Raw genomic sequence first — 72,089 nt, 5'->3', positions numbered from 1 at the left:
AATGAAAAAAAGAATCCAGCGTATACAACAATAACTTCCTAAACGAAGCAGGTTGTTATTTATTGCTATGAAAATGACTTTTCCTTTTCAAGCTGCAGCTGCTATCATTTTCTGTAAAATTCAATACAATCCGGTACCCTGGAGTCACTCCGTAAAACTGTTGGCGTACAGAAATGTCATTTCCTGCTCGTGTGATTGGCTCGCTGATTTTCCCAGAAGTCTGCGCTAAGGTACAAGTCAGATTTTAGGCATCCCCTGCTAAAAGATTTTCAGTTTTAGTGAGATACTCCCCATGGGTTAAATACTTCCAGAGGGATGCAGACACTGCTACTTTCCTCATTAGAACACTGAGAATGCACCAAGTGATGAACCCGACCCTCCCATTCACTAATCGATCTTGAGAGGACACAATGGAGCAGGCAGCTTTTTCTTCGGTGCATACAAAGTTTGAACTGAAATGTGCATTGACCATCCAGAGGGTTTTCTGCATCCAGACCTGCCACGCTTTCTGGCTCCTGCCCTGCCACTCCTGCCACTCTATAAGCCTGACAGTGGTAACGGGAACTCTCATGCAAGGGTAGACTCTGATAGGGACCCTGATGTAAGGGGGGACTCTGATAGGAACTCTGATGTAACGGGGGACTCTGATGGGGACCCTGATGTAAGGGGAGTCTCTGATGGGGACCCTGATGTAAGGGGGTGGGTCTCTGATGGGGACTCCAATATAAGGGGGGACACTGATGTAAGGGGATGCTGATGGGGACCCTGATGTAAGGGGGAACTCTGATGGGGACCCTGATATAAGGGGAGTTTCTGATGGGGACCCTGATGTAAGGGGGGGGTCTCTGATGGGGACCCCAATGTAAGTGGGGGACACTGATGTAAGGGGATGCTGATAGGAACCCTGATATAAGGAGGGTCTCTGGTGGGGACCCTGATGTAAGGGGGAACTCTGATGGGGACCCCAATGTAAGCAGGGACTCTGATGTAAGGGGGGTCTCTCATGGGGACCCTGATGTAAGGAGGAACTCTGATGGGGACACTGATGTAAGGGGGAGCTTTGATGGGGACCCTGAGGTAAGGAGGGATTCTCATGGGGACCCTGATGTAAGGGGGAACTCTGATGGGGATCCCAATGTAATCACAGACTCCGATGTATGGGGGGGTCTGTCATGGGGACCCTGATGTAAGTGGAGTCTCTGATGGGGACCCTGATGTAAGGGGGTGGGTCTCTAATGGGGACTCCAATGTAGGGGGGGACACTGATGTAAGGGGATGCTGATGGGGACCCTGATGTAAGGAGGAACTCTGATGGGGACACTGATGTAAGGAGGGTCTCTGATGGGGACCCTGATGTAAGGGGGAACTCTGATGGGGACCCCAATGTAATCAGGGACTCTGATATATGGGGGGTCTCTCATGGGGACCCTGATGTAAGGGGAGTCTCTGATGGGGACCCTGATGTAAGGGGGTGGGTCTCTGATGGGGACTCCAATGTAAGGGGGGACACTGATGTAAGGGGATGCTGATGGGGACCCTGATGTAAGGGGGGTCTCTGATGGGGACCCTGATGTAAGAAGGGACTCTGATGTAAGGGGGGTCTCTCATGGGGACCCTGATGTAAGGGGATGCTGATGGGGACCCTGATGTAATAGGGAACTCTGATGGGAACCCTGATGTAAGGGGGAACTCTGATGGGACCCCGATGTAAGGAGGGACTCTGACATCAGGGGATGCTGATGGGAACCCTGATGTAAGGGGGGACTCTGATGGGGACCCTGATGTAAGGGGGACCCCTGATGGGGACCCTGATGTAAGGGGGGACTCTGATGTAAGTGTAGACTCCAAAAGAGGACGCTTATGTAGGAAGGACTCTGAAGAAAGGAGAACCCTGATGACATCTTGCGTGTATAGGGGACTCTAATGAGGATTTTGATGTAAGGAAGACTTTTTTTTTGGCCCCCACATTTGTATACATTTTATGATGTGGCCCTTGTCCTGAAAAGTCTGTAGACCCTGAGTTTATTGCGACACAATCACACAGTCTATTCACCTGCAAATAACATTCATCCTTACATAGCTGGGAGGGTTGAATAAAGGCCCCCGGTCCATCTAGTTAAACCTGTGTGGATGATGATGTCAATATTATTTCCCATATCCCTGTGTATTGCATTCACTAAGATGCCCTTCTAAGAGGTGACACCACTGATTGTGGAAGGGAGTCTCACATCCTTCCCGCTCTAACAGTAAAGAACTCCCTACACAGTTTAAGGTGGAACCGCTTCTCCTCCAATTTCATTGAGTGGCCGCCAGGGGGCGGACTGACAACTCATGGGGCCCCGGGCAATAGGAAATCATCTAGCCCCTGTGTCCTCGCCCACACTCAAACCACACCCAAAAAAGCCTATGAAAGGTACCAGGGGTATCTGGTGGGGCCCCCTACTGACCCCGGGCCCTTGGGAAGTGCCCCAGTACCTAAATGGTCAGTCCGCCCCTGGTGGCCGCGTGTCTTCATCATGTTCCCTGAAATAGAATAGTTTCCTCCCTATGCTAGAATCACCATGGAGGTATTTGTGTATCACCATCATATCTCCTCTCAGGCGTCTCTTCTCCAGGGAGAATGAGTTTAGTGCTTGTAGTCGTTCCTCGTAACGGAGCTCCTCCAGTCCCCCTATTAGCTTTGCTGCCCTTCTCTGGACTCTCTCCAGTTCCAGCGCATCCTTCCTAAGGATTGGTGACCAGAACTGGACGGCACACTCCAGATGTGGCAGAACCAGAGTATTATAAAGTGGCAGGATTAGAGTTTTATCTCCGGAGTAAATTCCATTTTTAACCTCCCCAGCGGTCTGATTATGTCAGTATTTCTGTGCTCAAAGCGGTACTTTTTTTGCATGGAAATATGTCGTTTTTTTATTGTAGGCCTGTAATTTTTAGGAATAACTCACTGAAATCTGTCCAAACAAGAGTCTAGTAAACATCCCGGGGAGGATAAAACTTGAAACACGAAATCATAAATTATAATTTAATAAATAATCATAAAAAATAATAATATAATAATAAATTTCATTCAATAATATAATCAAACCAAAAACACTGAAATGTGAAATAGAGCGCCAAGTTCGCACATCGCTGAGCAAAGTCGCAGAATCGTTTTCAGTGTCTGATGAGGAATTTCCCCCACGAATCATTATCACTCAATTCTGCAAGTGGTTCTGATTTACTATCGCTGTTCTCTAGCCGGTCTAAAACCGCGTCTGACCTAAAGGGACGCTTTTTGGACGCCATGGACGTTTCTCAGTTTCCAGGCAGAAAGAACATTCAAAATGCAGGCAGGGCGCCGGACAAAGCACTCGGGACACAATGTATGTGAAATGGTTGGATGCAGGAATGTTATACTATGTGATTTTAGTGTATTTAGTGAATGTCACTTTTTCACATTTTTAAATTTCCCGCCAGTTCCGTCCCCCGTACGTCCCGACGTCGCAGGGAACGGAACCCGGAAGACAGATGCTGGCATCGGCCGGAAGACATTGCTGGGGACACTGCAGGGGGGACATCGCGGGAGCGCAGGAGAAGGTAAGTGCAGAAGAGATCCCGGAGCAACGCTGCAGTGTATTCCCGAGTGTAGCTCAGGGTTACCGCTTGTGGTGCTGAAACTTTACCCCGATCTACACTCATGAATACCGCCAGGGGGGTTAATGAATGCTGATACTCTGCTGGCCTTGCTTGCTGCGGCTCGGTATTGTATGCCATTGCTGAGTCTGTCATCTACTAGGACCCCCAGATCCTTTACCATCCTGGATTCCCCCAGAGGTTCTCCCCCTAGGGAGTAACTTGAATTCATATTTTTGGCCCCCCATTGCATTACATTTTTCAACATTAACCTCAAGCCTCATTTGCCATGTAGTTGTCCACTCTTTTATGTTATTTAGGTCTTCATGTAAAGTTTCTATATCGTGTTGTGAAGTTATTGCCCTACTTATTATTATTATTATTATTATACAGTATTTATAAAGCGCCAATAGTTCGCTCAGCGCTGTACATTACAATGGGGGACAGAACATGTGACAGAACAACAACAATACAATGCAAAACATGAGGGGATCGAGCGCTTTGTATCGTCAGCAAACATTGAGATCGAGCTATTTATACCGACCCCTATATCATTTATGAATGAATTGAACAGAGCTGGTCCCAGGACAGAACCTTGTGGTACCCCAGTAACCAGTCTGAGTACTCACTATTTATCACCACCCTTTGGACGCGTCCCTGTAACCAGTTTTCTATCCATGTACAGTACATATACTATGGTCTATACAAGGGGTCTCCAACTTTCTAAACAAAGGGCCAGTTTACTGTCCTTCAGACTTTAGAGGGGCCAGATTGTGGCCAATGGGGGTGCAAAATGCCCCAGCATCAGTGGAAGTAAACAATGCCCCATCATTGGTGTCAGTGGGAGGAATAGTGCCCCATCATTGGTGACAGTAGAAGGAATAGTGCCCCATCATTGGTATCGGTGGGAGGAATAGTGCCCCATCATTGGTGTCAGTGGGAGGAATAATGCCCCATCATTGGTATCAGTGGGGGGAATAGTGCCCCATCATTGGTATCAGTGGGAGGAATAGTCCCCCATCATTGGTGACAGTAGAAGGAATAGTGCCCCATCGTTGGTATCAGTGGGAGGAATAGTGCCCCATCGTTGGTATTAGTGGGAGGAATAGTGCCCCATCATTGATGTCAGTGGGAGGAATAGTGCCCCATCATTGGTGTCAGTGGGAGGAATAGTGCCCCATCATTGGTGTCAGTGGAAGGAATAGTGCCCAATCATTGGTATTAGTGGGAGGAATAGTGTCCCATCATCGGTATCAGTGGAAGTAATAGTGCTCCATCATTGGTATCAGTGGGAGGAATAGTTTCCCATCATTGGTGTCAGTGGGAGGAATAGTGCCCCATCATTGGTGTCAGTGGAAGGAATAGTGCCCCATCATTGGTATTAATGGGAGGAATAGTGCCCCATCATTGGTATCAGTGGGAGGAATAGTGCCCCATCATTGGTATTAATGGGAGGAATAGTGCCCCATCATTGGTATCAGTGAGAGGAATAGTGCCCCATCATTGGTGTCAGTGGGAGGAATAGTGTCCCATCATTTCTATCAGTGGGAGGAATAGTGCCCCATCATTGGTGTCAGTGGGAGGAATAGTGCCCCATCATTGGTATCAGTGGGAGAAATAGTGCCCCATCATTGGTATCAGTGGGAGGAATAGTGCCCCATCATTGGTGTCAGTGGGAGGAATAGTTTCCCATCATTGGTATCAGTGGGAGGAATAGTGCCCCATCATTGGTGTCAGTGGGAGGAATAGTGCCCCATCATTGGTATTAATGGGAGGAATAGTGCCCCATCATTGGTATCAGTGGAAGTAATAGTGCCCCATCATTGGTGTCAGTGGAAGGAATAGTGCCCCATCATTGGTATCAGTGGGAGGAATAGTGCTCCATCATCGGTGTCAGTGGGAGGAATAGTGCCCCATGATTGGTATCAGTGGGAGGAATAGTGCCACATCATCGGTATCAGTGGGAGAAATAGTGCCACATCATTGGTATCAGTGGGAGGAATAGTGCCCATCATTGGTGTCAGTGGGAGGAATAGTGCCCCATGATTGGTGTCAGTGGGAGGAATAGTGCTCAATCATTGGTATCAGTGGGAGGAATAGTGCTCCATCATCGGTGTCAGTGGGAGGAATAGTGCCCCATGATTGGTGTCAGTGGGAGGAATAGTGCCCCATCATCGGTATCAGTGGGAGAAATAGTGCCACATCATTGGTATCAGTGGAAGGAATAGTGCCCTATCACTTGTATCAGTGGGAGGAATAGTGCCCCATCATCGGTATCAGTGGGAGGAATAGTGTCCCATCATTGGTGTCAGTGGGAGGAATAGTGTCCCATCATTGGTATCAGTGGGAGGAATAGTGCCCCATCATTGGTATCAGTGGGAGGAATAGTGCCCCATCATCGGTATCAGTGGGAGGAATAGTGCCCCATCATTGGTGTCAGTGGGAGGAATAGTGCTCAATCATTGGTGTCAGTGGGAGGAATAGTGCCCCATCATTGGTATCAGTGGGAGGAATAGTGCCCCATCATTGGTGTCAGTGGGAGGAATAGTGCCCCCTCATTGGTGTCAGTGGGAGGAATAGTGCCCCATCATTTGTTTCAGTGGGAAGAATAGTGCCCCATCATTGGTGTCAGTGGGAGGATTAGTTCCCCATCATTGGTATCTGTGGGAGGAATAGTGCCCCATCATTGGTGTCAGTGGGAGGAATAGTGCTCCATCATTGGTATCAGTGGGAGGAATAGTGCCCCATCATTGGTGTCAGTGGGAGGAATAGTGCCCCATCATTGGTGTCAGTGGGAGGAATAGTGCCCCATCATTGGTGTCAGTGGTATACAAGGAGAACAATGCATTTAGCACAGTTGCCTTCTTCTTTTTATCATTTGTAACCAACGTCCCCTGATCACCTTTTACGGGGCTTATATGTTCTGACCTCGCTTTCTTGCTGCTAATATATTTTAAACATTTCTTGGGATTTGTTTTGCTCTCCTCCTCTATGTGCCTCTCATAGTCTATTTTAGCCGCCCTGATTACACTTCTTATTGCGATCCTGGTAGTGCTGAAATGCCGACAACGACCCCTTGACCTCTTTTTAAATTCCATTTTTTTCTCTTTTATAAACGTTTTTACGTTACATAGTTAATGTGGCTGAAAAAAGACAAAAGTCCATCCAGTTCAACCATATAAAAATATAAAAAAAAGTTAGAATCCTACACCCACAGTTGATCCAGAGGAAGGCAAAATAAAAATCCCAGAAAAGCACAATCCAATTTGCTCCTGCTGGGAAAAAATTCCTTCCTGATCCCCCGAGAGGCAATCGGATATTCCCTGGATCAACTTTACCTATAAATTTTATGTCCAGTTATATTCTGTGTATCCAAGAAAGAATCCAGGACTTTCCTACAGCAATCCACTGAGCTGGCCACAACCAACTCCTGAGGGAGTCTATTCCACATTCTCACAGCTCTTACTGTGAAGAAACCTTTCCGTGTTCGGAGATTACATTTCTTTTCCTCCAGACGTAAAGAGCGCCCCCTTGTCCTCTGTGATGACCTCAGGGGGATAACTACACCGAGTTCACTATATTAACCACTGATGTATTTATACATGGAGATCATATCCCCCCTTATGTATTATACATGGAGATCATATCCCCCCCTTATGTATTATACATGGAGATCATATCCCCCCCCCCTTATGTATTATACATGGAGATCATATCCCCCCTTATTTATTATACATGGAGATCATATCCCCCCTTATGTATTATACATGGAGATCATATCCCCCCTTATGTATTATACATGGAGATCATATCCCCCCCTTATGTATTATACATGGAGATCATATCCCCCCTTATGTATTATACATGGTGATCATATCCCCCCTTATGTATTATACATGGAGGTCATATCCCCCTTATGTATTATACATGGAGATCATATCCCCCCTTATGTATTATACATGGAGATCATATCCCCCCTTATGTATTATACATGGAGATCATATCCCCCTTTATGTATTATACATGGAGATCATATCCCCCCTTATGTATTATACATGGAGATCATATCCCCCTTATGTATTATACATGGAGATCATATCCCCCCTTATGTATTATACATGGAGATCATATCCCCCCTTATGTATTATACATGGTGATCATATCCCCCCCCCCTTATGTATTATACATGGAGATCATATCCCCCCTTATGCATTATACATGGAGATCATTTCCCCCCTTATGTATTATACATGATGATCATATCCCCCCTTATGTATTATACATGGAGATCATATCCCCCTTATGTATTATACATGGAGATCATATCCCCCTTATGTATTATACATGGAGATCATAGGGGTCCCCCTATGAGTAAGTCAGGATATGACGAAACACGTCAGGGCGTGACGGTGGAGCAGACCAGAAGTGACGTAGATCCGTAAGCGGAAGTGACGTGACGGCGTTCTGTATGACAGTTCTGGAGGTGGTGAGAGCACCACGCGTTATCTGCTGGTCACAAAGACACACTATTTGGGCTTATTGATGTTTTTAAGTGCATTACTTGGAGTAAATTTTTATCACTAACGTTTTGTTGATAACACTGAAGTGTATGCGCCGCTGGTATTCGCTAAATAGGGGTGATACTCACATTTTTTGATCTTTAACCACTTCCAGTCCGGACACTTTTACCCCCTTCCAGTCCGGACACTTCCCCCCCTTCCAGTCCGGACACTTTCATCCCCTTCCAGTCCGGACACTTTCACCCCCTTCCAGTCCGGACACTTTCCCTCCTTCCAGTCCGGACACTTTCCCCTCCTTCCAGTCCAGACACCTTCCCCCCCCTTCCAGTCCGGACACTTTCCCCCCTTCCAGTCCGGACACTTTCCCCCCCTTCCAGTCTGGACACTTTCACCCCCTTCCTGTCCGGACACTTTCACCCCCTTCCAGTCCGGACACCTTCCCCCCCTTCCAGTCCGGACACCTTCCCCCCTTTCCAGTCCGGACACTTTCCCCCCTTCCAGTCCGGACACTTTCCCCCCCTTCCAGTCCGGACACTTTCCCCCCCTTCCAGTCCGGACACTTTCCCCCCCTTCCAGTCCGGACACTTTCCCCCCCTTCCAGTCCGGACACCTTCCCCCCCTTCCAGTCCGGACACCTTCCCCCCCTTCCAGTCCGGACACTTTCCCCCCTTCCAGTCCGGACACTTTCCCCCCCTTCCAGTCCGGACACTTTCCCCCCCTTCCAGTCCGGACACTTTCCCCCCCTTCCAGTCCGGACACTTTCCCCCCCTTCCAGTCCGGACACTTTCCCCCCCTTCCAGTCCAGGCCAATTTTCATCTTTCAGCACTATCACACTTTGAATGACAATTGCGCGGTCACGCAACATTGCATTTGCATTTTTTTGAGACAGATAAAGGTTTATTTTGGTGGTATTTATTCACCACTGGGATTTAAATTTTTTTTTTTTGCTATAGAAATGAAAAGGTCCAAAAATTTTGCAAATAAATAATATTTCATCATAAATCTTGGCAAAAATATATTCAGTTATCTTTTTAGTAAAAACAAAAAATAACCCAAATTAGTTTATAACCAAAAATTATAATTTTTTAAAATTTTGTTGTACATTTTTATTTTATTTTTTATATTATTATTTATGGGTTTTTTTTTTTACATACTGTCACCCTAGCAGTACAGTGTCACCATGGTGATACTGTACTACTTGTGGGGGGTGATGAAGATTTTTTTTGTTTACACTGATTGCTTTTACACCCATAAAGGCTGTAAAAGCAATCATTTCTCCTTCTCTCTGGCTGCATTTTTGCAGCCATTGAGAAATACTGTGAGAGCTGTGATTGGTCACAGCTTGTCACATGGTACAAGGCTGTTATGAATAGCCCTGTACTATGTGATCTCTGCGATCATTCACAAATTTCACTAGTAGTAAGCAATGATGTCAGAAGTGACATCTTGCTTACAACTCTTTATGTGATCACTGATTGGCCAATCAGTGATCACATGATTGGGACCTCGCACAGAGGTCCTGTACGACGATCGGTGTTCCACTGTGTCCGGAGGACACAGCGGGTACCGGATCGCGGTGCTGCACGCTCCCAGGGAGCGTTCACAAGCAGGGGGTGGGGAGGCCGTTTATAAACAGCCACCCGGCCTGCAGTGCCACCGTCCCGCCGTTTATATACAACAGCTGGACGGGAGGTGGTTAAAGCAAGGTATAGTAGCAGCAATAAGGTTTTCATAATATTTTGGTTTTTTGGATGTTAATTTTTTGCATCAGGAGTGATATAGTGACATTTGGTTACGTTGTTCAAGGTGGTCACTTATAGAGTATATATATCAGGTTTAAATTTAGCTCTTTCTTGCCCTTTGGAGTGCACTGGATACCCGTATTTATGTATGTTCTCAAAGAACTCTCATTGTTCTCAGTATTCTATGTTTCTAGGATTTGATCCCATTTATTATCCTGTAGTGGGGCAGCACAGTGGCTTAGTGGTTAGCACATCTGCCTTGCAGTAAATAGGTCATGGGTTCAAATCCCAACCATGGCCCCTCCTGCATCGAGTTTGCATGTTCTCCCTGTGCCTGCGTGGGTTTCCTCCAGGTACTCCGGTTTCCTCCCACACTCCAAAGACACGCTGGTAGGTTAATTGGCTCCTGTCTAAATTGTCCTGGTTTCATCCCTGGCCATGCGGGATCTCCTGCATGGTGGGGGTTGGGGAAAGACCTGGCAACCTACCCTGTAAAATAATTGCTAAGAGAATTCATGGAAAAAGTTGCTTACGAGTGACAATGCATGCAATCGCCAAGGGTCAGATACGACTGAATGGATAGATAGATGATAGATAGATAGATAGATAGATAGATAATAGATAGATAATAGATAGATAGATAATAGATAGATAGATAGATGATAGATAGATAATAGATAGATAGATAGATAGATAGATAGATAGATAGATAGATAGATAGATAGATAGATAGATAGATAGATAGATAGATAATAGATAGATAGATAGATAGATAGATAGATAGATAATAGATAGATAGATAATAGATAGATAGATAGATAGATAGATAGATAGATAGATACGGATTGATAGAGATAGATAGATAGATAATAGATAGATAGATAGATAGATAGATAATAGATAAATAGATAGATAGATAGATAGATAGATAGGATGATAGATAGAAACTGACAGATAGATGATAGATAGATATATGACCAGCGTTACGCCGGATTTACACCGGAATGTTGCAGTCATGTACCCCACAATGCACAGTGATGCCCTGCCATGCGTTGTGGGGTACTGTGTTGGGTAACTTGGAGTGGGCTCAATGTTCGGTCCGTTGTGTTGTCTTGGCAGTCCATACAAATGAATGTGCTGCTTTAGTACAAGACATGTTCACAGCCAGGTATGAAGGGTTTTCTACACATCAGGGGTCTCCAAAATTCAATACAAGGGCCATATCATGTATTTTACAAACATTTACAAGCTAAAAAAGAAAAATCCGTTTTTATAAATGAATACCTCGGTGTACGAGCGCCGCGGTTAAAGTAATTTTTGGTTTACGAATGAAAATCCATTGAAAATAATGGCTCGGTTTACGAATTTTTTTCGCAATACGGACGGATTAATTGGTTTTGAGTGCATTTACAAATTTTTTTTAATCATGTCCCTGTACAGTATTTATGGCTTTTAGGTGCACTTTCTAAAGAGTTTTCAACAGATACAAGACTTTTTTTAAACTATTTTCTGACCTCCGGAATGGATTAATTGGTTTTCAATGCATTTACAATTTTTTTTTTAATCATGTCCCTATACAGTATTTATACCTTTAACCTCCCTGGCGTTATGATTATTTCCGATTTTTTGTACCATTTTTTTGCATGGAAATATGTCGTTTTTTTATTGTAGGCCTGTAATTTTTAGGAATAACTCACTGAAATCTGTCCGAACAAGAGTCTAGTAAACATCCCGGGTGTGATAAAACTTGAAACACGAAATCATAAATTATAATTTAATAAATAATCATAAAAAATAATAATATAATAAGAATACATTTAATTCAATAATATAATCAAACCAAAAACACTGAAATGTGAAATAGAGCGCCAAGTTCGCACATCGCTGAGCAAAGTCGCAGAATCGTTTTCAGTGTCTGATGAGGAATTTCCCCCACGAATCATTATCACTCAATTCTGCAAGTGGTTCTGATTTACTATCGCTGTTCTCTAGCCGGTCTAAAACCGCTTTTGACCTAAAGGGACACTTTTTGGACGCCATGGACGTTTCTCAGTTTCCAGGCAGAAAGAACAGTAAAAATGCAGGCAGGGCGCCGGACAAAGCACTCGGGACAAAATGTATGTGAAATGGGTTGAAACAGGAATGTTTTACTATGTAAAACTTGTTTTGAAAAAAATGAAATTTTTTTAAATTTTCAAATTTCCTGCTGCCGGCGGCGCCCGTACGTCTCGACATCACAGGGACCGGAACACAGAAGCCGGATGCCGGCATCGGCTGGAGGAGATGGCCGGGGACGCTGCAGGGGACACATCGCGGGAGTGAAGGACAAGGTAAGCGCTGCAGGGACTCCCTATGCAACGCCGCATGGTAAGCCCGAGTGTAGCTCGGGGTTACCGCTTTTGGTACTGAAACTCTACCGCGAGCTACACTCAGGAATACCGCCAGGGGGGGTTAAGTGCACTTTATAAAGAGTTTTGAACAGATAAAAGACTTTTAACTATTTTCTGACCTCCGGCACAGATTAATTGGTTTTCAATGCATTCCCACGGGAAACTGCGTTTCAGTTTACAAATTGTTTGCAATACGAAAAGTCCCGGAGAACGCATTCAATTTGTAAAGCGAGGTACACCTATATATAAAATTTAAATGAAAAGTTTTCCCCGGTACGTATCTGTAATCAGCAGGATATGAATCAGAACAACTGAGAAGGAACTTAACACAAAGCAAAGAAATTACAGATATACTTCGGCCATTAGTAAAAGTCAAACAAAAATAAATTGTCTGCACCGTTCTCATCGGTGTCCTCAGCAGAGTCCCCTCTTCACTGTCTTTATTAAAGTACCCCCCACACATCAGAGCTTCCTATACATCAATGCACCCCTTACATCAGAGTTCCCCCTTACATTAGTGTTCCCATTGTACATAAGAGTCCCCTCTTCGCTGTCCCTATTTAAGTACCCACCAAATATCAGAGCTTCCCATACATCCATGCCCCCCTTACATCAGAGTTCCCCCTTACATCAGTGTTCCCATCAGAGTCCCGTCTTACTTCACTGTTTCTATCAGAGTGCCCCCCCCCCCCCCACAACAGAGCCTCCCATACATCAATGCCCCCCTTACATCAAAATCCTGCCTTACATCAGTGTCTCCATCAGAGTCCCCTCTTACTTCACTGTCCCTATCAGAGTGCCCCCCATACATCAGAGCCTTCCATAAATCAATGCGCCCCTTACGTCAAAGTCCCCCCTTCCATCAGTATCTCCATCAGAGTCCCCTCTTACTTTGCTGCACCTATGGGATTGCCCCCCATACATCAATATACCCCTTACATCAGGGTCCCCATCAGAGGTACATCAGAGTCCCCTCTTATTCAGTGTCCCTATCAAAGTGCCCCTATACATCTGAGCCTCCCATAAATCAATGCACCCCTTACATCAGGTCGCCTCTTATATCACTGTCCCTGTCAGAGCCCCCCTTACATCAGTGTTTATGTCAGGGTCCCCCTTTTCACTGTCCCCATGAGATTGCCCTCCATACATCAGAGCCTCCCATACATCAATACACCTCTTACGTCAGAATTCCTCCTTACATCAGAGTCCCCTCTTACTTCACTGTCCCTATGAGATTGCTCTCCCATTCATCAATGCACCCCTTACATCAAAGTCTCCATCAGAGTCCCCTCTTACTTCACTGTCCCTATCAGAGTGCCCCCCCATACATCAGAGCCTGCTATAAATTAATGCACCCCTTACATCAAAGTCCCTGTCAGAGTCCCCCTTACATCAGTGCCCCCTCCTACTTCACTGTCCCTATGAGATTGTCTTCCATACATCATTGCACCCATTACATCAGGGTCCCCCCTTACATAAGTGTTCCCCTTCAGCGTTCCCCATTACATCAGGGTCCCCCCTTACAAAAGTGTTCCCAATCAGCATTCCCCATTACAGCAGAGTCCCCTCTTATTCAGTGTCTCTATCAAAGTGCCCCCCCCATACATCAGAGCCTCCCATTAATCAATGCTCCCCTTACATCAGGTTCCCTTTTACATCTATGTCCTTGTCAGAGCCCCCCCCCCCCTTACATCAGTGTCTCCATCAGAGTCCCCTCTTATTTCACTGTCCCTGTCAGAGTGCCCTCCATACATCAGAGTCCCCTCCCTTACATCAGTGTCCCCATCAGAGCCCCCCTTATCTTTGTAATTTGATTTACAGAGCAGTAGAGCAGCAGCGTGGGACCCCGGAAGCAGAGCAGGTCGGATCAGAGAAAAATCTGTTCTCCTGTGAATTCTGGGGCAATCATGGCATGTGTGTGCCCCCCCCCCCCCGGCTCATGGAAATACACTAATTTATCTTATATATCTGTCCATATTTTTTCTTACATGTGTATTTAAAAAACAAATGTTATTGCATTTTGGTTATAAGGGAGGGAGAGTTATAACCCATCCGTGTCCCATGGGGAGATTTCCCTTCACTTCCTGGCCCATAGCCACAACAGGAAGTGAGAGGACGTCTCTCCAGAGTGAGGGAACCCCTGCTTGTCTCCAGAACAAGTGTTCCCATTGGAAGGTTTCCCCTCTATTCCTGTTTTGGTGACAACCCAAAATGTGGGATTTTGTTGACAGTGAACAGAACAAATAGAGAGATTGACCTTCCCAGCTTCCAGGAGAGCGGAGGATCCAGTAAGTAAAGCTGCTTTTTGTGGCCCCCTAGAGCTAAAGGAGTAGTTAACCCTTTCAGCACAGCGGCAGCCCCTGCAAGGGAGGATTGTTCAGTTCCTGGCCCTGGAGATAGGCTTTAACTGTTACTGCAAAAAACAAATCACAGCCAGTTCAGTTGTTTTGTTGCAAGCAGGGGCGGACTGACTATTTGGAAACTCGGGCACTGCCCGAGGGCCCAGGGTCAGTAGGGGGCCCCCTGAGATGCCCCTGGTACCTTTTTCATAGGTTTTTTTGAGTTTGGGCAAGGACACAGGGGCCCCATGATCCCCTATTGCCCGGGGCCCCATGAGTTGTCAGTCCGCCCCTGGTTACAAGTGCAATCATATGGCTCCAATCCCCTCACGTGTCTCACCAAGTCATCCCATGAATGCAAGTCACTAAGTGAATGGAGTTTACCAACATGACTTCCAGATGTCCGTGTGAAAGACCCCACGGAGCTGAATGACCCCTGGCTGCTCCGTCTCCCTACAAGCTGTATATAATCTATACCCTGATCCTGTATCTGGTGCTCCCCCATCCCCTGCTCATAGCTTTGGTGCTCCCCCATCCCCTGCTCATAGATTCACTGCCCCCTGTGACGGACGCGGCGTCAGTCCCCCAGCCCCTCTCATGAACTTGACCGAAGGACTAGCCAATCTAAAACCGCGCTGTCACGTGTGTAACAATGCCACGCTCAGCTGCGCCCCACACAAAGATTTTCCAGCTCACTGGACCACAACCTATGTGCCGCAGCCTGAGAGCGATTGTTACTGGGTCAGGTTAATTACACAATTAACCCTTCATACTGCCACCACCACCTTTTTGTACAGAGTAGGAGGAAACTCTGCAATCTTAGCAGTAACACTATGATGTTTGAATAAGCGTCTGTATACCACTGTCACTGCAGGCAGATGTATGCAGAAGTTTATAGCACACAGTAGCGCTCTTCAGAGACAGGGATTCTTATTTTGCATTAAAGAGCTTTAGAAACAGTTCAACACTTTTCAGATAATAGGATTTATTACTAAAAAGGTCAAAAGGGTGCAATAAAAATATTTACAGAAAAAGATGTAGCCAATATATATATATATATATATATATATATATATATAAATACAGAGAGCAATAACACAGCAGAGAGATAACAGAAAAAGGTTTAGAGAGGTAGAATACTTGCAGAAGTCCTGCTTTAAGCAGATTCAAGGGTCCAGAGCAAAAGGGTGCCTTTTCTCCCAAAGTTGGTTCCTGATATTAAAAGGGAGATCTCTTCAACTTACTTCTCCAAGCATAACAGCCTTTTTCTAGGAACCCAGCAGGGTGTCTCCTTAAAGCAGAGAACCAATCGCCTCATTTTGGGAGGGGTGTTTTAGGCGGGGAACTCAGGCTATGACCAAATCCCTCCCAGTTTATACCATGGTCAATAACCTTCCCTAGGTACATGTAGCATCCTATCCACTGGCAGGATAATATGCAGAACGATATTCTGAACGTCCAGACATCACATATGACATATCTGCTGTGACGGTTAAGGAGCTATTGCTTTCTGCTCTCGGGTAGACGTAATCTAGGGGTGTAAGGTATCAGGTGACTTGTATTAAAATGACCTCTCTGAATATATGTCTTGTTTTATGGTATGTATTACCTACAAGAAATTATGAAATTGTATGAAAAAGTGTTTTCACATGGGATATATGTTTTACTGATATCCCGGAATGCTTTTGAAGTCCAGTGACTGACGGGTTTATAGTTTTACGATCAGCTTCAGAGCAAGAGTGGGACAGACACCCTGGCATCAGCTAATTGGGTTTACAACCATCAAGGGTATCCAGCTGTGTCCTGTGCACTCTTGAACCCAGCACACAAGGACCACGTGTCACTCAACAGAGAGGGGGGGAGCTAATTTGGAGTAAGAAATGATACAAGATGGAGGGTCTTTACCAAAATGGATGTTCGCGTCCATATTTGTACGTACAATTGCTACACCCCCCATCCCATGCTCATAGATTTGCTGCTCCCCCATCCCCTGCTCATATATTCCCTGCTCCCCATCCCCTGCACATAGATTCGCTGCCCCCCATCCCCTGCTCATAGATCCACTGCCCCCCCATCCCCGGCTCATAGATCCACTGCCCCCCATCCCCTGCTCATAGATCCACTGCCCCCCATCCCCTGCTCATAGATTTGCTGCCCCCATCCCCTGCTCATAGATTCGCTGCTCCCCCATCAACCACTGTCCTATATTTGGTGCCTATGTATCCCCTCTCTTATGTTTGGTGCCCCCCATCCCCTGTCCGATATTTGATAGTCCATCCTATCTTTTCTCATATATTTGGTGGTTCCCCTGCCCTCTCTCTTATACTTAGTGCCCCCTTAGAAGCCCCCTTTCCATCTCCTAGATTTGATACCCCCAATCCAATCTTCTATATTTGGTAACCCCCTATCATCTCTCCTATATTTGTTGACCCCCACCCCATCCTCTCCTTTATTTGGCATCCCCCTTCCTTCAGTTGGTGCCCCCAGTCCTTTGTTTCATATTTGGTGGCCTCCCCCTTTCTCTCTTCTATGTCTAGTGACCATCCCCCCTCTCCTATATTTGGTTGCCCTCAATTTTTGTGGCCCCCCCTTATCCTCTCTCCTAAATTTGGTCACCCCCATCCCCATATTTGTTGGCCTACCTTTCCTTTCTTCTATATTTGGTGACCCCCCCATATATTTGGTGCCCTGCCATCCCCTCTCCTATATCTAGTCGCCCCCATTCTTTCTCCTTTATATGGTGGCCCCCTATCACTTCTATATTTGCTGCCTCCCATATATTGGTTGCCCCCTCTCCTCTATGTGGTGCCCCCATCATCTGTCCTATATTCTGTGCCCCCCATTCCTTTTCCTATATTTGATGTCCCCCATCCTCTGTCCTATATTTGTTGGCCCCACACCCCTCCATTTGGTGCCCCACCTTGCCCCAATGCTATATGTATTACAACCAAAGAACAAGAAAGCACACGCCTTGCTGCCCTCTAAGGGTCGGGGGAAAAACAAAACTCGCTGCAAAAACATGGAAAGAGAGAGCGCAAATGTGTGTGCGTGTGCATCGCTGTATAACTAACTAGTTACCTCTCAGGTACTGCACTTGGCCGGGCGCCCTCTATTTCCTTGTTCTTGCCCAATCCTCTATGTGCCCCCCCTCCTAATGGGTGCAGGGCCTCCGTCACACCTGTGTCCCCCTTCACCCGCTCCCATGTTTGCTAGCACTATATTCGTTGCCCCCCCCCCAGGATTGCATATCCTCTCTCACACATGTGCCCCCCTTCTATCACACATGTGCCCCCCCATCCTCTCTCCCTCATGTGCCCCCCCATCCTCTCTCACACATGTGCCCACCATCCTCTCTCACACATGTCCCCCCCATCCTCTTTCACACATGCCCCCCCCATCCTCTCTCCCACATGTGCCCCCCATCCTCTATCACACATGCCCCCCATCCTCTATCACACATGTCCCCCCTTCCTATATCACACATGTCCCCCCATCCTATATCACACATGTCCCCCCATCCTCTATCACACATGTCCCCCCATCCTCTATCACACATGTCCCCCCATCCTACATCACACATGTCCCCCCATCCTACATCACACATGTCCCCCCTTCCTATATCACACATGTCCCCCCATCCTATATCACACATGTCCCCCCATCCTATATCACACATGTCCCCCCATCCTACATCACACATGTCCCCCCATCCTATATCACACATGTCCCCCCATCCTCTATCACACATGTCCCCCCATCTTCTATCACACATGTCCCCCCCCATCCTCTATCACACATGTACCCCCCCATCCTCTATCACACATGTCCCCCCATCCTCTATCACACATGTCCCCCCATCCTCTATCACACGTCCCCCCTATCCTCTATCACACATGTCCCCCCCATCCTCTATCACACATGTCCCCCCATCCTCTATCACACATGTCCCCCCCATCCTCTATCACACATGTCCCCCCATCTTCTATCACACATGTCCCCCCCATCCTCTATCACACATGTACCCCCCATCCTCTATCACACATGTCCCCCCATCTTCTATCACACATGTCCCCCCATCTTCTATCACACATGTCCCCCCCATCCTCTATCACACATGTACCCCCCATCCTCTATCACACATGTCCCCCCATCCTCTATCACACGTCCCTCCTATCCTCTATCACACATATCCCCCCCATCTTCTATCACACATGTCCCCCTATCCTCTATCACACATGTCCCCCCCATCCTCTATCACACATGTCCCCCCCATCCTCTATCACACATGTACCCCCCATCCTCTATCACACATGTCCCCCCATCTTCTATCACACATGTACCCCCCCATCCTCTATCACACATGTCCCTCCCATCCTCTATCACACATATCCCCCCATCTTCTATCACACATGTACCCCCCCCATCCTCTATCACACATGTCCCCCCATCTTCTATCACACATGTACCCCCCCCATCCTCTATCACACATGTACCCCCCATCCTCTATCACACATATCCCCCCATCTTCTATCACACATGTACCCCCCCCATCCTCTATCACACATGTCCCCTCATCCTCTATCATACATGTCCCCCTATCCTTTATCACACATGTACCCCCCCCCCATCCTCTATCACACATGTCCCCCCATCTTCTATCACACATGCCCCCCCATCTTCCATCACACGTCCCTCCCATCCTCTATCACACATGTCCCTCCCTATCCTCTATCACACATGCCCCCCCCCCATCCTCTATCACACATGTCCCTCCCAACCTCTATCACACATGTCCACCCATCATTTATCACACATGTCCCCCCATCCTCTATCACACATGTCCACCCATCATTTATCACACATGTCCCCCTATCCTCTATCACACACGTCCCCCCCATCCCCTATCACACACGTCCCCCCCATCCTCTCTCACACACGTCCCCCCCATCCTCTATCACACATGTCCCCCCCATCCTCTCTCACACACGTCCCCCCCATCCTCTATCACACACGTCCCCCCCATCCTCTATCACACACGTCCCCCTATCCTCTATCACACATGCCCCCCCATCTTCTTTCAGACATGTCCCCCCCATCCTCTAACACATGTCCCCCCATCCTCTCTCACACATGTCCCCCCCTCCATCCTCTATCAAACATGCCCCCCCCCCCGTCCTCTCTCACACATGTCCCTCCCATCCTCTATCACACATGCTCCCCCATCTTCTTTCACACATGCCCCCCCTATCCTCTAACACATGTCCCCCCATCCTCTAACACATGTCCCCCCCATCCTCTATCACACATGTCCCCCCCATCCTCTATCACACATGTCCCCCCCATCCTCTAACACATGTCCCCCCCATCCTCTATCACACATGTCCCCCCCATCCTCTATCACACATGTCCCCCCCATCCTCTAACACATGTGCCCCCATCCTCTATCACACATGTCCCCCCCATCCTCTAACACATGTCCCCCCTATCCTCTAACACATGTCCCCCCATCCTCTATCACACATGTCCCCCCCATCCTCTATCACACATGTCCCCCCCATCCTCTATCACACATGTCCCCCCCATCCTCTATCACACATGTCCCCCCATCCTCTATCACACATGTCCCCCCCATCCTCTATCACACATGTCCCCCCCATCCTCTAACACATATCCCCCCGCCATCCTCTCAGACGTCCTCCCCATCCTCTTACACATGTCCCCCCCATCCTCTCTCACACATGTCCCCCCCATCCTCTCTCTCACCCCCCATCCTCTATCACACACGTCCCCCCATCTTCTCTCACACACGTCCCCCCCATCTTCTCTCACACACGTCCCCGCCTCCATCCTCTCTCACGCATGTCCCCCCCATCCTCTATCACACACGCCCCCCCATCTTCTCTCACACATGTCCCCCCCTCCATCCCACATGTCCCCCCCATCCTCTCTGACACATGTCCCCCCCCCAATCCTCTCTCACACATGTCCCCCCCATCCTCTCTCACACGTCCTCCCCCCATTCTCTATCACACGTCCCCCCCATCCTCTCTCACACATGTCCCCCAAATCCTCTCACACATGTCCCCCCCTCCATCCTCTATCAAACATGCCCCCCCCCCGTCCTCTCTCACACATGTCCCTCCCATCCTCTATCACACATGCCCCCCCATCTTCTTTCACACATGCCCCCCCTATCCTCTAACACATGTCCCCCCATCCTCTCTCACACATGTCCCCCCCATCCTCTAACACATGTCCCCCCATCCTCTCTCACACATGTCCCCCCCATCCTCTAACACATGTCCCCCCATCCTCTATCACACATGTCCTCCCCATCCTCTATCACTCATGTCCCCCCCATCCTCTAACACATGTCCCCCCATCCTCTCTCACACATGTCCCCCCCATCCTCTAACACATGTCCCCCCATCCTCTCTCACACATGTCCCCCCCCATCCTCTAACACATGTCCCCCCATCCTCTATCACACATGTCCCCCCCATCCTCTATCACACATGTCCCCCCCATCCTCTAACACATGTCCCCCCCATCCTCTAACACATGTCCTCCCCATCCTCTATCACTCATGTCCCCCCCATCCTCTAACACATGTCCCCCCCATCCTCTAACACATGTCCTCCCCATCCTCTATCACTCATGTCCCCCCCATCCTCTAACACATGTCCCCCCATCCTCTCTCACACATGTCCCCCCCATCCTCTAACACATGTCCCCCCATCCTCTCTCACACATGTCCCCCCCCATCCTCTAACACATGTCCCCCCATCCTCTATCACACATGTCCCCCCATCCTCTATCACACATGTCCCCCCCATCCTCTAACACATGTCCCCCCCATCCTCTAACACATGTCCTCCCCATCCTCTATCACTCATGTCCCCCCCATCCTCTAACACATGTCCCCCCCATCCTCTAACACATGTCCTCCCCATCCTCTATCACACATGTCCCCCCCACCCTCTAACACATATCCCCCCCCATCCTCTCAGACGTCCTCCCCATCCTCTTACACATGTCCCCCCCATCCTCTCTCACACATGCCCCCCCCCATCCTCTCTCACACATGCCCCCCCCATCCTCTCTCCCAACATGTCCCCCCCATCCTCCCCCCCCCCCCCCCTTTGTTGCTCTCAGACGCGGAGATGTCCTCAGACTGGCTCAGCGACCATTAGATGGCAGCAGAAGGACAGACATCCCAGCTGCCTAAATAAACATAAAGGGGGTTAAAAAAAGGGGAGAGAAGAGAGAGGAAAAAACTTGTCCAAGATGGCGGCTGAGTGTCGGGCCGGGGAGCCCCTCTCTGCATCCCGGGGCTGGTGAGAGAGGGGTGCCGGGGCTGGGGCCCCTACATGGCGCTGGGCAGGCTGGCTCTGCTGTGGGGATTGCACTGGGCAGGCTGTGCCCTGCTGGTGGCTGCAGGTAAGTGATCGGGGGGGGGATCAGGGAAGGGGGGTGCATCTCTGACATTACCGCCCCCCCTCCTCATATACAATGCCGCACCATCACCCACGCCAGGTCCGATCTCTGCTACAGACCCCATGCGGCTGTGCCAGGGACAGACCCCCCCATCCCAACATACTGCCCCGGACCCCCCCCACATCCACAGGACACATCCCCCCCATCTGTCTGCGGCGGATCGATGACAGATCGGCAGTGACAGGTTGATGGATCGATCGTATTGACAGTTCATGCCGGGCTGCAGCGCTGATCGTCTCCCGATGTATCGATCATGTCACCCCGGAGCCGCCGGCACCGACCCGCCCGGGATTGGATGTCGCCGGACGGACGAGGCTTTGTTCCTTTACATTGATTTGTTCTGTACACTTGTGATGGATTTGTGTCGGTCCGATCCGTGTGTGTGGCCGACCGGCCGAGACAAAGACATGGAGGGGCTTCCTACTCAGACATTCCTGGATCCTCCGATCCCTCTGCCGTCCCTGTGGGATCATTGGATCCTCCGATCCCTCTGCCGTCCCTGTGGGATCATTGGGTCCTCCGATCCCTCTGCCGTCCCTGTGGGATCATTGGATCCTCCGATCCCTCTGCCGTCCCTGTGGGATCATTGGATCCTCCGATCCCTCTGCAGTCCCTGTGGGATCATTGGATCCTCCGATCCCTCTGGCGTCCCTGTGGGATCATTGGGTCCTCCGATCCCTCTGCCGTCCCTGTGGGATCATTGGATCCTCCGATCCCTCTGGCGTCCCTGTGGGATCATTGGGTCCTCCGATCCCTCTGCCGTCCCTGTGGGATCATTGGATCCTCCGATCCCTCTGGCGTCCCTGTGGGATCATTGGATCCTCCGATCCCTCTGCTGTCCCTGTGGGATCATTGGGTCCTCCGATCCCTCTGCCGTCCCTGTGGGATCCTCCGATCCCTCTGCCGTCCCTGTGGGATCATTGGATCATCCGATCCCTCTGCCGTCCCTGTGGGATCATTGGGTCCTCCGATCCCTCTGCCGTCCCTGTGGGATCCTCCGATCCCTCTACCGTCCCTGTGGGATCATTGGATCGTCCGATCCCTCTGGCGTCCCTGTGGGATCATTGGGTCCTCCGATCCCTCTGCCGTCCCTGTGGGATCATTGGATCATCCGATCCCTCTGCCATCCCTGTGGGATCATTGGATCCTCCGATCCCTCTGCAGTCCCTGTGGGATCATTAGATCCTCTGATCCCTCTGCCGTCCCTGTGGGATCATTGGATCCTCCGATCCCTCTGCTTTCCCTGTGGGATCATTAGATCCTCCGATCCCTCTGCCTTCCCTGTGGGATCATTGGATCCTCCGATCCCTCTGCCGTCCCTGTGGGATCATTGGATCCTCCGATCCCTCTGCCTTCCCTGTGGGATCATTGGATCCTCCGATCCCTCTGCCTTCCCTGTGGGATCATTGGATCCTCCGATCCCTCTGCGTCCCTGTGGAATCATTGGATCCACCGATCCCTCTGCCGTCCCTATGGGATCATTGGATCATTTGATTCTTCAATCACTTTGTATCAATTGGATTGTTTGATTCCTCTTTGATCTTTTTTTATAGGAATTGTGTTGCTTTCCTCTTTAGTCGCCAGGTAATAATTGTATTATTTTATTCTACCTCTTCTGTCACTTTGTATTCATTTGTATCCTTTTCTTCCACTCTGATCACCATATTGAGACTTCATACCAATGGTCTCAAAACTGCGGCCTGGGGGCCAAATGCGGCTCTCTGCTCACCTTTATCTGGCCCTTGGAACACTTTTCTTCCCATTGACACCAATGGTGGGGCAGTATTCCTCCCACTGACACCAATGATGGGGCACTATTCCTCCCACTGACACCAATGATGGGACACTATTCCTCCCACTGACACCAATGATGGGGCACTATTCCTCCCACTGATACCAATGGTGGGACACTATTCCTCCCACTGACACCAATTGATGGGGCACTATTCCTCCCACTGACACCAATGGTGGGACACTATTCCTCCCACTGACACCAATTGATGGGGCACTATTCCTCCCACTGACACCAATGATGGGGCACTATTCCTCCCACTGACACCAATTGATGGGGCACTATTCCTCCCACTGATACCAATGATGGGGCACTATTCCTCCCACTGACACCAATTGATGGGGCACTATTCCTCCCACTGACACCAATGATGGGGCACTATTCCTCCCACTGACACCAATTGATGGGGCACTATTCCTCCCACTGACACCAATGATGGGGCACTATTCCTCCCACTGACACCAATGATGGGGCACTATTCCTCCCACTGACGCCAATGATGGGGCACTATTCCTCCCACTGACACCAATGATGGGGCACTATTCCTCCCACTGACACCAATTGATGGGGCACTATTCCTCCCACTGACACCAATGATGGGGCACTATTCCTCCCACTGACACCAATGATGGGGCACTATTCCTCCCACTGACACCCATGATGGGGCACTATTCCTCCCACTGACACCCATGATGGGGCACTATTCCTCCCACTGACGCCAATGATGGGGCACTATTCCTCCCACTGACACCAATGATGGGGCACTATTCCTCTCACTGACACCAATGATGGGGCACTATTCCTCCCACTGACACCAATGATGGGGCACTATTCCTCCCACTGACACCAATGATGGGGCACTATTCCTCCCACTGATACCAATGATGGGACACTATTCCTCCCACTAATACCAATGATGGGGCACTATTCCTCCCACTGACACCAATGATGGGGCACTATTCCTCCCACTGACACCAATGATGGGGCACTATTCCTCCCACTGACACCAATGATGGGGCACTATTCCTTCCACTGATACCAATGATGGGACACTATTCCTCCCACTGACACCAATGATGGGGCACTATTCCTCCCACTGATACCAGTGATGGGGCACTATTCCTCCCACTGACACCAATGATGGGGTACTATTCCTTCCACTGATACCAATGATGGGACGCTATTCCTCCCACTGATACCAATGATGGGGCACTATTCCTCCCACTGACACCAATGATGGGGCACTATTCCTCCCACTGATACCAATGATGGGGCACTATTCCTCCCACTAATACCAATGATGGGGCACTATTCCTCCACTAATACCAAAGATGCATTGTTTATTTCCACTGACACCAGGGCAATTTCTATTTCCAATGGCCACAATCCGGCCCTCCCTAAAGTCTGAAGGACAGTAAACTGGCTCTTCGTTTATAAAGTTTTGAGACCCTTGCTTTATACAGTATATTGCCCCAAGTATTGGTCGGCCGGCCTTTCCACGCACATGACCTTTAATGGCCCCCCAGTCTTAGTCCGTAGGGTTCAATATTGAGTTGGCCCCGCCCTTTGCAGCAATAACAGCTTCAACTCTTCTGGGAAGGCCGTCCACAAGGTTTAGGAGGGTGTCTATGGGAAGGTTGGACCATTCTTCCAGAAGCACATTTGTCAGGTCAGCCACTGATGTCGGGGGAGGAGGCCTGGCTCACAGTCTCTGCTCTAATTCATCCCAAAGGTGTTCTATGGGGTTGGGGTCAGGACTCTGTGCAGGCCAGTCAAGTTCCTCCACCCCAAACTGGCTCCTCCATGTCTTTATGCACCTTGCTTTGTGCACTGGTGCGCAGTCATGTTGGAACAGGAAGGGGCCATCCCCAAACTCTTCCCACAAAGTTGGGAGCATGAAATTGTCCAAAATGTCTTGGTATGCTGATCCCATCACTGGAACTAGGGGGCCAAGCCCAACCCTTGAAACACAACCCCACCCCATAATCCTCCTCCACCAAACTTTACACTTGGCACAATGCAGTCAGGCAAGTACCGTTCTCCTGGCAACCTCCAAACCCAGACACGTCCATCGGATTGCCAGGCAGACAAGCGTGATTGGTCACTCCAGAGAACACCCCCCCCCCCACTGCTCTAGAGTCCAGTGGCGGCGTGCTTTACGCCACGGCATCTGACGCTTTGCATTGTACTTGGTGATGTATGGCTTGGATGCAGCTGCTCGGCCATGGAAACCCATTCCATGAAGCTCTCTACACACTGTTGTTGGGCTCATCTGAAGGCCACACCAAGTTTGGAGGTCTTTAGCTATTGACTCTGCAGTTGGTGACTTCTGTGCGCTTCAGCATGCGCTGACCCCGCCCTGTCATGTGACGTGGCCTACCACTTGGTGGCTGAGTGGCTGTTGTTCCCAGTGGCTTCCACTTTGTTATAATCCCACTAACAGTTGAGCGTGGAATATTTAGTAGCCAGGAAATGTCACGGATGGACTTATTGCCCAGGTGACCACCTATCACGGGACCACGCTTGGAGTCACTGAGCTCCTGAGAGCGACCCATTCTTTCACCAATGTTTGTAGAAGACGTCTGCATGCCTAGGGGCTTGATTGTATACACCTGTGTCCATGGAGGGGATTGGAACACCTGAATCACATGATATAGAGGGCGGGGCCAATACTTTTGGTAATATAGAGTATCTGCTGATCCCTCATACATGCTGATCATGGAGCATACTGTCTACAGCAGGCTTTCCCAACTTTCTTACCCCAAGGGAACCCCTAAAATCATTTTGGGGTCTCCAGGAACCCCAGATAATACAGTTACATCTACAGGTTATAGTACGTTAGGCCCCATTCAGGGACTGCATTCAGAAATCTGCGTTTCTGCACTCGTTCCCAAAACACATTAACCCCTTCCAGTCCACACACTTTCACCCCCCTTCCAGTCCGGACACTTTCACCCCCCTTCCAGTCCGGACACTTTCACCCCCTTCCAGTCCGAACACTTTCCCCCCCTTCCATTCCGGACACTTTCACCCCCTTCCAGTCCGGACACTTTCCCCCCCTTCCAGTCCGGACACTTTCACCCCTTCCAGTCCGGACACTTTCCCCCCCTTCCAGTCCGGACACTTCCCCCCCCTTCCAGTCCGGACACTTTCCCCCCCTTCCAGTCCGGACACTTTCCCCCCCTTCCAGTCCGGACACTTTCCCCCCCTTCCAGTCCGGACACTTTCACCCCCTTCCTGTCCAGGCCAATTTTCAGCTTTCAGCGCTATCACTCTTTGAATGACAATTGCGCGGTCATGCAGCACTGTACCCATATGAATTTTTTAGTATTTTTTTGAGACAGATAAAGCTTTATTTTGGTGGTATTTATTCACCGCTGGGATTTTTTTTTTTTGCTATATAAATGAACAATTCCAAAAATTTTGAAAAAAAGTGTTTTTCTTATAAACCTTTGCAAATAAATAGTATTTTATCATAAATCTTGGCCAAAATTTATTCATTTATCTTTTTAGTAAAAAAAAAATAACCCAAATTAGTTTATAACCAAAAATTATAATTTTTTAAAACATTTTTTTACATTTTTATTGTATTTTTTTATATTATTATTTATGTTTTTTTTTTTTTACATACTGTCACCCTAGCAGTACAGTCTCACCATGGTGACACTGTACTACTTGTGGGGGGTGATGAAGATTTTTTTTTTACACTTATTGCTTTTACACCCATAAAGGCTGTAAAAGCAATCATTTCTCCTTCTCTCTGGCTGCATTCTTGCAGCCATTGAGAAATGCTGTGTGAGCTGTGATTGTCACTGTTGTGAATAGCCCTGTACCATGTGATCTCTGTGATCATTCACAGATTTCACACGTAGTAAGCAATGATGTCAGAAGTGACATCTTGCTTACCACTCTTCATGTGATCACTGATTGGCCAATCAGTGATCACTTGATCGGGACCTCGCACAGAGGTCCCATACGACGATCGGTGTTCCACTGTGTCCGGAGGACACAGTGGGCACCGAATTGCGGTGCTGCGCGCTCACAGGGAGCGTGCACAAGCGGGGAGGACGTTTATAAACATGTGCCGGAAGGGAAGTCACTGTTGTGAATAGACCTGTACCATGTGACCTCTGTGATCATTCACAGATTTCACACGTAGTAAGCAATGATGTCAGAAGTGACATCATTGCTTAATACTCTGTATGTGATCACTGATTGTCCAATCAGTGATCACATGATCAGACCTCGCACAGAGGTCCCGTACGACGATTGGTGTTCCACTGTGTCTGGAGGACACAGCGGGCACCGGATCGCGGTGCTGTGCGCTCCCAGGGAGCGCGCAGAGCTTGAAAATGCGGGTGCCGTTTATGAACGGCAACCTGCCCCTGGGCTGCCACCGTCCTGCCGTTTATAAACAGCGGCCGGACGGCAAGTGGTTAAAAAATGCACCAAAACGCGCTCTGTGCTTGCAATGCAATTCATTCTCATTGTCACCCCAAACACGCCTAGCAAACACGCTAAAATGCGGCACGGCTCACCACCCAAAAAAGGTGCAGGAGTTACTTTGTCACGTCTGAATTGGCTGCCCTATGCTGCCACGCAACAAATGGACAAAGAGAGTATGAAAAATCGAGCACAAGTGCGAGGCGCAGGTGTGAATGGGGCCTAAAGCTAAAGCCTCGTACACACAATGAGAATATTGAACGAATTATTGCTTTTTTTTTTTTTTTGCATGCTAGTCTCCTATCACTAAGGTTACGAAAATTCTCGTACGACAGAATATAACTTGGGAAGTGATGTAATGTATTGTAAGGCATTCTCTCATTTCTGAGCATGCCCGGTCTTGGTGACTCGATTTTTTTCAGACGAGTATTGTAGTGATTAAACAAAAAATCGTTCGCTCTGTTATCCTATGAGAAAAACTTTCATGCTTGTCCCTTCTGATAATTTTGCATGAACTGTGATCGGCTCTCGAAAGCTGTGTATTAATGATCAGATTATCGGACGATCGCTCCAAAAGCTGTATTTTTTTTTTAATCTGATTTTATCAACATGTATGCTAGGCTTAAGGTGTTACTAAACCCACAGCAGTACAATCAGGCTGTAGATGCAGTAAAGCATGCTTGTTATACTCACTGTGGAACCTAAGGGGTTAATCCTCTGTGTTGTGTAAAAAGGCTGTTTGATCCTGTCTTCTCTGATCCTCCCCTTCTTCTACTGTCCCCAATCCATCTACTGATAGAACAGAGCCTTGGGGGGAAGCTGCACATGCTCAGTTTGATGTGTATTGCTAGAGAGGTTATTGTTTTCCTTGGGTGTGTGTATGTGATCAGCACAGGGCCAATCAGCACTGTCCATACAGAGAGTCAGGGGTTATACAGCCTCATAGGACAGTCAGGGGAGAATGAAAACTCCTCCTACAAGCTTTAAGCAGTGCTTTGCTGGACACTGATAGAAGTCACAAGACTACCATATACTGCTAATGGGCATAGGAATTTAGCTGATTATATTTACTACAATAATTGCATTTCCATGTTCTGTGTATTTTTAACATTTTAAATTCACACGTGTGCAGGTGTTTGTGAGTGTGGGACAGCAGGTAAATCGCACCTGTTGCCCCATCCGCAACCACCCGCAGCCAAGCTGCGCTGCTTCTTTACTAACAAGCTGCCATTCATTCTTAGGGCTCGTTCACACTAGAGTGCCATGCGGGAAAACGACGTTCATTGCCGGTTTGCCGCACCGCATTCAGTTCACACTGCCCTTGCGATCTGCAGTGGCTGTCAGTGCAAAGGTAAGAACACCCCAAACACAGGTTGCAAACACAAGGCATGACTCCTTTTGAGGACCTGTGCATTGATCGGGGTCCTATACCTCATACTCTTTCTAATATGTATGCTCTCCTGATAACACCTACTGCAGACTATCGCCCAGCCTTTCTTGACAAATGGGTAGTAGACTTAGGTCGGCCTTTTACTGAATCTCAGATAACTAACATAATATGTTTTGCCTGGAAATCTTCAGTCTGCATGAAGTTTCAGGAAACTTATTTTAGAATTATCACTAGATGGTATTACACCCCCGCCCTTTTACATAAACTTTTCCCCAAATACTTCTGATACATGCTGGTGATGCCAAAGGGAGCGAGGAACATTATTGCATATTTTTCTGGGCACGTCCCAAACTGAGTGGTTTCTGGCAAGAGGTCTGTAGATTGACTCAAAAAGTACCGATTCTGTGGTGCCGGACGATCCGGCCTTTTTCCTTCTCCACGCCTCCACCATACCCACTAAAGTGTATAGAAAGTCCATTCTCAGGCACCTGCCTAACGCTGCTAAATCTTGTATTCTTCTTACATGGAAGAGCCCACTACCTCCATCCATCAGACAATGGCTCATGAAAGTAGAGGATTTGAGGGCCAGTTCATACCACATGCAGTCCAGTGTGTTGTTTTTTTTCTGCATCAAAAACGCATTGATAGTAGATTACATGGTTTCCAATGGCATAGTTCACACCAGTGTGGTCAGTTCCATTGCGTTCCAGTTTCAGAAAAAAAAGTAGAACAGGCTGCATTTTTTCTGCACTGAACTGTACTGGAACACAGTAAAATGCACCAAAAACGCACCGGAGAGGGGAAAAAATTAACCTGAATGGATCAAAAAAGCATAAAAACCACACATACAGAAATGAATCCAGAATGCATCCAGGCTGCGTTTTGTATGGTGTGAACTGGCCCTGAATCAGATAGAGGACTCGGGGGCAATTCACACCACATGCGTTTTGGTGTGCTTATTTTCTGCATCCACAACACACAGAAAGTTGTAAGGGGGGCATTGATGTATGGCAGGCTCTGATATATGGGGGGCACTTTGATAGGGACAGTGAAGTAAGAGGGGACTCTGATGGAGACATTGATGTAAGGGAGGACTTTGATGTAAGGGGTGCATTGATGTATGGGAGGGTAATCTCATAGGGACAGTGAAGTAAGAGGGGACTCTGATGGGAACACTGATGTAAGGGGGGCATTGATGTATGGGAGGGTAATCTCATAGGGACAGTGAAGTAAGAGGGGACTCTGATGGGAACACTGATGTAAGGGGGGACTCTGATGTAAGGGGGGCATTGATGTATGGCAGGCTTTGATATATGGGGGACACTCTGATAGGAACAGTAAAGTAAGAGGGGACTCTGATGGAGACACTGATGTAAGGGGGGCATTGATGTATTAGAGGCTTTGATGTATAGGAATAGTGAAGTAAGAGGGGACTCTGATAGGAACACTGATGTAAGGGGGGACCCTGGTGTAAGGGGGGCATTGATGTATGGCAGGCTCTGATATATGGGGGGCACTCTGATAGGGACAGTGAAGTAAGAGGGGATTCTGATGGAGACACTGATGTAAGGGGGGCATTGATGTATGGGAGGGTAATCTCATAGGGACAGTGAAGTAGGAGGGGACTCTGATGGGAACACTGATGTAAGGGGGAACTCTGATGTAAGGGGGGCATTGATTTATGGCAGGCCCTGATATATGGGGGGCACTCTGATAGGAACAGTGAAGTAAGAGGGGACTCTGATGGAGACATTGATGTAAGGGGGACATTGATGTATGGGAGGCTCTGATATATGGTGGGTACTTTAATAGGGACAGTGAGGAGGGGACTCTGATGTGAGGGGGGACTCTGGTGTAATGGAGAACTCTGCTGAGGACACAGATGAGTAAGTTTGTAGATTGTACGCCCCTTGAGGGTTAGGGACTGATGTGAATGTACAATATATATATGTAAAGTGCTGTGTAAATTGACGGCGATATATAAGTACCTGAAATAAATAATATGGCTGTCAATGTCATTGATCACATCAGTGCTTGCAGTTCCTGTGTGTGGTTCTGGTTGCAGAAAAAAAAAAGTAGAACAGGCTGCATTTTTCCTGAAGAGAACTGTACTGGAATGCAGTAAAACGCACCAAAAATGCATCGGAACGCACATGTCCTTTTTTAAGTTGAAGATAAAGAGAGGAGTAAAAATGAACCAGAAAGCACCAAAAACGCACCCAAAATGCCCGGAACACTTTAAAGACGTGTAAAAAACACACATACAGCAATGCATCTGGAACTCAGACCAATCTTGTCTCTAAATTTCACACAAACCGTCCTCTGCGCTCCTCGCACAACCTCCTGCTCTCTAACTCCCTTGTCTCCTCCTCCCATGCTCGTCTCCAGGACTTCTCCAGAGCCTTCTCCATCCTCTGGAACTCTCTACCCCAATTTATCAGACTATCGCCTACTCTGCTCACTTTTAGGCGATCTCTGAAAACCTCTCTTCAGGGAAGCCTATCCTGCCTTTGGCTAATAATGGAATCTTCTATTCCTCCTACCAGTCCATCCCCCACAGTTACTACCTTTTGTACCACCAGCCCCTCCCTCTTAGATTGTAAGCTCCCAGGATCAGGGCCCTCCTAACCCTCTTGTATTGAACTGTATTGTTGCTGTATTGTCTCCCGTTATATTGTAAAGCGCTGAGCAAACTGTTGGCGCCATAAATCCTGTATAATAATAATATATAAATCCTGTATAATAATAATATATAAATCCTGTATAATAATAATTATATAAATCCTGTATAATAATAATAATAATATAAATCCTGAATAATAATAAAAAAAATCCTGTATAATAATAATAATAATAATAAAAATCCTGTATAATAATAATAATAATAAAAATCCTGTATAATAATAATATAAATCCTGTATAATAAAATTAATAATATAAATCCTGTATAATAATATATAATAATATATAAATCCTGTATAATAATAATAATAATATATAAATCCTGTGTAATAATAATATAAATCCTGTATAATAATATTAATATATAAATCCTGTACAATAATAATAATAATATAAATCCTGTATAATAATAATAATGATAATAATATATAAATCCTGTATAATAATAATAATATAAATCCTGTATAATAATATTAATATATAAATCCTGTACAATAATAATAATATATAAATCCTGTATAATAATAATAAAAATAATAATAATATATAAATCCTGTATAATAATAAAAATAATAATAATATATAAATCCTGTATAATAATAATAATAATATAAATCCTGTATAATAATAATAATAATAATATATAAATCCTGTATAATAATAATAATATAAATCCTGTATAATAATAATAATAATAATATATAAATCCTGTATAATAATAATAATAATAATATAAATCCTGTATAATAATAATAATAATAATATAAATCCTGTGTAATAATAATAATAATAATAATATAAATCCTGTATAATGATAATAATATATAAATCCTGTATAATAATAATATAAATCCTGTATAATAATATTAATATATAAATCCTGTACAATAATAATAATAATATAAATCCTGTATAATAATAATAATGATAATAATATATAAATCCTGTATAATAATAAGAATATAAATCCTGTATAATAATATTAATATATAAATCCTGTACAATAATAATAATAATATAAATCCTGTATAATAATAATAATGATAATAATAATATATAAATCCTGTATAATAATAATAATATAAATCCTGTATAATAATATTAATATATAAATCCTGTACAATAATAATAATATATAAATCCTGTATAATAATAATAAAAATAATAATAATATATAAATCCTGTATAATAATAAAAATAATAATAATATATAAATCCTGTATAATAATAATAATAATAATATAAATCCTGTATAATAATAATAATAATAATATATAAATCCTGTATAATAATAATAATATAAATCCTGTATAATAATAATAATAATAATATATAAATCCTGTATAATAATAATAATATAAATCCTGTATAATAATAATAATAATAATAATAATATAAATCCTGTATAATAATAATAAGAATATATAAATCCTGTATAATAATAATAATAATATATAAATCCTGTATAATAATAAGAATATATAAATCCTGTATAATAATAATAATCTGGACTGCATTTTTAGGGTGTGAACTGGTCCTGAATCAGACCTGGGACTTAGTCCTGACTTCTCAACACAAACAAGAACTATGTTTCAAAATGCGGAGTCTGTGGAATACGTTTATCTGTTCTGAGGAGGTCAAAGTTCTTTTTTGAGTTTGCTTCCTTTTCACTCTTTCTGTTATATCCCGTCCTCTGGTTTTATGTAATATGTAATAAATACTGTTTGGGGTAGCACCCTTCTCCTTGTTGGGGAGTCACAGTCAGCTACTCTGTGGATTCGGAGTCGCGGCAGCCCAGGGTACACATTTTGAACCTCCTTAGCGATGTTTTTTGTACACTGCGCTTTATTGTTTTCCGATATGGGAATTGTAGATGTGAATATTTGTCCTGATTGTTAATGTTCTAACGTCTTGGACCCGATCGTAGGACTGAATCCTGCCGCACTATGTGGAATTCTACATTAGGGATGGGCTGTATGATCCAGTTGAATGTTAGTTCGTCCACCGCGCCCCACAATGCACTGCGACCTGACCGTGCATTGTGATTGGCCAAAGCAATGCACCTGAAAACAGTGACGTCACACGTGACCCCACCCCCTTGTGACGTCATCACACTATCCAAGAACTGTCATCGCAGCGCGGCTGGGAGCCAGCTTCGAGAGTGGAAGTGGGTTTCTTCTTTTTTTGGGTCGGTGGGGGTGGCGGGCATCGTGATTGACGTTGGATCTACTTCGGGGACATTTTTTTAAGTTTTTGTTTTTAATAACGGACTTGTCAAAGACTGTCTCCTGTCCTGTCTCCTTTTTTTAGTGAATGGGTAGCGGTACCATGTACCCCATATTTATTCACATGGGAGGGGGCAGGATCTGGGGGCTTCCAGGTTACAAAAGACCCCCCCGCCCGCAGACCCCCATAACCAATGGCCATGGTTGTGGGGAAGAGGCCCTTGTCCCCATCAACATGGGGACAAGGTGCTTTGGGGGGGAGCCCCTGCCCCAAAGCACCCCCCCATGTTGGGGGCATGTGGCCTGGTTTACTTCAGGATGAGGGAGGGGCTTGCTCACGTCCTCCCTCCCATCCTTTCCTGACCTGCTGGGCTGCATGCTCAGATAAGGGTCTTGTACGGATTTGGGGGGGGGGAACTCCCACGCCCAGGGGCGGACTGACAGCTCATGGGGCCCCAGGCAATAGGGGATCATGGGGCCCCTGTGTCCTTGCCCAAACTAAAAAAACCTATGAAAAAGGTACCAGGGGCATCTCATGGGGCCCCCTACTGACACCGGGCCCTTGGGCAGTGCCCGAATTTCCAAGTGGTCAGTCCGCCCCTGCCCACGCCATTGTTTTTTTTGAAAGTTTGGCATAGGGATTCCTCTCAAAAGCCATACCATACCTGAAAGGCTTGGTATAGATGGGGGGGGGGCCGCGGACCTCACACTTTTTTTTTTTTTCATTTTTTGATTGCCAGACAATTCTTTTTACATTCGGCTATTCAGCTGTCCGCAGGGAACCCCACCATTCTACATATTGTCTGTAATGGATACTGCCTTCTGGTAATAAAAGGAAATTTGCAAAAAAAAAAGGAAAAAAAAAAAAGCTGCAGCGCGTTTGCCCTCACCAAATCGCATGGTACAAATGTACCATGTGATCCAGTTGCAATGCGTTTCCAAAAGTAGTGTATGAATGTTGAGGGTAGTCGCAAGCCTCTTTTATCGTTCCAGAAACATCATTTTTTTTATTTATCCCCTTTCTTGGGGGTTTTGTATAATTATAAAGTTAAAGCATATAAAGAAAAGCTTGTCATGTCGCATGACGCAAGGGGCGGAGCTTGTAGAAGAGGCCACAATCATTCAGATGTGCCTATGGTGGAGTCATTTCTAAATACAGTCCAGCTTGAGGATACACGTAGGAATTACAACTGTATTTAAAATGAAGTGAAATCGCTAATATTTCATGTTGTGCGGTTGGTTACAGAAATAAACACGCAGCCCCTCCCCCTGTCGCTGTCTTCTTTGCCCAATCTTTTTCCAGGTTCAGCATCTTTGGCTGTCCTGATTGGCCAGGCTGGAGTGGCATAGCACACGCATGCGCACAGGGGTTCATTTATTCTGACACTGAGACGTCCCAAGAATGTACACTGACCTGTGCATGCGCGGCTCAGCTTACGTTCTAAAGATGGAGAGGTGTTTATGTTTGTTTTATTGCAGAGGAGACTTAGGGGTGCATTTATTTAACCCCTCGCCTACCGGGCACTTTCACCCCCTTCCTGTCCAGGCCAATTTTCAGCTTTCAGCGCTGTCACAGTTTGAATGACAATTGCGCGGTCATGCGACACTGTACCCATATGAATTTTTTTGGAGACAGATAGAGCTTTCTTTTGATGGTATTTCATCACCGCTGGGTTTTATATTTTTTGTTGTATAAATGAAAATGTTGAAAAGGTTTTTTTCACAGTTTGTGGGCTAATGAGGCTGCACTGATGGGCACTGATACACTGCACTGATGGGCACTGGTGAGGAGGCACTGATGGGCACTGATAAGCTGCACTGATGGGCACTGGTGAGGAGGCATTGATGAGGCTGCACTGATGGGCACTGATAAGTTGCACTGATGGGCACTGGTGAGGCTGCACTGATGGGCACTGATAAGCTGCACTGATGGGCACTGGTGAAGCTGCACTGATGGGTGCTGATGAGGTTGCACTGATAGGCACTGATAAGCTGCACTGATGGTCACTGGTGAGACTGCACTGATGAGAAGGTACTGATGAGGCTGCACTGATGGACACTGATAAGCTGCACTGATGGGTGCTGATGAGGTTGCACTGATAGGCACTGATAAGCTGCACTGATGGTCACTGGTGAGACTGCACTGATGGGCACTGATGAGGAGGTACTGATGAGGCTGCACTGATGGACACTGATAAGCTGCACTGATGGTCACTGGTGAGGAGGCACTGATGAGGTGGTACTGATGGACACTGATAAGCTGCACTGATGGTCACTGGTGAGGAGGCACTAAGGAGGCTGCACTGATGGGCACTGTTGAGGTGGCACTGATGGGCACTAATAAGCTGTATTGGTGGTCATTGATGAGGCGCCAACGGGATGTGGGGCACAAGAGTTATTCCCCCAGGAGAACTGGAGGGGCCCAGTTCCTCCTGATTTGAATGGGTCTACATTGTGTGGCCATGGGTTGGGAATGGTAGACAATCTATGGTGTCAGTGCCCCCCTGGTCTACATTGTGTGGCCATGGGTTGGGAATGGCAGACAATCTATGGTGTCAGTGCCCCCCTGGTCTACATTGTGTGGCCATGGGTTGGGAACGGTAGACAATCTATGGTATCAGTACCCCCCTGGGAGGTGGTCGCCCCAAGGGTGCTCTTGGGAACCCACAGCGTGGCACAAAGCCACGTCACTTGCTTTTTTTCTGCACAGCGCCTCTATGGGCTTGGCCTTTTGTCTAAGACTGGGGCAATTTTTGCTACCAGGCCTCAGGGCCTCGCCTAGGCACCTACACTGACACCATTTATTTCATTTATTTTTTTCTCTCACCTTTCTGTCACTTTGTACTTTTGTGTTTCTTTTCACTCTGAATGGAGGGTCCTCGGGGCTACCGTGAAGTCCAGGTGGGATGTGTGGCCATTGGGTTCCTTCCTCTCCTGAACCCGGGAGAACCCCTAAGCTAGCACTGGCTGGTCGGCTTCAGCTGACAATGAGGAGTGGGGTCCTCCAGGCCTTTTGGCTAGGTCAGGGGTCTCCAAACTGCCAGATGCGGCCCTTTGCTTGTCTTTTTTATAGCTCTTGAGGCAGTCTTCCTTCCACTGACACCAGCAATTGGGCACAATTCCTCCCACTATCACCAACAATGGAGCACCATTCCTCCCACTGAAACCAATAACAGGGCACTATTCTTATCACTGACACCAACAATGGGGCACTATTTCTTTCATTGACACCAACAATGGGCCACTATTCCTCCCACTGACACCAACAGCGGAGCACCATTCCTCCCACTGATACCATCAACAGGGCACTCTTCCTTTCATTGACACCAACAATAGGGCACTATTATTCCAACTGACACCAACATAGGGTCAGTATTACTCCCACTAACACCAACATAGGGGCAGTATTCCTTTCACTGACACCAACAATGGGGCACTATTTGTCCCATTGATACCAAAAACAGGGCACTATTCCTCCCACTGATACCAATAATTGGGCACTATTTCTTCCATTGACACCTACAGTGGGGCGCCATTCCTCCTACTGATACCAACAACAGGGCACTATTCCTTTCACTGACACCAATGATGGGGCACTATTCCTTTCACTGACACCAATGTTGGGACACTATTCCTGACACCAGCAATGAGGCAGTATTCCTTCCACTGACACCAACAATAGGGCATTATTCCTCCCACTGACACCAACAATGGAGCACTGCTCCTTCCACTGACACCTACAGTGGGTCACCAATCCTCCCACTGACACCAACATCAGGGCACTATTCTTTTCACTGACACCAACAATGGGGCTCTATTCCTTCCACTGACACCAGCAATGAGGCACTATATCATCCAGTTATTTCTCCCCCGAATACCAAAGCTGGGGCATTGTTTACCCCCACTGGCCACACTCCTAAAGTCTGAAGGACAGTAAACTTGCCCTTAGATTAGAAAGTCCAGAGAACCCTGGGATAGGTGGACACGGTTGAGCCTTGCCCCAATCAGGAGCCTTGCACCCAGGGGGGTCAGGGTAAGGTCCTACTCCTTCGGGGGAGGGGTGGACATGAGACATGCCCTTAAAGTGTTACTAAACCCCCAACAGTACAATCAGTCTGTAGATGCAGTAAAGCATGCTTGTTATACTCACTGTGGAACCTAAGGGGTTAATCCTTTGCATTGTGTAAAAAGGCTGTTTGATCCTGTCTTCTCTGATCCTCCTCTTGTTCAAATGGCCACGTTTTATCTCCTGATAAGACAGACTGAACAGTAGCCATTCTGCACATGCTCAGTTTAGTGTGTATTGCTAGAGGTATTTTTTTTTTCTTGGGAGAGTGCATGTGATCAGCACAGGATCAATCAGCGCTGTCCAGACAGAGGTCAGGGGTTCTGCATCCTCCTAGAGCAGAAAGAAAACTCCTACAAGCTTTAACTAGTGCTCTGCTGGACACTGATAGACGTCACAAGACTGCTATATACTGCTGATGAGAAAAGTTATTTAGTGGTTTATATTTACTAAAATAATTGCATTTCCATGTTCAGTGTACTGTGGGAGAGCAGATATAGTGAATGCGGGATCCGGGGAGAACAGATATAGTGAATGCAGGGTCCGGGGAGAGCGGATATAGTGAATGCAGGGTCCGGGGAGAGCGGATATAGTGAATGCAGGGTCCTGGGAGACCAGATATAGTGAATGCAGGGTCCGGGGAGAGCGGCTATAGTGAATGCGGGGTCCGGGGAGAGCGGATATAGTGAGTGCAGGGTCCGGGGAGAGCGGTTATAGTGAATGCGGGGTCCGGGGAGAGCGGATATAGTGAGTGCGGGGTCCGGGGAGAGCGGATATAGTGAATGCGGGGTCCAGGGAGAGCGGATATAGTGAATGCAGGGTCCGGGGAGAGCGGATATAGTGAATGCAGGGTCCAGGGAGACCAGATATAGTGAATGCGGGGTCCAGGGAGAGCGGATATAGTGAATGCAGGGTCCGGGGAGAGCGGATATAGTGAATGCGGGGTCCGGGGAGAACAGATATAGTGAATGCAGGGTCCAGGGAGAGCGAATATAGTGAATGCAGGGTCCGGGGAGAGCGGATATAGTGAATGCGGGGTCCGGGGAGACAAGATATAGTGAATGCAGGATCCGGGGAGACCGGATATAGTGAATGCAGGGTCCGGGGAGAGCGGATATAGTGAATTCAGGGTTCGGGGAGAGCAGATATAGTGAATGCAGGGTCCGGGGAGAGCGGATATAGTGAATGCAGGGTCCGGGGAGAGCGGATATAGTGAATGCAGGGTCCAGGGAGACCGGATATAGTGAATGCGGGGTCCGGGGAGAGCGGATATAGTGAATGCAGGGTCCGGGGAGAGCGGATATAGTGAATGCAGGGTCCAGGGAGAGCGGATATAGTGAATGCAGGGTCCAGGGAGAGCGGATTTAGTGAATGCAGGGTCCTGGGAGAGCGGATATAGTGAATGCAGGGTCCGGGGAGAGCGGATACAGTGAATGCGGGGTCCGGGTAGAGCGGATATTGTGAATGCAGGGTCCAGGGAGACCAGATATAGTGAATGCGGGGTCCGGGGAGAGCGGATATAGTGAATGCGGGGTCCGGGGAGAGAGGATATAGTGAATGCAGGGTCCGGGGAGAGCGGATATAGTGAATGCAGGATCCAGGGAGACCGGATATAGGGAATGCAGGGTCCGGGGAGAGCGAATATAGTGAATGCGGGGTCCGGGGAGAGAGAATATAGTGAATGCAGGGTCCGGGGAGATCGGATATAGTGAATGCAGGGTCCGGAGAGAGCGGATATAGTGAATGCAGGGTCCTGGGAGACCAGATATAGTGAATGCGGGGTCCGGGTAGAGCAGATTAAGTGAATGCGGGGTCCGGGGAGAGCGGATATAGTGAATGTGGGGTCCGGGGAGAGCGGATATAGTGAGTGCGGGGTCCGGGGAGAGCGGATATAGTGAGTGCAGGGTCCGGGGAGAGCAGATATAGTGAATGCAGGGTCCAGGGAGACCAGATATAGTGGATGCAGGGTCCAGGGAGAGCGGATATAGTGAATGCAGGGTCCGGGGAGAGCAGATATAGTGAATGCAGGGTCCGGGGAGAGGGGATATAGTGAATGCAGGATCCAGGGAGGGCGGATATAGTGAATGCAGGGTCCGGGGAGAGCGAATATAGTGAATGCATGGTCCGGGGAGACCGGATATAGTGAATGCGGGGTCCGGGGAGAGAGGATATAGTGAATGCAGGGTCCGGGGAGAGCGGATATAGTGAATGCAGGGTCCGGGGAGAGCAGATATAGTGAATGCGGGGTCCGGGGAGAACAGATATAGTGAATGCAGGGTCCGGGGAGAGCGGATATAGTGAATGCAGGGTCCAGGGAGAGCGGATATAGTGAATGCAGGGTGCAGGGAGACCAGATATAGTGAATGCAGGGTCCGGGGAGAGCGGATATAGTGAATGCAGGGTCCTGGGAGAGCAGATATAGTGAATGCGGGGTCCAGGGAGAGCGGATATAGTGAATGCGGGGTCCGGGGAGAGCGGATATAGTGAATGCGGGGTCCGGGGAGAGAGGATATAGTGAATGCAGGGTCCGGGGAGAGCAGATATAGTGAATGCAGGGTCCGGGGAGAGGGGATATAGTGAATGCAGGATCCAGGGAGGGCGGATATAGTGAATGCAGGGTCCAGGGAGAGCGAATATAGTGAATGCATGGTCCGGGTAGACCGGATATAGTGAATGCGGGGTCCGGGGAGAGAGGATATAGTGAATGCAGGGTCCGGGGAGAGCGGATATAGTGAATGCAGGGTCCGGGGAGAGCAGATATAGTGAATGCAGGGTCCGGGGAGAGCGGATATAGTGAATGCAGGGTCCGGGGAGAGCGAATATAGTGAATGCAGGGTCCGGGGAGAGCGGATATAGTGAATGCAGGGTCCTGGGAGACCAGATATAGTGAATGCAGGGTCCGGGGAGAGCGGATATAGTGAATTCAGGGTCCGGGGAGAGCAGATATAGTGAATGCAGGGTCCGGGGAGAGCGGATATAGTGAATGCAGGGTCCAGGGAGACCAGATATAGTGAATGCAGGGTCCGGGGAGAGCGGATATAGTGAATGCAGGGTCCAGGGAGAGCGGATATAGTGAATGCAGGGTCCAGGGAGAGCGGATATAGTGAATGCAGGGTCCAGGGAGAGCGGATATAGTGAATGCGGGGTCCGGGTAGAGCGGATATAGTGAATGCAGGGTCCAGGGAGAGCGGATATAGTAAATGCGGGGTCCAGGGAGATCGGATATAGTGAATGCGGGGTCCGGGGAGAGCGGATATAGTGAATGCGGGGTCCAGGGAGATCGGATATAGTGAATGCGGGGTCCGGGGAGAGAGGATATAGTGAATGCAGGGTCCGGGGAGAGCAGATATAGTGAATGCAGGGTCCGGGGAGAGGGGATATAGTGAATGCATGGTCCGGGGAGACCGGATATAGTGAATGCAGGGTCCGTGGAGAGCGGATATAGTGAATGCGGGGTCCGGGGAGAGCGGATATAGTGAATGCATAGTCCGGGGAGAGCGGATATAGTGAATGCAGGGTCCGGGGAGAGCGGATATAGTGAATGCAGGGTCCGGGGTTTAGGAACACTTTAAGTGCACTTTTCTGTGCGTTGTTCACATGCACTTTTTTGTACACTGGAGTGTATTTGCGCACTCCTGTGGGGGTAAAAAAACAAACTGAAGCCACAATACACCAGTACAGGGAATAGGAACGATCGCTGAATCATCACTTTTTAATTCTCCTCAATATCTGCGTGTAGATTTGTATGATCTGCAGAGGGTCATACGATGTGTATGTTCACCTGCAGATTGGATATGTCGGTATGTATTTGTTCAGGAGAGTAAAGCAAATGACGGATATTGAAGCTGATTTTTTCATCGCTAAAGTGTAATAGAAAAAGTTATTTTGGATCATTTCCCTTCATGTGACATTCATTGGCGGTGTCATGCTCTGGGATCCCGTGGCTTGGCGGCCCCATGTGACTCCTGGATGATTGTGGTGGCCTCTCTCCTTCTCTTAGAGGAATGAAAAGTCTTCATTGTTCTTAAAGTGGAACTAAACTGTATCTGAGCACCACAAACTGAAAACGCTGCTTAATTCATTGTTAATATTCAAAGCAAACTCCCCCACCCGTCCATGTTCCCATGCTTTATTTTGTTGAGGAATCACTTTGAAAAACACCCCCCCTTTTTTATTTCTAGCTGTGGCCATCTTGAGTAAGGGCAGATGATTCCTGTAGAGCAGTGGTCTCCAAACTGCTGCTGGGGGCTGGATGCTGCCCTTTGCTCGCTTTTATCCGGCTCTTGGGGCAATGACACCCAATAACACCAATCATGGGCCATAGCTCCTCCCAATGACACCAACAATGGGGCACAGTTCCTCCCAATGACACCAACAACGGGGCCCAATGGCACTAATGATGGGGCAGAATTCCTACCAATGATGCCAATGATGGGGCACAATTCCTTCCATTGACACCAGTGATGGAGTACAATTCCTCCAAATGATACCAATGATGAGGCACAGTTCCTTTCAATGACACCAACAATAGGGCACAGTTCCTCCCAATGACACCAACAATGGGGCACAGTTCCTCCCAATGACACCAACAATGAGGCCCAATGATGGGGTACAATTCATCCCAATGAAGCCAGTGATGGGACACAGTTCCTCCCAATTACATAAAGGATGGGGAACAATTCCTCCCAATTACATAAAGGATGGGGCACAATTCTTCCCCATCATACCAGTGATGGGACACAATTCCTACCAATGACACCAATGATGAGGCACTATTTCTACCAATGATACCAATGATGGGGCACTATTCCTTCCACTGACACCAATAATAGGACACTATTCCTACCAATGACACCAATGATGAGGCACTATTCCTACCAATGACAACAACAATGGGGCCCAATTACACCAATGATGGGGCACAATTCCTACCAATGACAACAACAATGGGGCCCAATGACACCAATGATGGGGCACAATGCCTACCAATGACACCAGTGATGGGGCATTATTCCTACCAATGACACCAATGATGAGGCACTATTCCTACCAATGACACCAACAATGGGGCCCAATTACACAAATGATGGGCCACAATTCCTCCCAATGACACCAAGGATGGGGCATTGTTTACTCCAACTGACGCTGGGCCATTTTCTAATCTCAATTGTCACAGTGCGGCCCCTCTAAAGTTTTAAGGATAATAAACTGGACCTTTGTTTAAAAAGTTTGGAGACCCCTGCGGTAGAGTTAATTCACGGAATCCATCTGCTGTTAGATCAGGCATGCAGACAGGAGGGTGTGCTTAGCTGAGAAAGCTCCTCTTCTCCTCTTTGGATGCATGACATTATTTTGGCCTAGGCCAGAAACCAGGAAGCAACTGAAGAAATGTAAAAAGGAAAAATTTTTAATACACGTAAATACAATAAAACTTCTTATCTATTTACTAATGCTAGAAAGCATAAGGATTAAAAGCAGGAGGGTCCCCCGATTGTGTAGAGGTGTCTGACAAAGTGAAGCACACTAAACGATCTCAAAAAGCAACACATCATGCCGTCATCTAAAGGAATTCAACAACAGATGAAAAACAAAGTAATTGAAATGTATCAGTCTGGAAAGGGTTAAAAGCCATTTCTAAGGTTTTGGGACTCCAGCGAACCATGGTGAGAGCCATTATCTACAAATGGAGAGAACTTGGAACAATGGTGATCCTTCCCAGGAGTGGCCGGCCTACCAAAATTACTGCAAGAGCACAATGACCACTCATCCAGGAGGTCATAAAAAATACCCAGAACAACATCTAAGGATTCAACAATAAGAAAGAGACCCGGAAAAAATGGCTTCCATGGGAGAGTGCCAAGGCGAGAGCCACTACTGACCAAGAAGAACACAAAGACTCATCTCACATTTGCCTGAAAACATCTCGATTCTCCCCAAGACTTTTGGGCAGATGTTCTGTGGACTGATGAGACAAAAGTCGAACTTTTTGGAAGGTGTGCGGCCCGTTACATCTGACATAAAACTAACACAGCATTTCATAAAAAGGACATCATACCAACAGTCACACATGGTGCTTGGTAGTGTGATGGTCTGGGTTCAGGACCTGGACGACTTGCCATCATTGATGGAACCATGAACTCCGCGCTCTACTAGAAAATCCTGAAGGAGTTCCTGACCTCAAGCTCAAGCGCACTTGGATTATGCAGGAGGACAATGATCTGAAACACACCAGCAAGTCCACCTCTGAATGGCTCAAAAAAACAAATTTAACCCCCCTGGCGGTATTCCCGAGTGTAGCTCGGGGTAAAGTTTCAGCACCACAAGCGGTAACCCTGAGCTACACTCGGGAATACACTGCAGCGTTGCTCCGGGATCTCTTCTTCACTTACCTTGTCCTGCGCTCCCGCGATGTCCCCCCTGCAGTGTCCCCGGCAATGTCCTCCGGCCGATGCCGGCATCTGTCTTCCGGGTTCCGTTCCCTGAGACGCAAGTGTACAATCCAAACGCACACGTTCCTGCGTTAAAAATGTCTGTGTGTATAAGTGGGTTCTGCAGCGACCGCTGGCTGGAACCGAAAAAAATCAGCCAGGGAGAATGTCACCAGCACTCCAAGGATCACCAATACGGGTCCAATGGTTTTAATAAACGATCACATAGTTACAGCAAGGCAACGCTTCGGAGTCTCCCAGGACCCCTTCATCAGGCATGTGACGTCGGGACTTACGGGGGACGGAACGGCGCGAAATTCAAAAATTTAAAAAGTGACATTCACTCAATCCACTAAAATCACATAGTATAACATTCCTGTATCAAACCATTTCACATACATTTTGTCCCGAGTGCTTTGTCCGGCGCCCTGCCTGCATTTTTACTGTTCTTTCTGCCTGGAAACTGAGAAACGTCCATGGCGTCCAAAAAGCGTCCCTTTAGGTCAAAAGCGGGTTTAGACCGGCTAGAGAACAGCGATAGTAAATCAGAACCACTTGCAGAATTGAGTGATAATGATTGGTGGGGGAAATTCCTCATCAGACACTGAAAACGATTCTGCGACTGAGCTCAGCGATGTGCGAATTTGCCTCTGTATTTCACATTTCAGTGTTTTTGGTTTGATTATATTATTGAATTAAATTTATTATTATTATATTATTATTTTTTATGATTATTTATTATATTATAATTTATGATTTCGTGTTTCAAATTTTATCATACCCGGGATGTTTACTAGACTCTTGTTCGGACAGATTTCAGTGAGTTATTCCTAAGAATTACAGGCCTACAATAAAAAAAATACATATTTACATGTACAAAAATGTACCGCTTTGAGCACAGAAATACTGACATAATCAGACTGCTGGGGAGGTTAAGTTTTTGAAGTGGCCTAGTCAAAGTCCGGACTTAAATTCGATCGAGATGCTGTGGCATGACCTTGAACCTGTTGTTCGTGCTGGAAAACCCTCCAATGTGGCTGAATTAAAGCAATTCTGCAGAGTGGGCTGAAATTCCTCCACAGTGATGGGGAAAGAGTCATTGTCCGTTATGGCAAACACTTGATTGCAGTTGTTGTCGCCAAGGTGACACAACCAGTTATTGGGTTTAGGGATCCATTATGCTTAATCCACAGATCTGATCCATTCTGCGGGGATCGTCGGAGGAGGTGTCACCAAGTGTTATCGCACCGGGTGATACCAACCCTAGGTACGCCCCTGGGTGGGGGCACACAGGGGGAAACGTATGGTGCACAGAGAGGGTGATGGGTGTGGTGGGGGCAATAACTGGAACCGGTCCCCTGTATGGCTCTCTCTGCAGCAGCTGAAAGCCAGTGGGAGGGAGAGGAGAGAAGCCGTCAGCACTGCATAGGTGGGGGCACACAGGGGCCCCATACTTATGATGCACAGGGAGGGTGATGGGTGCTGCAGGGGGCAATTACTGCAATTGAGCCCCTATATGGCTCTCTCTGCAGCAACTGGAAGCCAGCGTAAGGGAGAGGAGATGAAGCCAGCTTTCAGGGGATCGGTTCCAGTAATTTCCCCCCACCGTACCGGTCATCCTCCCTGCCCACATTCTATTCACCCAGCTGCCTGGGCCCCCCTGCTGGCCTGGGCCCCGTACAGAAGGACAGGTGGTACCCCCTTATCCACAGCGCTGATGACAATAATAATATTTTCAAGTTTTACAGTAACAAAAATAGGAATCACAACAAAAGTACCTTCCCCTCCCCCCCCTGTACACCCCCTATGGACCAGAGAATCTTTACATTTCTGCTATGGACCTGTTTATTCAGCAGTAACTTTGTCATTACTTAAAGGGGAGCTCCACCCAGAAGGGAAAGCTCCACTTGTTTGCATCCCCCCCCCCCCCCTCCACTGCCACATTTGACACTTTTTGAGGGAAGGTTACCTGGTTTTGCCGCGGCAAACTGAGCCGGAAGTTCTGCCCCCTGCAGTCTTCTGGGACACTTCACAGGTCCCAGAAGACTACAAGACCGATCACAAGGTGCAGTGCGACTTGCGCATGCGCAGTAAGAATCCGGCTTCCTGTATTCTAGTTTCCCTCACTTGCAATTCCAGCGCCGGGAACCCGGAGGGTAGTGAAGAACTAAGCCGGGTGACGACGGGACGGGATATAGGGTTGTCATCTCATCCCTTTAAACCCAAACACATATTAATGACACCAGTTCTGGGGCTGATTTAACGCAGATAAGGCGCTAAGTGATTTTTATGACCACCATAGTCAGCCTCAGAACCGGTGTCATTCATATGTGTTCGGGTTTAACCCCCAGTTCACATCTGTGCAGCCGTGTGGGCCGCGATTTGCTCAGGCATGAGAGTCCATTCATTTGAATTGACTCCTGTGCCCCGGGACACGCAGGGAAGAAGTCCCTGCACTACTTGGGAAATTGCAACCCGCATGAGAACCGAGTTTCCCAGTATGCTTGTGATTTCTAGTGCGGGTAGCAACCACCCGCGGGTCCCACGTTCCTCTGTGTGGGTGGTGCGGCTGCAGGTATCTGTGCGTTTCCCTCATTCCTCTGTGCGGGTGGTGCGGCTGCAGGTATTTGTGCGGGTCCCCCGTTCCTCTGTTTGGGTGGTGTGGCTGCAGGTATCTGTGTGGGTCCCCCATTCCTCTGTGTGGGTGGTGCGGCTGCAGGTATTTGTGCGGGTCCCCCATTCCTCTGTGTAGGTGGTGCGGCTGCAGGTATTTGTGCGGGTCCCCCATTCCTCTGTGTGGGTGGTGCGGCTGCAGGTATCTGTGCGGGTCCCCCATTCCTCTGTGTGGGTGGTGCGGCTGCAGATATTTGTGCGGGTCCCCCATTCCCCTGTGTGGGTGGTGCGGCTGCAGGTATTTGTGCTGGTCCCCCATTCCTCTGTGTGGGTGGTGCGGCTGCAGGTATTTGTGCTGGTCCCCCATTCCTCTGTGTGGGTGGTGCGGCTGCAGGTATTTGTGTGGATCCCCCATTCCTCTGTGTGGGTGGTGCGGCTGCAGGTATTTGTGTGGGTCCCCCATTCCTCTGTGTGGGTGGTGCAGCTGCAGGTATTTGTGTGGGTCCCATGTTCCCCTGTGTGGGTGGTGCGCCTGCAGGTATCTGTGCGGGGCCCGCATTCCTCTGTGTGGGTGGTGCGGCTGCAGGTATTTGTGTGGGTCCCCCATTCCTCTGTGTGGGTGGTGCAGCTGCAGGTATTTGTGTGGGTCCCATGTTCCTCTGTGTGGGTGGTGCGCCTGCAGGTATCTGTGTGGGGCCCGCATTCCTCTGTGTGGGTGGTGCAGCTGCAGGTATTTGTGTGGGTCCCCCATTCCTCTGTGTGGGTGGTGCAGCTGCAGGTATTTGTGTGGGTCCCGCATTCCTCTGTGTGGGTGGTGCGGCTGTAGGTATCTGTGCGGGGCCCGCATTCCTCTGTGTGGGTGGTGCGGCTGTAGGTATCTGTGCGGGGCCCGCATTCCTCTGTGTGGGTGGTGCGGCTGCAGGTATTTGTTCAGGTCCCGCATTCCCCATCCGGCCATATATATACACGGGTTGGGACGGGAAGTGGTTAAACCGCTACTTTTTTTAAATTTACATTTCTTTAGTTACTTCCTGGTTTCTGGCCTACGCAAATGATGTCATACATCCCAGGAGTCTTCTGGAGGGGTTTTCTCATCGAAGCACACCCTCCTACCTGCTAGCCTGAGCTAAGGGCAGATGGATTTCAGGAAGTAAATGTTACATGAATCATCTGCCCTTTCTCAAGATGGACACGACCAGAAATGCTGCGCACAGGTGTCAAACTGGCGGCCCTCCAGCTGTTGCCAAAGTACAAGTCACCATTTTTCTCTTGGTGTTGGGAAAACGTTTCAGAAATGATTCATGCAAGATATAAATGACACTCTGCTCTGGACTAGCATGGGTGTCAAACTGGCGGCCCTCCAGCTGTTGCCAAACTACAAGTCCCATGAGGCACTGCAAGATTGCCCTTTTGGAGTCATGCTTGTAACTGTCAGAGGCATGATGGGACTTGTAGTTTGGCAACAGCTGGAGGGCCGGCAGTTTGACACCCCTGGTGTTTTTCTACGTGATTTCTCAGCAAAATAAAGCATGGATGGATGGGTGGATGGATGGATGGGGGAGTTTGCTTTAACTATCAAAAATAAATAGCGCATTTGGTTTGTGGTGCTCGGATGGCGCGTCGATTTGCTTCAAGGACAAGCAAGGCTTTCTTTTCATGATATTGTCTTATCACAATGATTTTTTTTTTTCGCAATCCTTAGACAGCAAAATGCAAAAATACTTTTTTTTATGAGCAGTATTACTATTTTTTTCTTTCATTTGTCCTGTGTAACCAGTTCCCGCCCGGCCTATAGGAGAATGAAGGCCTTGATCTGGGTGGTGGTCATACGACGTCCTCCCGGATCGCTGCCTTGTTTGTACCCACGGCGCTGCGGCAAAATCTGTCACCGGCTGTGTCCCTTGGACACAACGGATGACTGATCTGTGGACCGGCCCGTTGCACCTGACCATAAGACGCACCTAGGTTTTAGAGGCAGAAAACAGGAAAAAAAAAATTCTGAACTAATGGACTGCAGACACAGTACAGGAGATGACCAGAGACTGCGGACACAGTACAGGGATGACCAGAGACTGCGGACACAGTACAGGAGATGACCAGAGACTGCGGACAGCACAGGGATGACCAGAGACTGCGGACACAGTACAGGGATGACCAGAGACTGCGGACATAGTACAGGAGATGACCAGAGACTGCGGACACAGTACAGGGATGACCAGAGACTGCGGACAGTACAGGAGATGACCAGAGACTGCGGACACAGTACAGGGATGACCAGAGACTGCGGACACAGTACAGGGATGACCAGAGACTGCGGACATAGTACAGGAGATGACCAGAGACTGCGGACACAGTACAGGAGATGACCAGAGACTGCGGACATAGTACAGGAGATGACCAGAGACTGCGGACACAGTACAGGGATGACCAGAGACTGCGGACATAGTACAGGAGATGACCAGAGACTGCGGACACAGTACAGGGGATGACCAGAGACTGCGGACAGTACAGGAGATGACCAGAGACTGCGGACAGTACAGGAGATGACCAGAGACTGCGGACACAGTACAGGAGATGACCAGAGACTGCGGACACAGTACAGGGGATGACCAGAGACTGCGGACACAGTACAGGGGATGACCAGAGACTGCGGACACAGTACAGGAGATGACCAGAGACTGCGGACACAGTACAGGAGATGACCAGAGACTGCGGACAGCACAGGGATGACCAGAGACTGCGGACAGTACAGGAGATGACCAGAGACTGCGGACAGCACAGGGATGACCAGAGACTGCGGACAGTACAGATGACTGCTGACCTTTGGGGAGGTGGGGAGCGGGTACCTGAATTTGACAGGTACCCGCTCTTACTTCCGCAGAGTTTTTGTTTGATCTTACCTGTTCCTCGATCCAGCCGCGCGCTGTCTTCCCGGCTTCTGTAATGGCGCTCGGCATGACAGCCGGGTGCCCAGTGCGCATGAGCGAGAAGCACTTGCGCTTTGTGATTGGTCCGGCGGCTTCTGGGATCTGTCATGTGTCCCAGGTACCGCCTTACCATTCACAAAAAGCACCGCTTCTTGCGCATGCGCACTTGGCACCCGGCTGTCATGCCCAGTGCCCACACTACAGAAGCCGGAAGACAGCGCGCCGCTGGATAGAGGAACAGGTAAGATCAAAGAACAAAGAAGTAAGAGCAGGTACATGTCAAATTCAGGTACCCGCTCCCCACCTCCCCAAAGGTCAGCAGTCATCTCCATAAGGTCCCGCTGCAGAGCTGAGTGGCCGGCCCGGTATTCTGACACGGCCGCGGTGGAAATACCGGACCGGCCGCTCCATATTCGCTCCATAAGACGCACTGACATTTTCCCCCCTTTTTTGGGGGGAAAAAAGTGCGTCTTATGGAGCGAAAAATACGGTAGTTAAAATGAAACCTTACAATGTGTAAAGAATTAAAGTGGAACTTCACCCTCTCAATCAACATTGACTATTTTGGATTATTATGCTACTGGCATTCATAAATAGATAGGAAAGTACATCATATTTACTTGTTTTATACTTTTATTTTACATTTCTTTAATTACTTCTTAGTTCCCATGATTCCTAGTTCCCATGATTCCTAGTTCCCATGACTCCTAGTTCCCATGACTCCTAGTTCCCATGATTCCTAGTTCCCATGACTCCTAGTTCCCATGATTCCTAGTTCCCATGACTCCTAGTTCCCATGACTCCTAGTTCCCATGACTCCTAGTTCCCATGACTCCTAGTTCCCATGACTCCTAGTTCCCATGGTTCCTAGTTCCCATGGTTCCTAGTTCCCATGACTCCTAGTTCCCATGACTCCTAGTTCCCATGACTCCTAGTTCCCATGATTCCTAGTTCCCATGACTCCTAGTTCCCATGATTCCTAGTTCCCATGACTCCTAGTTCCCATGATTCCTAGTTCCCATGATTCCTAGTTCCCATGACTCCTAGTTCCCATGATTCCTAGTTCCCATGGTTCCTAGTTCCCATGACTCCTAGTTCCCATGATTCCTAGTTCCCATGATTCCTAGTTCCCATGATTCCTAGTTCCCATGACTCCTCGTTCCCATGATTCCTAGTTCCCATGCCTAGGCAAATGATGTCATACATTCCAGGAGTCTTTAGGACACCCTCCTGCCTGCATGCCTGATCTAAGGGCAGATGGATTTCAGGAAGTAGTTGCTACATGAACCATCTCCCCTTACTCAAGATGGCCACAGCTAGAAATGCTAGGGGGGTGTTTTTCAAGGTGATTTCTCAGCAGAATAAAGCATGGAAACATAGATGGAGGGGGGAGTTTGCTTTGAATATTAACCGCTTCCCAACCGCCCTATAGCAGAAAGATTGCTACAGGGCGGCACGGGTGCACAAAATCATATATATATACGTGATTTTGCATTTCCAGGTGGGGGGTGTGCGCAAGCCACATTCCTGCTCACGGCTGTCAATCACCAAGTCCCGGTTGGTGATTACCCGCTGGCGTCCGGTGAATACCGAGCATCTCCGACGGGGAGAACTGTTTTGTTTACTAACAGTTCTCCTCCCTGTCAGCTCCTCCCTTTCAGCGCGGTCACACTCTGCTGCTCTGGATGGCTGAGTGCAGCACAGCCATCCAGAGCAGTGTGCTTACAGTGAAGCACACTGACACCCCCAGTAAAACACTCCCTGCACACATTTAACCTTTTTATCGCCCTCATGTTAACCCCTTCCTGCTCAGTAAACAACACAGGTCTCTCTCCTGACAGCAAGGACATGCTGCTTTGTATTTCTCTGCACAGCATGTCTCCCTAGTAAAACGGCACACAGTTAACCCTTTGATCGCCACAGATGTTAACCCTTTCCTCCCCAGTGCCATTAGTACAGTGTCAGTGCTTTTTTTTTAGCACTGGTCACTGTATTGGTGCCACTGGGGATGTCAGTGACACCAAGGCAGTTCCCCCCCCCCAGTGTCAGAATGTCTGCCGCAGTCCCGCTATAAATCGCTGATCACCGCCATTACTAGTAGAAAAAAAACATTTAAAAAAATTTTAATATCTATACCGCCATTTGTAGACTCTCTAACTTTCATGTAAACCAATTAATTTACACATATTGGGATTTTTTTTTCAGCAAAGACACGGAGCAGAGTACATTTTGGCCTAAATTTATGACAAAATTTGATTTTTAAAATTTTTTTACTGGACATGTTTAATAGCAAAAAGGTCAAAAATATTGTTTTTTTTTCTCAAAATTGTTGGTCTTTTTTATACACACATGTACATACACATGGACACACAGACCCATGTACACACAGACACATGTTCGTACATACACGTAAACACACACACACATGTACATACACACAGACACATGTACATACATACACATGTACATACATACACAGACACATGTACACACAGACCCATGTACACACAGACACATGTACATACATACACAGACCCATGTACACACAGACACATGTACACACAGACACATGTACATACATACACAGCCACATGTACGTACATACACACAAACACACACATGTACATACACATGGACACATGTACACACAGACACATGTACATACATACACAGCCACATGTACACACAGACACATGTACGTACATACACACAAACACACACATGTACATACACATGGACACATGTACACACAGACACATGTACATACATACACAACCACATGTACACACAGACACATGTACGTACATACACACAAACACACACACACACACACACATGTACATGCACACACACATAGACACATGTACACACACACATACATGTTCATACACGCAGACACATGTACAGATACACACATGTACATACACACAGACACATGTACATGCATACAGGGGCGGACTGACCATTTGGAAACTCGGGCACTGCCCGAGGGCCCGGGGTCAGTAGGGGGTCCCATGAGATGCCCCTGGTTCCTTTTTCATAGGCTTTTTTGAGTTTGGGCAAGGACACAGGGGCCCCATGATCCCCTATTGCCCGGGGGGCCCCATGAGTTGTCAGTCCACCCCTGCATGCATACACAGACACACGCACACACACACCCTATAAAAAGTTGAAGTACTTCGTTGTTCACTCACAGAGCTGGGTACTGCACTCTAGGGGGAGGCAGAGAGCACAGCACACACTCCTTGCTCTGCTTTCACTGCGCTCAGCTATTGAGCACTCTGACGGCTCCCAGTGCCAATGATAGATCCGGCCTGAGCTCCGAGCCTGCTCAGCAAGACGGCCCTGGGGGACACACTCGCCTCCACCATAATTTCCACACACTCGCCCCCACCAAATTTTCACTCGCCTGCTCACAATTGGTGAGCAGGTGAGTGGAAATTTCAAGGCCTGCCCTAGTGCATCAGTTCACTTCATAATTGGTGAGTGAGTGGCATATTTATCCACTGAATGCGCTGAGGATAATGATTAGTCACAACGTAGATATATTTGGTATGAGTTATATTGGGTTATAATACCGTTTTGAATGATTATATTTGGTTTCCCGCTATAAATTACGGCAATATTTAGGGTAGCGCTGCACCGTATATTTTTTTATAACCTGTAATTATCCATTTGGTATATGGTTGGGTGTTAGCAGCCCCCTCCTCTGAATTATCATTTGATTTATGTAGTAGCGCAGGAGGTCCTTACTGTGTTTTTCTATACGGAAGTTCGTTGCCATCTCACAATCGCATGCAATTTTAAGCCTTGACATGTTGGGTATCTGTTTACTCGGTGCAAACTCTTCTTTTTTTTATTTGATCAAAATATCGAGTAATTTACTGTGTTTGTGTGCCCTAAAGTTAAAGCGATACTAAGCCCGGGTTCACACTTCTGCGGTGCGGCATATCACATGTGATTCGCACAGGAACCGCACCGCATTCCTGTGCCAATCACATGCGATCTGTGTGCGGTGCGATTGGAGCCGTACATTTTGTATGGCTCAGATTGCACCGCATCCACAGTAAAAAGGTGCAGGACCCTTTTTTTTGTCTGCACTAGAATTGGATCGCACGGGTATTCACACCTATGAGATCTGATTCTGCACATCGCAAACCGATTTGTTGCTAATTTAACTTACACACCCACAGCGGTTCGCATGAATGGGGTGCGATTATGATGCGGCTCGGAATTCGCACAGAAACCGCTGCAAATTTCGCACTGCATGAATGTGAACTTGGGCTTAAGGTTTTTTTTGTAAAATAACAAACATGTCTATACTTACCCGCTGTGTGCGGTGGTTTTGCACAGAGCAGCCCAGATCCTCCTCTTCTCGGGTCCTCCACTGGTGCTCCTGGTCCCTCCCTCCAGTCAGGTGCCCCCACAGCAAGCAGCTTGCTATGGGGGCACCCGCTGCTCCGTGTGTCCATTCGCACACAGAGCCACGGCTTGGCCCCACCCTCTCTTGTCTTCTCATTGGCTGACTGGCTGTGATTGACACATGGCTCCCGCTTGCTGTCTCAGCCAATGAGGAGGCAGAGACCCGGGACAGCCGAATCTGTCATGCACATTGCTGGATCTCGATGAGGCTCAGGTAAGTATTGAGGGGGCTGGGGGCACTACTGCATAGAATGCATGAAGGTTAAAAACCTTCAGCCTTTACAACCGCTTTCACGTAGGTGTATTTTTACTGACATTTTGCGTTTTATAAACCATCGCACTAATATCATGTGACGTGAATAATTAGAACCACTGCTATTTTATTCTCCAGGGTGTCTGCTTTCAGAAAACATATAAGGGGTGGATTTACTAAAGGCAAATAGACTGTGCACTTTGCAAGTGCAGTGGCACTCATTTTCCTTAGCGAATGTAATGCGGTGAATCTTCACTTTGTAAAGAATATCCAATCAGGTGATAGAAAAAAATAAATAAATAAAAACAACTTTTACTTGCACATGATTGGATGATGGAAATCAGCAGAGCTTTACCACATTTACTAAGCTCTGGAGCAACTGCACTTGCAAAGTGCACAGTCTATTTGCCTTTAGTAAATCATTATGCTTGGCGGCTTTATGTAATCTTCAGGTTTAAAGGGATTCTAAAGGTTTATTTTTTTTTAAGAAAAAATAAACATGTCTGTACTTACCTGCTGTGTGTAGTTGTTTCGCACAGAGCAGCCTGGATCCTCCTCTTCTTGGGTCCCCCGCAGGCGCTCCTGGCCCCTTCCTCCTGTCTCCCCCCTCCGCAGCAAGCAGCTTTCTATGGGGGCACCGGGTGTCCATTCACACACGAGCCGTGACTCAGCCCCGCCCTCTCCCTCTTCTCATTGGTTTACTGGCTGTGATTGATAACAGTGGGAGCCATTGGCTCCCGCGTCTGTCTCAGCCAATGAGAAGAGGGAGTCCCAGGATAGCCGAGACTTCAGGGCACATCGCTGGATTGAGAGGGGGCTTAGGTGAGTATTAGGGGGGCTGGGAGGGGATGCTGAGTCTTAGGGGAAGCCGGGGGGGGATGCTTAGTATTAGGGGAAGCTGGGAGGGGATGCTGAGTCTTAGGGGAAGCTGGGGGGGATGCTGAGTCGTAGGGGAAGCTGGGGGGGGGATGCTGAGTCTTAGGGGAAGCTGGGGGGGATGCTGAGTATTAGGGGGGCTGGGGGGGATGCTCAGTATTATGGGTATTGGGGAGAATGCTGATTATTAAGGGGGGGGGGGATGCAGCACAAAGAAAGTTTTTCATCTTCATGCATAGAATGCTTGAAGGTAAAAACCTTGAGACTTTAGAACCACTTTACCTCTTCCAGTCCAGCCCATGCCAATAAATGGCCGGGGCGGGAGCATTGCCAATGCGGGGGGACGTTTCTAAACCTCCACCCGCATCCATTGCCTGTGCACGCAGGACTTCAGAGGAGATCGCTGTACGTGGCCACTGTGCGAGGTCCCAATTCATGTGATCAGTGATTGGCCAATCAGTGACCACATGAACCGTAGTAAACAAGATGTCACTTCTGACATCATTGCTTACTACGTGTGAAATCTGTGAATGATCACAGAGGTCACATGGTACAGGGCTATTCACAACAGTCTTGTACCATGTGACAAGCTGTGACCAATCACAGCTCTCACAGTATTTCTCATTGGCTGCAGGAATGCAGCCAGAGAGAAGGAGAAACGATTGCTTTTACAGCCTCTATGGGTGTAAAAGCAATCAGTGTAAAAAAAAAAAAATCTTCATTACCCCCCCCCCCCACAAATAGTACAAGTGGAGTGATGGTATGTAAAAAGAATAAATAAATACATAAATAATAATATAGAAAAATTTAAATGTAATTTTTTTTTTAATTAGATTTTTTTTGCTAGGGTGACAGTATATAAAAAGAATAAATACATAACTAATATTATAAAAAATAAAAAACAAATTTTTTGAAAAACCTATATTTTTTTTTTATAAACTGATTTGGGTTATTTTTTTTTTTTGTACCAAAAAGGTAGGTGAATACATTTTGGCCAAGATTTATGAAGAAATATTATTTATTTGCAAAATCTTATTTTAATTTAATTTTTTTTTTCAAAATTTGTGGTCGATTTTTCATTTATATAGCAAACAAATAAAAATCCCAGTGGTGAATAAATACCACCAAAAGAATGTTTTATCTGTCTAAAAAAAAATGCAAAAAATTTCATATGGGTGCAGTGTTGCATGACCGCGCAATTGTCATTCAAAGTGCGACAGCGCTGAAAGCTGAAAATCGGCCTGAACTGGAAGGGAGTGAAAGTGTCTGGACTGGGAGGGGGTGAAAGTGTCCGGACTGGAAGGGGGTGAAAGTGTCCGGACTGGAAGGGTGTGAGAGTGTCTGGACTGTTAGGGGGTGAAAGTGTCCGGACTGGAAGGGGGTGAAAGTGTCAAGACTGGGAGGGGGTGAAAATGTCCGGACTGGAAGGGGGTGAAAGTGTCCGGACTGGGAGGGGGTGAAAGTGTCCAGACTAGAAGGGGGTGAAAGTGTCCGGACTGGAAATGGGTGAAAGTGTCCAGACTGGGAGGGGGTGAAAGTGTCCGGACTGGGAGGGGGTGAAAGCGTCCAGACTGGAAGGGGGTGAAAGTGTCCGGACTGGAAATGGGTGAAAGTGTCAAGACTGGGAGGGGGTGAAATGTCCGGACTGGAAGGGGGTGAAAGTGTCCGGACTGGGAGGGGGTGAAAGTGTCCGGACTGGAAGGGGGTGAAAATGTCCAGACTGGGAGGGGGTGAAAGTGTCCGGACTGGGAGCGGGTGAAAGTGTCCATACTGGGAGGGGGTGAAAATGTTCAGACTGGAAGGGGGTGAAAATGTCTGGACTGGAAATGGGTGAAAGTGTCCAGACTGGGAGGGGGTGAAAGCGTCCAGACTGGAAATGGGTGAAAGTGTCAAGACTGGGAGGGGGTGAAAGTGTCCGGACTGGAAATGGGTGAAAGTGTCAAGACTGGGAGGGGGTGAAAATGTCTGGACTGGGGGGGGGGGTGAAAGTGTCCGGACTGGGAGGGGGTGAAAGTGTCCGGACTGGAAATGGGTGAAAGTGTCCGGACAGGGAGGGGGTGAAAGTGTCCGGACTGGGAGGGGGTGAAAGTGTCCGGACTGGGAGGGGGTGAAAGTGTCCGGACTGGGAGGGGGTGAAAGCGTCCAGACTGGGAGGGGTGAAAGTGTTCAGACAGGAAGGGGGTGAAAATGTCCGGACTGGAAATGGGTGAAAGTGTCCAGACTGGGAGGGGGTGAAAGCGTCCGGACTGGAAATGGGTGAAAGTGTCAAGACTGGGAGGGGGTGAAAGTGTCTGGACTGGAAGGGGGTGAAAGTGTCCGGACTGGAAGGGGGTGAAAGTGTCCGGACTGGAAGGGGGTGAAAGTGTCTGGACTGGAAGGGGGTGAAAGTGTCCAGACTTGAAGGGGTTAAATTGTCTTTCTTTTATATACTGTGCTAAAAAAAAAAAAATATGCAGAAACAGTTAAACTATCCATTGTATTGGTTGATATTGGTAGCTCCTCATTTATACAGTTTTTGATCAGTCAGCCCTACTAGGACTACACCGCGGAGCACTTATCAGAAGGCGGTAAGTTCCCGGGTTTGCCTGACAAGTAGACTGGGGAGTTGCTTACAGGAAAGAAAACCGATGCTGGCAGAAAAATCCTATTTAATGTATTTACTATTCCATGGTCAGAAGTGAAAAGTATTATTTCATGGGGCTGCAGCCTCCTTGGATTGCTCGTATTACATATTATTAGACAAATCCGGATCAGTCGGCGGTGAATAGGCAGAAGGACGCTGAGCACATCCATTTGGATTCAGGTGGAATATTTCCTGTTAAATATTATCTTGTTGGACCTTGGGATGGTGACCAGCAGGTGATCTTTGGACAGGTCTCACTATTTCCCCACCGAGGACCTTTTTGTTTTGAAGTCAGTAATTATATTTTGCTCTAATGTGACGTCATCGTTCTATTGCCTCTGAATTCCTGATGTGAAAATATTAGTCACCGCAACCGTCTTAATAGCATAATTTCTTTTTTCTATGGTTGAACTGGATGGACTTTTGTCTTTTTTCAGCCAGACTAACTATGTAACTATGGGCTCCTGGGCAAAGTAATGCACTGGGGCCCCTACTAACCTGCCCCAATTTATGCATCTACTCTCAATAAATAGTTGATAGAATTAAATATGCGGTATATTTATTAGTAGTTTCAATGAAAATCGATTTTAATCAATAAAAAAATGCCATAAATCAAAGACTAATTAACACAAGGGGCACAGGACTGGGTGGGGGGAGGCAGAAGGGCACAGTACAGGGAGGAGGCAGAAGGGCACAGTACAGGGGGAGGCAGAAGGGCACAGTACAGGGAGGAGGCAAAAGGTCACAGTACAGGGAGGAGGCAGAAGGGCACAGTACAGGGGGAGGCAGAAGGGCACAGTACAGGGGGAGGCAGAAGGGCACAGTACAGGGGGAGGCAGAAGGGCACAGTACAGGGGGAGGCAGAAGGGCACAGTACAGGGGGAGGCAGAAGGTCACAGTACAGGGGGGAGGCAGAAGGTCACAGTACAGGGAGAAGGCAGAAGGGCACAGTACAGGGGGAGGCAGAAGGGCACAGTACAGGGAGAAGGCAGAAGGTCACAGTACAGGGGGAGGCAGAAGGGCACAGTACAGGGGGGAGGCAGAAGGGCACAGTACAGGGGGAGGCAGAAGGGCACAGTACAGGGGGGAGGCAGAAGGGCACAGTACAGGGAGGAGGCAGAAGGGCACAGTACAGGGGGAGGCAGAAGGGCACAGTACAGGGAGGAGGCAGAAGGGCACAGTACAGGGAGGAGGCAGAAGGGCACAGTACAGGGGGGAGGCAGAAGGGCACAGTACAGGGGGAGGCAGAAGGTCACAGTACAGGGGGGAGGCAGAAGGGCACAGTACAGGGAGGAGGCAGAAGGGCACAGTACAGTGAGGAGGCAGAAGGGCACAGTACAGGGAGGAGGCAGAAGGGCACAGTACAGGGGGAGGCAGAAGGGCACAGTACAGGGGGAGGCAGAAGGTCACAGTACAGGGGGGAGGCAGAAGGTCACAGTACAGGGAGAAGGCAGAAGGGCACAGTACAGGGGGAGGCAGAATGGCACAGTACAGGGAGAAGGCAGAAGGTCACAGTACAGGGGGAGGCAGAAGGGCACAGTACAGGGGGGAGGCAGAAGGGCACAGTACAGGGGGAGGCAGAAGGGCACAGTACAGGGGGGAGGCAGAAGGGCACAGTACAGGGAGGAGGCAGAAGGGCACAGTACAGGGGGAGGCAGAAGGGCACAGTACAGGGAGGAGGCAGAAGGGCACAGTACAGGGGGGAGGCAGAAGGGCACAGTACAGGGGGAGGCAGAAGGTCACAGTACAGGGGGGAGGCAGAAGGGCACAGTACAGGGAGGAGGCAGAAGGGCACAGTACAGGGGGGAGGCAGAAGGGCACAGTACAGGGAGGAGGCAGAAGGGCACAGTACAGGGAGGAGGCAGAAGGGCACAGTACAGGGGGAGGCAGAAGGGCACAGTACAGGGGGGAGGCAGAAGGTCACAGTACAGGGGGAGGCAGAAGGGCACAGTACAGGGGGGAGGCAGAAGGGCACAGTACAGGGAGGAGGCAGAAGGGCACAGTACAGGGAGGAGGCAGAAGGGCACAGTACAGGGGGGAGGCAGAAGGGCACAGTACAGGGAGGAGGCAGAAGGGCACAGTACAGGGAGGAGGCAGAAGGGCACAGTACAGGGGGAGGCAGAAGGGCACAGTACAGGGAGGAGGCAGAAGGGCACAGTACAGGGGGAGGCAGAAGGTCACAGTACAGGGGGGAGGCAGAAGGGCACAGTACAGGGGGGAGGCAGAAGGGCACAGTACAGGGGGAGGCAGAAGGGCACAGTACAGGTTTTGAGACACTGCCTGGGCCATCCTGGGAAAGCTTAGTAAAAAGCGTGACTGTCCCTGCAAATCCGGGACAGGTGGCAAGTATGATAATGCAAGATTATCATGGGGGCCCCCATGCTCTATGGTGCCAGGCAGTGAGCACAGGGCCCACTAGGGGACATCGGCCCCTCAGGCCACCCTCATGAAGTCTGTCTCTGATTGTTTGGTCAGAGACATTCACACCAGTGGCCTGCTGGAGGTCATTTTGTAGGGCTCTGGCAGCGCTCATCCTGTTCCTCCTTGCACAAAGGAGCAGATACCAGTCCTGCTGAGGGGTTAAGGACCTTCTACGGCCCTGTCCAGCCCTCCTAGAGTAGCTGCTGGTCTCCTGGAATCTCCTCTATGTTCTAGAGACTGTGCTGGGAGACACAACAAACCTTCTGGCAATGGCACATATTGATGTGCTATCCTGGAGGAGTTGGACTGCCTGTGCAACCTCTGTAGGGTCCAGGTATGGCCTCATGCTACCAGAAGTGACACTGACCCTAACCAAATGCAAAACTAGTGAAAAACAGTCAGAAAAGATGAGTATGGAAAAAAATGTCAGTGGCCTCCACCTGTAAAACCATTCCTGTTTTGGAGGTTGTCTCATTGTTGCCCATCTAGTGCACCTGTTGTTAATTTCAGTAACACCAAAGCAGCTGAAACTGACCTGAAGCTATACTCTGATTAAAAAGTGTTCCTTTAATTTTTTGGAGTATTGTGTGTGTATATATATATATATACACACACACACGAGACACGAGGAGCATTCAAGTCAAACTGGGATTTTTGCATTTTTTATAATAATTATAATAAAAGAAGAAATTTCTATGAGTGGAAACTGCATTTATTTTCCAACACTTACTACTGCGTGTAGTACCACCACGCTAGAACCCCTTTTTTATACCTGGAAAATTCAAAGTCCCGGTTTGACTTGAACACCCCTCGTATAAAAGAAAGGAGAAGCTTCATGGTGCAGTAAATTTAAAACATGTTTAATAATGGAATATTACACTGACAATAGCAGCAGTAAAGTACACAGCGTAAAATCCAACTCATCCAAGCACATCGGCGAGCGTGTGCGATGACGTCGATGACGTCACTCAATCGGGCTCCACCTGACATGTTTCACCCAAAAGGGCTTTCTAAAGAGAAAGGAGGCTGAATCGCATCATAAAAACTATAAGTGGGGATAAAAAAAAAAAACAAGGATTTGGCTGGAGTTCCACTTTAATATAATCTGGTATTATCTAATTTCCCATGAGTTATGAGTAAGCATGATTTATGGAAGATTAGAAGGATGATAATGGATGAAGGCTGTCCCAGCTGGAGCTGTTTGGATTTGTAAAGATAAACCAATACACTGATATTTATAGTAAGTCTTATAATAAGTCTTGGATCGTGTTTACCTGGTTTGGTGTCTTCAATTTTTGCCATTTTGCATATTTGTATGTTTATATGATTATGCTAAAAGTGACTGTTGTGGATTTTTTAAAAATAATTATATATTTTTGTACAAATAGTTTATAACAATAGGTAAAATGGGGTCCATCTAGATATATCTATTTTGCAATCAACTTTTTAAAAATGTAAACCAATATAATAATTTACAGACAAATATAAGAAAACATATCTGCTCCTTGTTGAAATTGTGATGTAGCCCAATCCCAAACATAAGAATGGTGAGAGTAAGGTGGGTTGCATGACATGATGGTATAGAGGCGGGGAATGATTTTGTTACATGGGAGGATGCATGGAGAGATGGGAGGACACCGTCAGGTTAAGATGATAAATGGGAGGATGAATGGAGAGAAGGAAGGATATAGAATGGGTAAGAGGTTAAATGGGAGGATACATAGAGAGATGGGAGGATATGGGAAGGGAAGGATGATAAATGGGAGAATGCATGGAGAGATGGGGGGATATGGGAACAACTGTTTGATAAATAGGAGGATATGGGAAGGGTAGGATGATAAATGGGAGGATTATGGAGAGATGGGAGGATATCGGAAGGGAAGGATGATAAATGGGAGGATAAATGGAGAGATGGGAGGATATCGGAAGGGAAGGATGATAAATGGGAGGATTATGGAGAGATGGGAGGATATCGGAAGGGAAGGATGATAAATGGGAGGATGAATGGAGAGATGGGAGGATATGGGAAGGGAAGGATGATAAATGGGAGAATGCATGGAGAGATGGGGGATATGGGAACAGTTGTTTGATAAATAGGAGGATATGGGAAGGGTAGGATGATCAATGGGAGGATTATGGAGAGATGGGAGGATATCGGAAGGGAAGGATGATAAATAGAAGGATAAATGGAGAGATGGGAGGATATCGGAAGGGAAGGATGATAAATGGGAGGATACATAGAGAGATGGGAGGATATGGGAAGGGTAGGGTGATAAATGGGAGGATGAATGGAGAGATGGGAGGATATGGGAAGGGAAGGATGATAAATGGGAGGATACATGAAGAGATGGGAAGATACTGAAAGTTTAAGATGATAAATGGGAGGATGAATGGAGAGAAGGGAGGATATAGAATGGGTAAGATGTTAAATGGGATACATAGAGAGATGGGAGGATATGGGAACAATAGGAAGATATATGGGAAGGGAAGGATGATAAATGGGAGGATAAATGGAGAGATGGGAAGATATGGGAAGGGAAGGATGATAAATGGCAGAATACATGGAGAGATGTGGGGATATAGGAACAGTTGTTTGATAAATAGGAGGATATGGGAAGGGTAGGATGATAAATGGGAGGATTATGGTGAGATGGGAGGATATCGGAAGAGAAGGATGATAAATGGGAGGATTATGGAGAGATGGGAGGATATGGGAGGAGTAGGATGATAAATGGGAGAATGCATGGAGAGATGGGGGGATATGGGAAGCGTTGTATGATAAATGGGAAGCATAAGATGATAAATGGGAGGATGAATGGAGAGATTGATAGATATGGGAAGGCTAGGTGGATGCACAGAGAGAAGGGAGGATATGGGAAAGGTAGGATGATAAATGAGAGGATGCGTGGAAAGAAGAGAGGATATGGGAAGGTTAGGAGGATGCATGAAGAGAAGGCACGATATGGAAGGGGTAGGATGGTAAGATGAATGGAGAGATGGAAGGATATGAGAAGGGTTGGATGTTAAATGAGAGGATGCATGGAGAGACGGGAGGACATAGGAAGGTTAGGGGGATGCATGGAGAGGTGGGAAGATATGGGAGGGGTAGGATGAAAAATGGGATGATGCATGGAGAGGGGAGATACTATGGGAAGGGTAGGAGGATGCATGGAGAGATGGTAAGATATGAGAATGGTAGGATGATGAATGAGAGGATGCATGGAGAGAAGGGAGGGGTAGGATGGTAAATGGGAAGATGAATGGAAATATGGGAGGATATGGGAAGGGTAGGAAGGGTTGTTATGCCTGAGGATTAAGACCATCAGTGCAGTCTCAGTTTCTGTTATGACGACTCTGCATTTCTGCATTGTGCAGAGGAGGTGTATTGTATTGTAAGATGTCCATGCAGTTATCTTCCCTACTGTAGAATGTGGCTGTAAAGTCCTCCATTTGTATAATGTCATTCTTTTTGTTCAATCAGAGAGTGAAACCTGGGGGTGATGTGTGCTTCCATTTGTCTAGAATGCAAGACCTTAAGAATGTGTATGATAATTGAGGCATTATATTTTTTTAAGAGGACAATCAGTAGACCAGAAGAGATGTAGAAAAGTCTGTGGCTCAGATTTACATCTCCAGCATTCTGATGGGTCCTTTGTATAGCAATTTACTGGTATTACTGGTATACAGTATCAGAGGGATAAGATCTTGTATCCCTGTACTTGGAATTTGCTGGCGATGCTGGAGGAGTGGGCTAATTTCTAAAGCCTAGTTTGCGGTTTCAGGTTTATTTAGATCTGAAGGTCCATTTTTGAATATTTAAAGGAGGTCCTCAAACTTTGTGAGAGGGCGGAGGAGGAATGAGATAACGGATGGACTTTAGGAAGTCTCTAATTTGGAGGGAGCTCCAGTTGTCCAAGGAAGATTCATTGATGCTTGAAAGAGTCAACCTATCAAAAGAAAGGAAGTTTGCTAATTTTAATTATTAGAGAGGAGAGTTTTAAAACATTTGTTTTCCAAGCCTGGTGGAAATTCAATAGATTTTAGAGGGAATTCTCTTTTATCTATTTAGAGCTCTGTGTATAATCATGAAGCCATGATTCTGGAACAGGTTCCTACAGCATCTGATGTGAGCCAAACAAACCCCTTTGCCACGGTCTAGGCCGGAGGTCAATAGCTGTAGCAGTAGAGAGGTTCATGAGTATTCAGCAGGAAATATACCAGCAGATCCTCCTAGCAAATGGCGCAGATTCACTTGAGGCACAGGGTCTAAGTACAAGCCAGTATTCACCAGAGCTACTGTTGGTGGAGATGGGTTTTGCCTCATGCTACTATCAGGTTGGTGTCCTCAGGAGGTGGGCAAGCCGAGTCCGGTAGCAGATGTAGCGGGAGGGGGTCAGGCAGAAGCGTGGTCAGTGAACATACTAAAGGTGGGTAACAGGTAGTAGCTGGATGCGGTCAGATAGATGCGTAGTGTATGAATAAGCCAATGGTCACTAATGGGTGGTACTGAAGATAAAGACAGCAGCAGGTATAGAAGGAGCAAGATATTGACTGAAGAGAGCACAATAATCTGGCAACCAGGAAATGAGGAGCTTAAATCAGGAAGTTCACAGGAAGAGAAAAGGGTTCAAGGTCCGCTAGAAACAAGACACAAAGCACGTTCCAAGGAATCAGGCTAGGACCCCTGGTGGCGCAGCGATGAGAGCCACTGCCAAACACCACAGAGGTTCCAGGTTCAGACCCGAATCCTGACATTCTTGTTGTATCAAGTTCTGGATTCCCAATACTAGTGTGACTTCCATTCCATAGCTCCCAACTGTCCCTGATTTCAAGGAACTGTCCCTCATTTGGAACAAAGTTCCTCATTATTCTTCATTTGTCCCTCATTTTGGTCTGATCTATATAGTTGTATATAAAATGCACTATTTATCTATTAAAAACTGTTTCCCAGTGCTAAACCTTTCATCCAGTTTCTAAATTGCTGCATTTGTAAATTTAAAAAGCCAATGTAAAGGAATAGTAGCGGTAAAAAAGAGCGCTTGTGGTTTTAAACCAATCAATAATTCTCCTTTAAGGAGGGCATGGCTGGGTGTGTGTCTTATGCCTACAAACTTTTAGGTAATAGGTGTCCCTCACTTCCATCTCAGAAAGTTGGGAAGCATGGAGTTTGTTTTGTATCTGATGTGTGGTTACAGAACTCTGTATATCAGGTGGTGGATCTATGGTCCTAGAATAAGTTCTTCCTGCACCAGAGGCAAGCGTACAGAGCTCGAGGTATCAGGTGGTGGATCTATGGTCCTAGAATAAGTTCTTCCTGCACCAGAGGCAAGCGTACAGAGCTCGAGGTATCAGGTGGTGGATCTATGGTCCTAGAATAAGTTCTTCCTGCACCAGAGGCAAGCGTACAGACCTCGAGGTATCAGGTGGTGGATTCTTGGTCCTGAAGCAAGTCCTGCTGGTGCTTTATGCGAGCTTTTATCTGTGTATCAGGTGGCGAATGCCCGATTCTAGCGTTAGGTCCTTTTTTTATCCAACGTGTACATACATGTTATGAGGGTTCACAATGCATTGTGGGTGTATGTGGTTCTAGAGGAAGCTCCTTCTCTATCTAGTGTGGATTCCTGCAGTACAGTAGAAAATAAACTGGCAATTACAATACCAATCAGTAAATAGGACCAGTCTAAGTTGTTTCATATGTTGATTGATGTCGCTTGGGATTTTTTTTTTTTTTGTAAATTATTTCTTTAGGTTTGTGGGAGAAAAGGGAACGCAACCCATATGGAAGAAAAATACATTTTTAATATATTTTTAAAATATTCTTCCCAAATATATTGACATATATTTGAAATGCTACAATTTTGGCCATATTCAATTTATTTCAAAATATATTTCAATAAATATATATATATACTGCATGTCAGAATGCGTTTTTATTACAAAATATATGAAAAATATTTTTAAAAATACATTTCAAATATACCGTATGTCTTTAAAAATACAAATCTATATTTTTGGAATGCATTTACAAATATATGCAAAAATATATGTTAAAATGACTTTTTTATATGTTAAAAAAATCCCAAGAATGTATTTAAAAAATATATATTTTTAAAAATACTTTTCATATATTTTGTAATATATAAAAAACACATTTCAACATGTAGTGTATATATATATATATATATATATATATATATATATGGAAATATATTTTGAAATATATTGAATACGGCCAACATTGTAGCATTTCAAATAAATGTCAATATATTTGGGAATAGTATTTTTTAAATATATTTCAAATATATTTTTCTTCCATATGGGAATCATTTGAGGGTAATAGGAGAATGGGGTGTGGTGGTGGAATTCATGTACACAAAAGCCCATCCTTGTTGACATATTGAAGGATAGAGTACATAGTAGTCCAGGTATAACAAACATTCTAATATAAAAGTAATGCAATTGTCATTTTCTACATTGAAAAATAAATCTGTGCACCCCTATGACCATAGTGCGCTTTCCATGTGTTCAATTGAATGTCTACAGAGGGGTGCATAATATGCTTGTAAATATGTAACGAGAATAAAGTCATTTGGGGGTGATATTAACCACTTGCCCTCCAGAGGATTTACCCCCCTTCCTGACCAGGCCATTTTTTGCTTTACGGCGCTGCTTTACTTTAACAGACAATTTAGCGGTCATGCAACGCTGCACCCAAATGAAATTTACGTCCTTTTTTTCCCACGAATAGAGCTTTCTTTTGGTGGTATTTGATCACCTCTGCGTTTTTTATTTATTACGCTATAAAAAAAAGAATTTTGAGAAAAAAAACTATATTTTTGACTTTTTGCTAGTAAACATGTCCAGTAAAAAAATTTAAAAAATCTAATTTCCTCATAAATTTAGGCCAAAATGTATTCTGCGACATGACTTTGCTAAAAAAAAATCACAATACGTGTAAATTAATTGGTTTACGTGAAAGTTATAGCGTTTACAAATGGTAGTATATATGCTGGTCTTTTTTTTTTTTACCAGTAATGGCGGCGATCAGCGACTTATAGTGGCACTGTGGGAGTGTGGCAGACATTCTGACACTGGGGGGGAACAGACTTGGTGTCACTGACATCCCCAGTGACACCAATACAGTGATAAAAAAGCACTGACACTGTACTAGTGGCACTGGGCAGGAAGGGGTTAACATGTGGGGCGATCAAAGGGTTAACTGTGTGCTGTGTGCGTGCTTCACTGTAAGCACACTGCTTTGCACGAGATCGTGTGAAACGCGTTAACAGGTCCTGTATTCATGTCCTGGTGTTTTTTGTGTCCTATGGATCAATAAATACACACTATATTAATCTATCCTCAGGTGTGCGGCTGACCCTTCTTCCTACTGTACTAATGGCACTGGGCAGGAAGGGGTTAACATGTAGGGCGATCAAAGAGTTAACTGTGTGCTGTGTGCGTGCTTCACTGTAAGCACACTGCTGTGCATGGCTATGCTATGCACAGCCATGCAAAGCAGTGTGCAGGAGCTGACAGAGAATTGTGTTGTTTACAAACAGTTCTCCCCCCCCCCCAATCGGAGATGCTCGGCAATCACCAGGTGCCTGGAAATGTGAAATCACATATATATACGTGATTTTGCGCACCGCTGACGCCCTGTAGCAGTATTAAGTGGTTAAAGGCATTGTACACTTTCAGATGCCATTTACAAGGTATCAGTGTATTTCTATTCCTTGTGAGGTTTGTTTTCCTTACCTTGTAATGATGGGCTCACATGTGACTGCAGTTTGTAATGTCATCGGTGATAAATTCCCCTATGTCCAAGTATTCATTCACCTAGCTTGTCCTTATTTGCCAAAGGGACAGGCAACTTACACAGCATTCAATCCATGCCTGACCATTTCCTCTGTGTTGCATCATAAATGTGGGAGCACTAATGTGATGAAAACACAATTCTTCCCTCTATTGCGTTCCCTGCTTGTGTCTGTAGAACCCCAGGGATTGTGGGATATATAGTTTCTTCACAGGAAATGTCAGTTCTCACACTACAGACAGAGGTCATGCATTAACCTGTGCAGTGCCATGCCATGTGCCTCATGTTTGGGCACAAAAAGTAACTGTAGACGCCAGAATGTGAAGATTTACTCTCTTATAGGCTGTGTGTACAATGGCAGCAAATGACACCGTGAAGCTATACAATCAATACAACTTGTGCAGGTGAAAACACAAAGGTGCAAGGAAAGTTTATAATGTCTTCAAAGGTAGGGTAGACCTTTATTTGAATGAAGTCAGAAAAAGAGAAAAGGGAGGGTAAGAAAGGATGTGGAAATGGGATAGTAAGGGGGATGGCAACGGGGGTAGGTGTGAACAGAGGGGAGGGCATGAAGGCGGTCAGGACCAGGAGGAGACAAGTCCTGATCCACAAGTGCAACTTCAGAGGGAAGGACCTTGAGTGTATTCTGATGGGTTTGGGCGGTTTTAATGTAACAAATATACAGTTGTGCTTAAAGGTTTGCTTTGGTCGAGGTGTCAGAAAGAAGCTTTTACTGCACCAATGCCACAAAAAAGCCCGGCTACAATATGCCTGACAACACCTTGACATGCCTAACCGGGCCTTTGTGTGTCATTGACGCAGTAAAGGCTTCTTTCTGGCACTGCCACCATGCAGCTCATTTTTGTTCAAGTGTCATCATATTTTGCTCCTTCAAAACAACCACATCATCTTTTTCCAGAGCAGCCTGGATTTTTCTTGTGGTTACCTATGGGTTTCCCTTTGTATCCCGAACAATTCTTCTGGCAGTTGTGGCTGCAATCTTTCTTGGTCTACCTGACCTTGGGTTTGTATCAAGAGGTCCCCGAACTTTCCACTTCTTAATAGCTGATGTAACAGTACTGATTGGCATATTCAAGGCTTTGTATTTCAATGTTTTTATTAATTTATAAACAGTTTAAGACAGGAGCAACAAAACCCACCCACGCAGGGGCTATCAATTGCACATAAAAAAAAAATATATAAAAAACAGTGCTCTAACACCAACAGAGCAAAAGGTGCGCCCATGCAGGGGCTATCAATGGCACATAAATGACAAAAACATTAATATAACACCGACAGTAACTCAAACTAATGGCAGCTATCCACTACCACACCAAAAACAAACAGAAAAAGAAAAGGAAGGAGGAGTACAAAAGGAAAAAGATAACAAGATCAAGAGCAGGGGTCCGAGAACGCCAATACCGAACAACATCACAACCCCAGACTAGCCGGGGGGAGTGTGGGAAAGGCATATTGCAACCACGGCTCCCATATTTTCAAGAATTTCCATTGGGAGTCGTTACAGATACTCGACATCTGTTCATTGAGCATCATAGTGGTCATACGGTCCCGCACCCCCTGAAGAGGGACAAACGGGCTCTTCCAGGCCTGGGCAATTGTTCTAGTGGCCAACAAAAACAGATAGGAAGCCAACTTCTGCTGGTGAGCCAAGAGGCCTGGTATGGGACAATGAAGCAAGGCATACCGAGCATCCTGGCGTATGGAGAGATGGAACAAGGTGAAAAGGAGGCCAAACACACGAGACCAAAAATGAAACAGTCTTCGGCATGACCACCAAATATGCAATACATCTCCACGATGGCCACAACCCCGAAAGCATCGATTGCTGCAGGCAAGGTTCGCCTGGGCCAAACAAGCCGGAACCCAATACCAACGAAACAATACCTTGTATGCCACCTCCAGCGTGGTCATATTAAAGGAACATTTAGCTATAAGTGACCAGGCCCTATTCCAGTCCTCCAGATTCATGACCGCCCCCAGGTTGCACTGCCACTGAACGACATATGAGAGAGAAGTATGCAGGCATATTCAAGGCTTTGGACATCTTTTTATGTCCTTTTCCATCTTTATAAAGTTTCATTACCTTGTTACGCAGGACTTTCGACAGTTCTTTTCTGATCCCCATGGCTCAGTATCTAACCTAGTCAGTGTTTCCACGTAAGAGCTAACAAACTCATTGACTATTTATACACTGACAATAACTGCAATTTAAAAAGCCACAGATGTGGGACATTAACCTCTAATTGGCATTGTAACCCGTGTGTGTCACCTCGTGTGTCTGTACCAAGGCCAAACATTCCAGGGGGCGGAGACTTCTGATCCGGGGGCGGAGACTTCTGATCCAGGGGGCGGAGACTTCTGATCTGGGGGCGGAGACATCTGATCCGGGTCATTTGGGTGATTTCTGTTATCATTATGATTTAAAAAAGAGCCAAACAACTATGTGATAATAAATGGCTTCATATGATCATCATCCTTCAATAAAAGAGCATTTTTTGGCATGATCGGTCATATTTTCAATGTCAATGCCAAAATTTCACAATTTCTGCCAGGGTCTGCAAACTTTTGTGCACAACTGTAAGTCCTTGTTTTCCTGATTTTGATTGGGTGAAAGTCCATGGTTGTAGAACACGGTATTTACTAATACGCAATATACAGCAATGCATCAGGTGCGGACGTATGATGCCGAACAGGTCAGCTTTGGGTGAAGTTTGTTGTACCTCTCCATTCTTCCATCTGCTGCTACCACTGCACCCTCATTTCAGAAATAGAAAGAAGTCTCCCTTATATCTTCAGATATGAGATCAGTCCGCCGATGACCAACCTTTTTACTGTAATGAATGAAGGCAATGAGGGATCCAATCCCGGCCTCTTCCATTGATTTCTGTAATCTTACTATCATTACAATTGGTGGGCTTATGGTCACATCACAGAGGAGAGGAGCAGACATGTTCAGATGGTTGACGTATTCCGATTTATATCTGTGGCTATTT

This window comes from Staurois parvus, unplaced genomic scaffold (assembly GCF_062004578.1).
Source record: "Staurois parvus isolate SC_StPar_1 unplaced genomic scaffold, SC_StPar_1.0 ptg001407l, whole genome shotgun sequence".
NCBI lineage: Eukaryota > Metazoa > Chordata > Amphibia > Anura > Ranidae > Staurois > Staurois parvus.
The sequence above is the reverse complement of the archived record's forward strand: the minus strand, read 5'-3'. Positions refer to the sequence as shown.